The sequence below is a fragment of the Ananas comosus genome, linkage group 7 (genome assembly GCF_001540865.1).
Source record: "Ananas comosus cultivar F153 linkage group 7, ASM154086v1, whole genome shotgun sequence".
Classification (NCBI taxonomy): Eukaryota; Viridiplantae; Streptophyta; class Magnoliopsida; order Poales; family Bromeliaceae; genus Ananas; species Ananas comosus.
In genome coordinates this window covers 9,821,145-9,893,233 of record NC_033627.1, presented here as the reverse complement: position 1 = coordinate 9,893,233, position 72,089 = coordinate 9,821,145, and the positions used below count along the sequence as shown (strand labels likewise).

General features: G+C 42.5%; 1 protein-coding gene across 1 annotated transcript; it reads left to right on the top strand.

Moving 5' to 3' along the window:
- Positions 40,695–49,117, top strand: LOC109712985. Its single transcript, XM_020236885.1, has 6 exons — positions 40,695–41,237; positions 41,321–41,480; positions 41,896–42,078; positions 42,159–42,242; positions 48,154–48,235; positions 48,328–49,117. The coding sequence occupies exons 1-6, from the start codon at positions 40,942–40,944 to the stop codon at positions 48,768–48,770; spliced, it is 1,248 nt and encodes a 415-aa protein (XP_020092474.1). The 5' UTR covers positions 40,695–40,941; the 3' UTR covers positions 48,771–49,117.

Genomic DNA, 72,089 nt, shown 5'->3' with positions numbered 1-72,089 from the left:
AGCTCCTTGAACCTCGTCCAAGTGATCGCTGCCAAATCGGTGTTGGGGTTGTCCTGGATATCCAACCACCAACGGTAGGCCTCGCCGTCGAGAAAGTGAGTGGCGAGCCAAACTCTGTCCCGCTCCTCCACGAAGGTGTTTCGAAAAAGCTTCTCCATGTGCATCAACCATTTCTCAACAATCCAGTGGTCGACGTTCTCGCCATCGAAGATCCTCGGGCTGCACCTCCTGAACTTACTGAGGCGATCCATGAGCCGATCCCGCTCGGCTCCCTCGGCCATCACGGGGAATGCCGCCCCAGTCGCTGGTCTCTTAACAGGTAGTGCTGCAGCCACCTCCTCCCGAGGTGCGGTTGCCGGTGCCGCACGTGAAGAACTAGGCGCGGGGGACTGCACCCTCGGTGCGACGTCCACCACGGGTGCTGGCGGTGTGGGACCCTGGGTCTCCCTCGAAGCTGCCGCCTGCTGAAGTAGGAGGTCCTCCAGATGCTTCATCCGCGCCTCCTGCTGCTGAGCCACCTCAGCCTGTCGCTGCGCCGCTGCCGTCTGCTGCGCCAACAGATCAGTGAGAACCGCAAGCTGGGCCCTCAAGTCACGGACCTCACTAGATCCGGAACTAGCGGAGGTCTCGACCTCCTCGGGGTGTGCCGCATCATCCGCCCCGGCAGACTGGGAGCGTGTAACCGGCATCGTCACTACAGAATATAAAAGTGCAAGTTAGTAACCCACGCTATCGCAACCCCGCTCAAATAAATAAAACCCAAATCATGTGAAAGTAAGGAAGTGTCCTTCACTACTAACTCCCGATGTTACGTTGTCGGCCGCCAACGTAACCCTCCGCGAAGTTAGAAGCCATACACTCCGATCAAACTCTAACTTTTTAGAGTTATCATAAACCCAATCACAATACTTTCGCTCACAAGTCATTAGTCCTCGTCTCTCACGAGCCTAATTCCTATAGTCCAACCGGCCTAAGGTTTGCTAGGTCCTCTAAGACTCAACCCTAGGCTCTGATACGAAATTAATCTGTTACGCCCCGGGATCGGCGGAGGCCCTCCCGGTAGCGTGCCCAGACCCGCCATATGTCTACACATATAAGGCGTCTATAATAAAAGCGGAAGTAAAAGTAAGAAATAGAACAAATAGAATAAATAGCAACTAATGATATCAGAGCGAGTAAAGTTCTATCATCTAAACCAGAGTAAAAGAAACATAACTAGGCAACAAAAGTAGCCATAAAGTAGTACAATATCTGTCTCAAAGGTACACAAAAAGGGTGGTCTCTAGTACACTGGTACAGCTCTCAACCTCTCCAAAATAAAACATCGAGAGGTGGACCACCTAGCGACTCGTCTCTCGCAGAAGAGCTAGCTCGAAGCCACGCCCTTCCCACGGTCCCTGGCCTCTCCCGGCGTGGAAGGCTCTGAAAGAAAACATAAAACAGAGGGCGTAAGAACTATAATTTATAGTTCCCAGTGGGCAATTACTGACCTCAGCTCAGTGCACCACTAGGCCCCAAAAGGAACGGATAAGTACTATAAGCAGTAATGAGAATAATAATAAAAAGAAACGGTTTGCATTTAAGAAAGCAAAATAAAATGCTAACTACTATGTTGCACATAAGCAAGATGTCAAATGGTTGTACATCTACTATATTCAAATGAAGTATGTCCAAGCATGAATGCTATATCCCAACATAGCGAGCAAGTAGGTAACATGATCTACTATGACAATGTACGAAGAATATGCTCTATCATGGTAATAAGTTAACTATGATGCAATAAATTGGACTATCAAGTATACTACCTGTCTCAACACTATGCTATAAGCATGTCATAGTAATCCAACTACTAATCCTATCTAGTAGTGATTATTCATTCTCAACCCTGTGTCGATTTTCATTTCCAATTTAAGGACTTACCAAAGGTAGTCCAGCTTGTGCCGCCTAAGTGCCTGTGGTAGCCCAACATCCCTACTCTTGGAATGTGTCTGTCCCACTCGACCCCGTAGGCTTCTCAATACCGCACGAGCGAACATAAGTCGCATAGGCTAACTCCGGAGTGCCGGCTTGTAGGGAGCGACCCTCACAAGCATGTGCGAATGAGCACAAATGGCAAGCAAGCGTAGTCAGCGTCTCAAGTACTCAATCATCATGTCTCTAACATGGTAATAGTCACTAGCATCTCAATGATCTAGTTCTAGGTCACAATGAGAAGCTCCAATCATTCACTGGGTCTAGTGCCCCTTTATGACACTTAGACATTTCGATGTACAAACATGTTCCAATTCTCTCAATGGTCCTATCCACTAGGTTCACACACAATCCGAGCTCAATGCCGCTTTATGACATTAGCTCATAATCTTACATGTCGATCTTGTCATATGCCTCTATATGGCTTACTAAGATCCCTTAAGTCTCAAGTAAGAATAACTTAAAATGCATGAAGGTAATGCTCACTTTCACAATAGGAAATATGATTCCAAGTCTCAAAAGGGTGCCTATCATATACAAGTCTCACACGGTAGCCCTCTACTATATAGGGGTCCGAAATTTCTTACACATATTATAGGCATGTTAAGCATCCCAAAATTCACAATAAATACATTTATCATGGAAATGCATGAATTTTTACTCTACAAGTATAAAATATGAGATATGAGAATTTCTCATATGCCAGGCTAGGTCAAACCCACCGAACTGTCGCGTGCTCCCTCGATTCGCCGAACGAGGTTGTCCACGAGTCTCAAAATACCCTAAAAGTATCGAGCGAAGAGATACACGGGCATTACGATCAACTATAAGATCAAACTTTAACAAACTTGGCAAAAGGGCTAAAACTCACCTAATGTGTGGGAAATCTCTCTCAAGCTCCAAAAGAGAGCTAAATCCCTTCCAATCTAAGCTCAAGGAGTGTTCTAATCCAAACAATCTAGCTCCAAAAGCCCTAGATCAAAAAGCCCCAAAATCAAACCCTAAGTATCAAATCTAGGGTTCCATATGGTAAAACCTACCAAATCAAGGATCAAAGGGTAGAATCCAAGTACTAACCTCCCAAGATGCGTCCAAACAAGCTCCAAATCTTCTAGGGTTGAAGATTGGTCCACCACCAAGCTCTACAAGCAAGCATCCAAGCCAAGCAAGGGTGGAAAGGGGAGAAAGGGATTGAGCTCCAAGCTCCCTCAAGCAAGCTCCTCTTCTTCTTCTCCTCCTTCTCTCTCAAGAAGGTGTAGGGTGAGGGTGAGAAATGAGGAGGGAAGAGAGGGAAATGGCTAATAAGCCCATCTAGTGTAACAAAATCCGGAGAGGCTCCTCAAAAACTCAAATTTACATCAGCCCGAATTGGGCAGTTTTCGTCCAGAGGGACCGGTCTCTCCCCAGCAGGGACCGGTCTCTCGCTGCGAACCCGAAAAACCAACGTTCGGGAACCGGTCTCTCCCTGCGCGGGACCGGTCTCTCACTGCGTAGGCGCGCTCGGGGACCGGTCTCGCCTGCCAGGGACCGGTTGCCTCAAGGCTGCCGCAACACTGCTCACTGGGGGACCGGTCTCTCCTTTCAAGGACCGGTCCCCGAGAGTAAAAACTCTCAGGACTTGTCCAGAATTCTAGTTTTCGAACTTTTTAGGTCGGAAAACATTCTACAACCCTCCACCAAGTGTGGAAAAGCTCGAAATATATCTAAACACTCGAACCTCGCAATTTGCAAAGGTCCAGTGTGTTACACGATGTCAACTGGCTGATCACCCTCCTAACGTGTCATAACGTAGATGCATCCACCGGTGGCCTGGCGCGCCCCCTTTTCCTAACGGGATGTCGAGGGATGCCTATATGCAGAGGACGCTACACTGCCGTGATTTTGTCATAGGGTAGCTAGAGTAGATGCCATTGTCAATGCAGTGCCAGCCCATTGGGGCAGTTCGCGCGAAGGTGCCCTGGCTGTCCATATTTTAAGTAGTGGTTGTGGCGCCGAGGGCACCCGTTGACTTTATGGCCCTTGCCGTGGAAGACACAAGCCCCGATGCTCTACTTCTGGATTGTAGCAGGGGCACTCCTTGCCCCCGACTGTGACTGCTTATTGCCGGATTGACCATCCCCAGAATTCTTATGAGTCTGCTTTTTATCCGTGCCTTTGTCTATCCTTTTGTGCTCGGCGCGCATTACCACAATTCCGCGCTCCACCAATGTGGTGCTATCCACGTTCTCCCAAGACGTCTTGAGATCTTCCTGGTACACAACCTAGTGGATATTCGATCGAAGACCGTCCACGAACATTTTACACTTATGCTTCTCGCTCCGAACCGCGAAAGTACTTCTCGCTCCAAACCGCGAAAGGAATACAGTTGACAAGTCGAGAGAACTCCCACGCGTACTCCATCACTGTTCTGCTACTTTAACGAAGGTTCTTAAGATCATCCTCGAGCTTCTGTTTAACGCTATCAGAGAAGCATGCGTCAAACAATTTCTCCTCAAACTCTCCCCAAGAGGTAAAGGGGTCATTCAACGAGTGGTTCGGTCGCACATTTTTCCACTAAATGCTTGCTGAACCCTCTAAGTAGTGTGTCGCCAATGGCACCCACTTGTTCTCCTCGACGAATAAACCCTCGAAGAGTTTCTCCATCGTGTCCACCCACTCCCTGCACGACCACTGGATTCCCGGTTTTGGCCATGAAGAAGGGTGGGTTGTAATGCTTGAACTACGCTTAGTTCGCCTTCACCTTAGCTTTCTCTACTATTGGCGGGTTTCTCGCACCTATTGAATAGAGGTCAGGTAGGCACAGTAGTAGTGTCGGACACCCCAACAGTCAAAGGTACAAGACCAGCGGCTGCCTTCGTCGCGGTCATCTACGTAGTCGTTATGAGGACCTTTGGCGGTGAAGTAGTAACCGCCATTGTTTTCACACCCCGAGACTGCCACTTTGGTCGATTCGGCCACATACACAGACCGTCGAACGAATAGAGTTTTCCTTATCCGCCCAATGCATAAACAAAACAAATATGTTGAATTTCACCAAGGAAAAACAACATAATACAATTTTGTGCCAGGGCATATCATAAGAGCGAGAATTTAAACCAAGCTATTACAACACTTGGAACATTCACATTTTACATATATTTCTCCACTTTATACATTTCATGAACTTCCCCTCAAAATATAACCTCGCTCGATTACATTTCCATTTCTAAATATCTTTTACATTCATTTGCTTGTACAAGGGTGACTACACCTAGTGACCCTGCTATTTAGGGCGCAATGTCCACGCCTCGGTCCAATGCCGCTCCGCTAATGGTTAGCTTAGCAAAAACAGGGGGTAAGAACTAAAAGAAGTTTTCAGTGGGTTCGGCCGCCAATCTTTCCGATTTTCCTACTAGGTCTATGAAGGCATAAATAGATAAACGAACAAGAAGGTAGTACGACAACTACACCATGCATAAACTAGAATAAACACTATTATACTTTTGCAAAATGAAACTAGGTAAACAATAAATGCTATTATGCTCAAGATGCTTACCATTTTTACCTTTTAACCTAATTATACTGGTTCACATGAAGCCCAACTCCCTCCTCTAAGTCGTCTACTGGTGAGAATTCCGCTCAACCTGACATAGACCGTCTAGAGAGGAGGCATAATTGACTCATCACTTGTCATGTGATGCTACTACAAGACTTCACAAAATAACCAAAGACATGATCTACTATGCTCAATTGACTTCCTCTTTTACCTCATAAGCCAATCATGCCAGCTCACGCGAAGTCAAGCCAAACTCACAATACCAGGGCCTACGGGGACTATCACCAATCTAGGGCTGTATGTTGGGTAGATACGTTAACCCATGTGTGACAACTCCGGAGCTCACTGCTTGCGGCGTCGCAACCCACTGCAAGCCAAACAGACAATGTGAGTACGATCCAGTCTTCTCATCTTGAGAATACCTACTAATCAGGGTAGCAACATACGAGAATCCACCAATCCCTAGCATGGTTCAAAGGATCTATTTCAATCCCTTGCATGCTCATCTCAAATCCTATGCGACTATGGTGACAACTCACTTGTACAATCAGGACACACAATGTTCATATTGTCTACTTGCACAATAGGATACTCAATCTATTTGTCCATCAATAGGTACACGTTTAGACTCACAATGACACCTAGTATTTCAGCTTGTTCCAATGTCCACACTTTATTTTCTATGTCTAAACAATTAATCAAGATGCCATCAAGATTCCACAATGTTTTCTAAGTTCACATTATAGTTCAACTCACTCATAGGGTTTCTAATATCCAATGACCCAATCCTCATACATCCAAGTACCGAGTTCTCAATCCAATTTGACCAACCCTACTTTAGGAAGCATGCAAAGAAAATGAAAGCTCAAACATAATAATAACTGTCACGCCCTGAGACCTGCCTATTTCGTCGGATTCGGGCACGCCGATAGACCGCCGAACGGACAGAGTCTCCCTTGTACGTCCTAGGCATCACAATCCATACAATTCGCGAAGTTCCAACCAGGAACAGAATTTAAACATAGATTGCATAAGAAAGGTATCGAAAACATAAATACTAAGCTAGTACAAGCATTCATCTCAATTTTTACATTTGTATTACATTCAACTTCCGAATACAATCAAGTTACAACAAATTATTACAATTTCGTTCTTTCTTTTCATTTCCACCCCTAAGCTAGACCAACTTGGGGTACTGCTATCTCTGGTCACAGTGGTAGGGCGCTATCTACGGAGCTATGCCCTTTCCTCGCGCCGCCGCGCCGCTCAGGTGTGGACCTGAAAAACGTGGAGTGAGAACTATTGTCCATAGTTTCCAGTGGGTATGGCCACCCAAGGGAAGAGCTCGACCCACTAGGTCCAAAAGAGGCAAAACAACATGTTAGTCCAACAGATATATATCATCATATAATTTATGCAACTAATAGCTATCATGCATCTGCCTCACAAAATGCAACATGCACATCATGCAACCATATAAGTAAATCTACTGATTATACTTTCTAACTCGATCCACAGCTTATCCAACTAACTTCTAAGGTTCCTCTACCTTAGATCCATGTCATTTACCACTTGTTCCTAAGGTTTCTTCTACCTTAGCCAAGTTAACCACCCGACTCGGTCTCGAATCAATCATCTGCGGAATACCTCATAGCTAGGCTCGAGGTGAAGGACGTCTCACATGCACCTCTGCCTTAAATCCACTTGACTATAGGTCTACCACAGGGTGAGGAATACCATCGAACCCCGGACCACAAGTCGCTCGAGCTCAATGGGCGAGGAGAACCACACATACCCATTTCAACAAAGCTCGTACCGGGCAAGGAGAACCAACATACCTGTTGAATCACTGTCGGGCGAGGAGAACCAACATACCCGTAGTTATGATTCACTTGCACTCAGCCACAAGTCTCAACCGCTCCTTCCGCGGCCATCATTACTAGGGATTCCGGAATCCACTTTCTACATCTATAATGTCAACCTCTCTAGGTCCGACTCATGCACATCCTAGTGGCCCTTCTACCACTATAATTCACAACCTAGGTTCAACCACGCTAGGTTCTATGTCATTTCCACCTAGATGTCCACTCTAGGTTTACTGTTCAACCTATGTTTATTGACACTAAGTTCAATGCCACTCAATCTACTTGTTATTCTAGTTGTCCACACCTAGGACTCGTAATTTACATGTACTTGTTTTTTAATTGTCGAGTTCTCTAATCAACCAAGAGTTCATCGACCTATATTCAATGTCCATTCCTAGGCATACAGATAATTCCTATATGTCCCACATGCCTATGTTATCAGCATCCAATGGTAGGTAATTTCATCTAGTAACATGACATAACAATCATCTTAACCATATACAACCTACCAAAACATACATGCATCAATAATAAAACTATACTTCACTTTGACATGGAAGCTACCTAGTCACTTCGGTGAAGCACAACCCACCTTTTATGTCACGCCCCGTGACTTCCCGCCTATTTGGCCGGGTCGCGGCGCCACGAACAGACCGCCGAACAGACAGAGTTTCCCCTGTACGTCCTAGGCGTCGCAACCTGTACAATACAAGGGTTCCAACCAGAAACTGATCTCAATCAAGATTGCATAAGAAAGTATCAATAACATAAAACTAACTGCTATTACAAGCATTCATTTCATACACTTTATACATCACAATTTTCTTTTACATTTGCTTAACTTCCAAATACAATCACATTGTTACATTTAATACAAGTTGGTTGTTGTCATTCCATTCTAACCTCTAGGCCCTGGTGACTTGGGGTACTGCTATCTCAGTCTCTGGGGTAGGGCGCTATCTACGAAGCTACGCCCTTGCCTCGCACCGCCGCACCGCTCACGTGTGTACCTAAAACACCTCAAAACAACGTGGGGTGAGAACCAACTCCATGGTTCCCAGTGGGTACGGCCACCCAAGGGAAAAGCTTGACCAATAGGTCCGAGGAGGCACTGCAACATGTTAGTTCAACAATATACAACAAATATATATTCAAATTGAAATACATGCCATGCCTCACAATATGCGATATGAAAATCATGCAACTATAGTAGATCAATTGATTCTACATTCACTTGGCTAATCTTAGCTCATAACATTCAACTCTAAGATTTCTATTACCTTAGGATCACACTCAAGTCCACTGGCTTCTAAGGTCTCTATTACCTTAGCTCTAGCCTCTATCACTAGCTTATAAGGGTTCCACTACCCTATCGAAGCTATCCACCCGACTCGGCTTCGAGTCAAACACCCGCGGATATTCCGCGCTCTGGCTGCTCAACAGCCTACCACTCTCCGAGACTTAGCCTCTTAGCGGAGAAATCGTCGCACACGCTGAACCAGGCTCAAGTCCCTTGACCTAGCCATTCTGGTGGCGAACACGTTGCACTTACCCAGCGAGGACTCAAGTCATGACCTATCCATCTGGCGGCGAACTAATTGCACCTCACCCAACAATGGTTTCCGTCACGACTCAGCCACCTGGCGGCACCCGTATCGTACTTACCCAGTAATGGTTTCAGTCAATCCCGGCGGTCTGATCCACAATCGGCTTAACCATCCAGCGGCGAAATCGTCGTACACGCCACAACAATGGTTCAAGCCTCGGGCGGTGATCTCCATGTGATCGCCCCCAATCCTCCCTCGGTATCAACCTCGGCGGCGAAATCGTCGCACACGCCCTAGCCTTGATACCAGGGTCGTCACAAGTCCTGGGATTCCAGAATCCACTTCCACAGGTCGAGGGTCCATAACCAACCCTATGCTGTCGACCTAGAACATCCTAGTGGCTAATACCACTATACTCAACAACCTAGGTTCAATATCACTCTAGGTTCCAGGTCTCAGTCACATAACCTAGGTACAATTGCTAGGTTCTATATCATCTCTACCTAGAGGTCAACTTCTAGGTTCACTTGTTCGACCTATGTTTACTAATACTAGGTTCGATGCCACACACCTAGACTTGTTCGACTCTAGGTTCACTTGTTCAACCTATGTTCTTTAACACTAGGTTAGGTGCCACTTGATCTACCTGACATCCTAGTTGTCCAATCGAGTACCATAAAGTTCTCATGTCAATCAACTCTACTCATTCTAGAGTTATCATCTAGTTCACATGCATATCTACCTAGTATATTCTCACAATGCTAATCATGCATTCTTTAATTTATCTAGCGTTATTTTATATACATCTACTTAACATTTTACCACATGCATCATCTATGTCATTTTGTTAACATGCATCAATATGAACTCACTTTACTTAGACATACAGGCGACCTAGTCGCTTCGGTAAGCACAACGCACCTTAGCTTGCTTTCCGATTGCTCGTCCACACTTGCAATCGGCCTCCCGCGGTACTCGACACCCGGTTTGGCTCGATATCGCAGTTGCGCTCCAATCGCGCGCCGCTTTGCAGTTCCGAGATTTAAAGGTCTTCGCTTTGTTGTTACGGTGCTCAGGACCCAATCTCGCGATTTATGGACGTCGCCTCGGCCCTCCAGGCGATAACGAAGCCGAAAGCCCTTAATTCGACAATATCTTCTTGTAGGCTCGTCGGATCGTCGAACCGACTTCGCAAACGCATTTCATTACCTATCAATTAGATTTACAGATGGTCAAATGAGATCAAACACTCACAAATACCAAAATCCTATTTTGGGTGCCCTAGATGCTACTATAGCCAAATCCACCAAATCGATCTATGAAATGGGGGAAATCCATCTAGATAGCATGCTAGGGTTCCAAATAAACGAATTTTAGGGATCAAAAACCTATCTCTAACGATCTACGATGAGAGGGCTTAGAAGCTTACCTCTCCAAGAAGCTCCAACCAAGGAGAAGATGAAGAAGATGAGGAATATCTCCTTCCTAGCCTTCTTCTCCTTCTTTTCTTTCTTTTCCTCCTTTTTCTTTTCCTTCTTCTTCTTTCTCCTTTTCTCTTTCTTTCTCTTCTTCACGTACAGAGAGAGAAAGGGAGCGGTGAGGGAGAGTGAGAGAGTGAGAGAAAGAGAGAGGAAACCCCTCTCTTAACCCTCTATTGTAACAATATCCATATAAGTCCCTCAACTTTCCACTCTTCATACTGCCCAGAGTGGGCAGATTTCGCACGGAGGGACCGGTCTCTCCCCCTTGGGGACTGGTCCCCGAGGACCTTCCAAAATCCACGCGTACGAGAACCAGTCCCTACCCGAGAGACCGGTGCCTGGGAGACCGGTCCTCCCGGTGAGGGACCGGTCCCCGAGAGCCTTCTGCCTAGTTACGCTTACGGGAACCGGTCCCTCGGTCGGGGGACCGGTTGCATTGCGCGTCCACTGCAACCCCAGCTAACGGGGACCGGTCTTTCCCTGCCAGTGACCGGTCCCCGAGAGCAGAATCTGCCAAATGCATATTTTTGCTTCTTTTGCTCTCGCGGACTCGACTCCAAAGCAATTTTTGTGTTTTGGACATCTTTAGCTCCTCCGAAGCCTACCAACTCGACAATTGGTCGATCCTGGACGAAGTATAACTCTTGGATTTCGAGAATTCACTTTCTTACATTTTAAGCTTCCTAATTGCTTGTAATCACTTGCAATTAGGCCAACTACTTGGACTTCCAAGCTTTCTCCCAAGCATTCCTTGCCCTATACAAGAAATCCTTCGTTACCATTTTTGAACCACTAAATGATCTCTCTACTTGAAATCAGATAGTCTCACATGATTTCCTAACCCTCAATTAGGTTTCCAAAAGGTTAAAATATTTTTACAACCCTCCACCAAGAAACCCCTCTTTTTAACCTAGGGTTTTCCAAACTTATGATAAAACCCTAATCCACATGCTAATCTCTACCATTTGTAGCTTAGATTAGCCTTGGATTTGCTAGAAATCAATTTAGAAGGTTTAAATCCAAAACCCTAGCTCAAACCCTAAAATCTCCAATTCTAACCCTAGGTTTTCCATTTCTCCAAAACGCCTAAAACACATGGAGAAACCTTGATTAACCCAGTTAGAATCATCTAGGGAAACTTAGAATCCCAATACCAAAGGATTTAGCAAAACCCTAACCTCTTGACTTGAAGACGAACCTCGAGTCGGAAGCACATCGAGCCACCAAGCGCCCGAGAGCTTGAACCACCGCTCCCTATGCGTTCCCGAGCTCGATCTCCACCAAGATCTCCAATTTGGAGAGGATGAAGAAGAGAGGGAGAGAGATGAGCTCCAACTCTCTCTCTCTCTATACGTGTGTGTGTGTGCGCGTTTCTGCTAGGGGAAGAGGATGGGGCCCCCTTATATAAGCCCCATACTCAAATTACACTTTTACCCCTCAAAAATAGCATTCTGGGAGGCTGCGTACCGGTACTCGGGCTCGCGTACCGGTACTCGGCCAGTCCAGTACTGGTACCCCATTCCAGTACTTCAAAACCCGAGAGCTCATATTCTTAGTTTTACACTACGTACCGGTACCCAGTTTTCCAGTACCGATACCCAATACAAATTCTGCAACTTAGGTAGATTTCGGCTTTTGGAGCCCGCTTTCGAGTCTAGTTTGCTCCGAAAACACTCAATGCTCTCCAAGCTTTGCTGGAACTTATTTAATAGCTTTTTAAGCTAGTTCCCACCAGATTTTCATAATTGGAGAAGTTCGGGTTATTACAATAACCCTATATGCATAGAATTTTCACATATGTACACATATGAACAAAATGGCAACATAGACATAAGGAGAAATCCAATCATTTCGGAGAGCATGCACCACCCACCTCGTTTAATTACTAATTGCTAGGGTTTCCAAGCAATTCTATTTCCGACGCCGATTCGGCTCGACCTAGGCCTAACAAACGTAATTCAGCAATCTCTCCCATTCGGACGCTGTAATCCCATTGTAATCCAAATCAAACTTGTCCCCCATGTCGATTTACCCTTCAATTAGAGATTTGTAAGGTTAATTTAGTTCCAAACCTCATATGGACGAAACCCCAAAATCCAACCCTAGGGTTTCAAGTTCTATAAGAAAACCCCAAATCATGATGAATCCTTAGATTAAACTAGTTTAGAATCACCTAAAGATCTCCAATACATCAATTTTAAAGGATTTAATTCAAACCCTAACTCAAATCCATGAAATCTCACATTTGCTACATAGCTCTCCAAGCTTAATCCACCATAAAGAGCTTGCTTTACCTTCAAGCAAACTTTATCTAGCTCCTCCAATCTCGTCTTTGGTAGAGAGGTTGCAAGAGAGAAAGAGAGAGAGAAAATTATTAGAGAGGGGGAAAGGTGTTTCCTCCCCTTTCTCACTCATGTGGGGTGAAGGGAAAGAGAGAGAGGCTGTAGGGACCCTATTTGTAATATCTGAGATTTGAATAATAAAAGAAATTTGAATTTGAATTTTAAATTTCAAATATATATATATATATATGTATATATATATATATATGTATATATATATATATGTATATATATATATATATATATATATATGTTTCAGTTTTAGTAGCTCTATACTTCTTATTGTAGTTTTTATTTGTTTGCAGGTACAGCTATCGCTTCGTATACATGAGAAATCTCTATATATACGGTGTGTCTGTTGGCGAGCCTGAGTAACGTAGTAATCCGGGCGTGACAGCGGTGAGTAGAAATTAAAAAAAAAATCTAGAATACAAAATGTGCAAAAAAAAAATTTACCATTTATCAACCAAAAAAACAAAAAGTATAGGAGATGAAGAGGAATAACGGTAACTGCTAAAAGTCAGGCAAATCTGAGTATTCGATCTCGTTGTAACATTCATACTCATAAAATTACCTTTACTATTTTTTCTAGCTTTATTAAATAAATGTTAAAGAGAGACGTTTCACATTTGCTTATTTCATGGTGTCAAAATTACCATCTTTCACTTTAATTCTACATTTTTTTAAAGTCCATGAAAGCCATCGGGTCATTGGTAAGCCCAAAAGGTGTTACGGTGAACTTATAGTGACCATAACGTGTTCTAAAAATTGTCTTATGTACGTATTCTATCTTTATTTTCAACTAATGGTATTCCGATTGAAGATTAATCTTTGAGAATACTTGGGACCCTTGCAATTGATCAAAGAGATCATCGATCTGCGGTAGTGGATACTTGTTCTCAAGTATGGCTTTATTAAGTTTTCGGTAATCTACACATAACAACAAGGATCCGTCTTTCTTCCTGATAAATAGCACCGAGGCTTTCCACGAAAAGACACTAGGCTTGATGAAGCCCTTGGCCAGATCCTTCAGTTGAGCCTTAAATTCCTGTAACTGTGCCGGTGCTATCCGATATAGTGTCTTGGAGACCGGCATTATCACAAAAACTAAGTCTATCAAACACTCGATCTCTTGGTGTGATGGCATTCCCAGTAACTCCTTTACAGACACATCCAGATACTCTTAGGCTATAGGATGCCCTCGAGTAGCGGGACTCTGCATGCTTCTCCACTACGGTGGTCAAATAGGCCATGTATCCACTATTGATCAATTTCTTGGCTCGAGATGTGAAGACGTTATGACGAAAAGTGAGCTTCTACAACTATAGTAGATGAACTTTTTTTGCCCAAGTTCTCAAAATTTGAAGACCCGACTTTTGCAATCAATGGTGGCATAATACTGCGAGAGTCGATCTATCCCTAGCATAATGGCAAAACCCTCCATTTACCTCAATCCGAAAAAATACACTAATATGATCCAATTACCACTCTGTATTGAACAGGCGAGGCAATAACCGGTGATGTAGAAAGCATGGTCTGGAACCTAAACACTCCTAGTGTTGGTGGCTTCTAAGATGCTAATCCCCTGGGTAGTGGCAAATTTCCTACAGATAAATGAATATGATGCACATGTATCAAATACCCTATATCTAACACCATTAAGTAAAATTATATCTGCTACCACATCGTTTGCTGCTCGCTCCTCTATCTGAGTAGCAAAATCTCGCCCACTCGGTGGTTGTCATGACCTTTCGTGCTGTTGTGATACAGAGACTTGCCGGCATAAAGGGGTGGCAGATGGTGCCCCAGTAAACTGCCTCGGGGCCAAAAAAACAAATGTTGTAGACGAGGCCGATGATGCGTCCTCTATAGCAGTGTGCTAACGCCACATTTGAAACATCTCCCCTCACGTTTGTTGCACTTAGGGACTAGGGGCATTCCACTGCATATCATAAATCAGTTGTGGGACTATGGGTGATATGATCCCCACAAATGTGACTAGAGGCACAAATACTTTGGGGGCTGCTTAGAGATGGACTGACCCCCAGAGCCACCCAAAGATCGCTTCTTGTCCTTCTCTTTGCCTTTCTCGAAGGCCTCGTGCTCTCGATGCACGATAGCCTCTCCACACTCCACTAATCGAGCGTTGTCCATAAATACCTTGAAGGTCCGAAGGTCAAGCACCTGGACCTTGCAAAGAAGATGCTCGGTCGCAACCTCCGCTCAAAGTATGGAGCCTTGTTTGCCTCGTCCCTCTCCACAAACGGGATGTAGGTCACAATGCGGGAGAATTTCTACTCATACTCCTACACTGTATTATTCCCCTGGAAGAGGCTTGAAGTCCTCCATTTGTTGCTTAGCACTATCGAAAAAAAAAACAGAGTCCCTGACACGTAGGAAGGGGCAAACCGACATCAATTCACATGCCTTTCTCACCCTTCCACCACTTGAGGGTCATCTTGTCTAGGAAGTGGATGGCCAAAGGGACATGATCTCGTTCTGATACCAGAAAATCTTCAAATAGTTGCTCTATGGTGTCGACCCACGACCATCAGATTCGTTGCCTTGACCGTTGAAGATCGACGAATTGAACCTGTGAAAATTAGGCAAGGCTCTCTATGGCTGGCTTCTATTCTGCCCACTGAACCCGGTACTCGATAGTGGAGGCATCAAAATCAGTCTGCCAAGGCTCCTATCTCATTCACCCTCGAAGGTGCAAGGCACGTCAAGACGGGTGCCGCTACCACCGCGATGCCCTTAGCAGTCGCCCTTGTAGGAAGCGACGGCGTGGGCTCTTGAATCGCATGCACAGTCTCTGCCTGCTGCATATAAAGGTCATGGAGCCTCTTGATTTGTGCCTCCTATCAATAGGAGGCTTCTTCTTGTCGTCAAGAGGCCTCCACCTGGTACTATACCATGCCAAACAATGCGGCTACTTGATTGCGCAACTTACGCACCTCGCCCGCCCCTGAGGGTTCAGGCGTTTCGGGTTCGGTGGACCCGAACCTTGTCCTTGGTCATCCATATGGTACTATTTCTATTCCTGTACCCCTAGGATTTTTCTAAGGTTTATTATTTATCAAAAACTATCTAGGACTCTTCCTAGACTTTGATACCGCTCTTGTCTATCATACTACGAAACCACTAATTGGGCCACTCAGACACACGAACAGATCCGCCGAATGGCCAAAACCTCTCCTACCCGAACGAAGCAACAACATACATCAACCTGTACATTCATATATGATATATATATATACACACACACATGAAATATTAGAGCATGACTATTAAGTTAACATTTTACTTTAAACATTTGTTAAAGTTTACAACTATTTGATGCAATTTGCCAAAATAAACTTATTGAGTTTTACACATTTAAATCCCAAAATATTACAAGTACTGTTTTTCTGAAAGTACGGGAACAACTAGAGTTCTTTAGGTCTTCTATTCTATGACGCATGTGTTGCGATCACATTCCTCGCCAACGGTGTTAGGATATGAAAAAGAGGTAAACCACAGAAAATGAGAACTACTAAAAGTTCTCAGTAGGTGCAACTATCGGGAATGATGCTATACACTCACTCAGTCTAAGGGAGACATTAATAAATAGAAATTAATAACAATAATTATTTCTATACTAAAAAATGCAGTAATTGAACTCTACAACTACAATCCTTAAGTATACTAGATGCCACTATACTACTATGTCATAGTTTACAAGTTTACCTAACTTGTCACATGTCTCTATCTATATACACAAGTGGTTCCACTTCACACTAAACCTTATGAAGAGTCGAGAAAGATTGTACTACTCTCCAATTGGTCGACATATATATCTCAAGGAGAGTTGATGGAGATCGTACTACTCTCCAATTGCTAAGGACTTAGAATCAAGGGAGATTGTTTCAACAAGTACCACATGCGGAGGCGAGATGATTGACATTTGGGTACATAAAGGGAGTTGAGAGTGATTGGCTATCCCATTGCACACGAGGGAGTCGAGGGTGATCGGCACTCCCAAGACACTTCTGGAAGGTCGCGACACAATACAACATGATATTCTAAGTTTAATGACTTCTAGGGTTATAGCTTATGCCCATAATTCACCAATTTGTTCTCTAGTTTATATTAACCTAGAATTCATATATCTCTATGTCTTACCTTAGGTTTTGATCAAAATTTAGATGCCACTCATTTTAACCTATATCCTAGGTTCTCATCATTATTATATATAATTTATCAGTTTTGCATTCTCATGAAAAAGGTTGAAACCCTATGTTATGCCAAAGGCGGAAAAGATCTAATTCGTCGAATGCGAAAATACCAAAAGAGATCCGAGAAAGAGAGAAGAAAAATATACCACACAATATTTACGTGGTTCGTCCACCGTCCTACGTCCACAGGTGAAGTCGGAACGGCGATCTTCATTATAATCAAAGTGGTGTACAAAATACGCCTCTCTTATAAAACCCTATACACTCATACTCTCTCTCTCATCTGCTGCATCACATCAATGGAATAAATGATATATTTATAATAGTGCTAAATCTTAATACGATTAGGAATACAAATCCACTAAGATCAGAAATATCTTAATTAGATTAGGTATAATCTAAATTTAACTTAATGGTATAACCAAAACACAATAGGGTTAGAAAACCATGTAGTTTTAGAATTTGAGACATATCTAACACCTTTGTTTATCTTCTCTACCAAACAATAGGCATGATCTTCCGGACTATCCAGAAGAACCCTAAAATTAGTTCTAACACAATCAAAACCCAAAAATTTCCATCTGAAACCTTAAAAATCAAAATACTAAAGAACTCAACTCACTTTTTGTTTTAAATACCAAATGTGGGAAAGAAGGGGTTTCCTTACTCTTTTAGGGCTTTCTCTTAGAGTTCCAAGTCTCCTTCAAGCCCTTAAGGAGATCCAACCCTAGCTCCAACAATGGTAGAGACGGGTTTCTTCTCCTTTTTCTGAAGAGAGAAAGAAAGAAGAGAAGGCAAGGGAGTAAGAGAGAGGATGTGGCAATTGTGTAGTGGCTAGGGCAAAATAACAGAAGCCCTTTATAGGGTTGCAACAATAGCAATTAAATCCAATCAAATAATTATATTTGCAAACAAACGAAATGTTGTATGCATGCCAAGTTTTGGGCGCCCGCCCAACTTTTCAGGTGCTTGATTATGTCATAGAAGCTCTCGGCCGAGGGATCGGGCACTACTGGTATCGTCCAATTTCTCAATTTGGGCGCCCGCATAGTATTACGGGTGTCCTAAAGGGGCGACATCTTGTATACGGGTTACTCTTAGGTTGAACGCTTGAAACACATGGGAACCCACAAGGGACCATCTGAAACATTTTTGCGGACGTCCGATTGTTCGGCTTCGTGTGCACCCAAACTCTTGGGTTAAGGGCCCGAAATAGTTCTTGGGCGTTTGTGAAGAGGACTTGAAATCACGTCCGGGCGCACGCTAAGTTATCCGATTATCCGAAACTTAGGCTCCCCCAAATCCAACTCTCTAGAAGAGAGTCCTAATATTTCGGTCTCCACAAAGGACCCTCCGAAACCATTTTCGGACACCCGATTCTATTTCTGGGCATTGGAAATCTGTCTGAAACTTTCAGAGTTTTAAAATTCGTTTCGATCCGAATTAGTTTTAATTTGATCCCAACTCTCTCTGAACTCTCCAAAACTCATCTTAATCATGTCTAGCATGATTTTAATCTGGACTTTTTCAATTTAGTTAAAATTTGGTACATTATAAATGTAACAAATATCTTTTGAGTAAAAAAATTAAAGCAATGATAATTGTCGAATCTGAGAGGTGTAAGATATTCATCGCAGATTAGCATGTATAGTTGCTCCAAATTTATTAACTTTTTAGTAATTTCATAATTATATCAATACATCTAGTTTCTAAGTAGAGGAAATACTCACCTCAAGGGGTGGTGTGCAAAAGATAAAAATGCATGAGGCATGAACGTACATATAATGCACTTGGTGTAACCAATAATAACAATAGAACCATACTCTGGTGCACCAAAAAAAAAAAAAGTACAAAGATCCGCCAAACTTTAGCATTTTGCTTTGTAAATAAATATTTGAGCTTTTAATCTTGACAATTAGACTTTTAAATTTTATCAAATAATTTAGTAAATTCCTCTCTTTAATTAAAATTATTAGGCTAAATTACAGAAAATCTCCTTATCAATACCCGTTTTTTCACTTTTCCTCCTATCATTTAAAAATCTGTACCTTGCTCCCTTGAAAAATCAGAAATGTTTAGTTTGGTCCCCTCCGTCAGTATTCCGTTAGGGTTTTGTTTATATTCTATTATTATATAATTTGTATACCCAAAATACCCTCAACCTCCTCCCCTTCGCATTGCCGCCTCCCTCCTAGCAGCCCACGCCACCTCGCCCTACTTCGCCACTGTAGTATCCCTGGTGGCCAACAACTGTGGAATTACAGCATCTGAGGCTTGTCAACACATCTGGAGAGTGTCGGGACAAGTCCGAGTCATGTTGGCGCAAATTAAATGCAAAACAGACTCAGTGTAACGCGAGAGCAGGAAATTAGCACTGAAAGCTGCAAATTGCAGATTTTCAGCATTTAATACCAGTGCCACACATGGGAGTACCAGTACCCCTATATAGAATTTCTGTTTGCTGCTCTCAGGTTGTGAAGGCTGAAGCGGGGTACCGGTACGGCATCGGCCCGGTACTGGTACTCCAAGGTAGATGAGGGGCCTTTTGGTCTTTTCTTGCCTCGTTGTTTTCACCCTCACCCCTACTCCTTTTTATACGTGTAGAGAGGCTGAGAGGAGGGTTTTTCTTACACTTCCCTCTCTCTCTCTCTAGTTCTTGAGCCGTACGTGGTAGAGGTTTTGGGTGGAGCTCGGATCGTCACCGACGTCGCGCCCGGGAGCCGTTCGAGCACGCGAGCGTGACGGTTGCATCGTTTGGAGGCCGGGCGAGCGCGTGGATGTCGTAGTTGCACCGATTGGAGGCCGTTTGAGCGCGTGGTTCCTCTCCTGTCGACTTTTCGCTGGAGTTGGATTAGCTTTTGAGGTCGGTTAATGATATGCTTCCCGAATTTTATGGATTTCCTCCTAAGTTTAGTTGATATCGACGTGTATATTTTTAGTCTTGAATATCATGTTATGTTAGCTCAAATTCATCGATTTGCTTGCTTATTGAAATCTGAATTTGGAGCATATAGTAGTGATTTACATAAATTATACATATTGGACTTGGAATTGACTTAGGAGAAAACTATCGATTCTATACCGTCATTTGCTCAAACTACTAGATTTAGCTCTAGGAGCAGTAGTTAGTTTGTATCGCTGCAGTTTGTGGGCTGTAGATATTCAGAATAGTGTAGAATGCATTTACGCTCATGCTGAGATGCCGAGTATATTTTTACAGTAGTGTACAGACTGTTCCGGACTGTCGGGTGCCGTTGTGGTTGACGGTGAACCCAGTTTGCAGTTTGTGCATCGGATTGTACCGAGGGCACGTAGATTGTGGTTGTTCGACCAGTGAGACCTTTCCACTTTGATTACAGCCTGTTAGAGCCTGATTGAGCTTGGCAGAGACATGCTTGCATACTCGGTTTGATAGCGCTCACGAGTGCCACTTCCGAGTCGGACTTAGTGCTTTTGCATTGATGTCTGTTTGTCCTGTTTGGACTTGCTCTCCACTGACGACCTAGCGTAGTGACAGTTAGTGTAGCTTCAACAGGTGGGACGGGTGTGTTCACAGTCCCTAGTGATATTGGGTCAGAGATTGCATTTTTCTACAGATAGCTAGTGTTGGATTGTGATAGTATAGTGGCATATAGCTGTAGATTTGTTCCAGCTTCCTTTACTATCTTTGAGCATATATCTGTAGACTTAGTGGGTGAACCGTTGAGGTCGGTAGCAGTACCCACTGAGAACTACTTCGTTTTGCAGTAGTTGTCACATCCAGTTGTTGAAAATCTTTTGCAGAGCCTTCGTCTTCGGCTGCTGCTGTTGCTGATTCAGATCGTGGAAAGGGAGTCGCAAGCTAGATACCTTCCCAGTTGCTGCTGACCTAGAGATTTCTACCAACTATAAGTAGTTGTAGCATACTGTTGTTAGTACCTCACCGGAGCAAGTATTTTTGTACCAGAATACTATGTATGTATTTGAACCAATGTTATTTATATATGCTTTCTTTTTAGCAGTTCTAAACTACTGGTTGTAGTGTTATACGATTACAGGTACAGATACAACAATTGCTTCGTATACAGAAAAAATTTCTTTGTATACGACGAATTTGTCCGCATGTTCGGAAAAATGAGTAATCCGGGGCGTGGCCAGGGACGAGGCCATGCATAGGCCGACAATGGCCATGGCCCCCCCAGACTTTTTAAAATTACAAAAAGGTTTAGTCTTAAGTTGTTCAACAAATTAAAATATTATAATTTTTAGGGACCAAACTGCAATTGTTTTGAAAATTAAAGTTGCTTGTGGGCCACGCTTCATGCATGACGCATGCATCATGATACCCACCCCCAGGCGCCGCCCGCCCGCTTGCCCGACGCTCGCCAGTCACCTCGGCGCCTCCTCCCACACCATGACACCACAATCTGTCAATCCACACTAATTAACCACTCACTCACTCTCTCTCTCTCTCTCTCTCTCTCTCAGTTCCACACTTTCTTTCTCTCTCTCCCATTTCCACACTTCCATTCCCAGCCTCCGAGAGTCACAGGCTCAGAGCTCTCTCTTTCTCTAACTTATCTCAAATTTCAATCTCTCTCTAGCTTGCCGGACCGCCGGACGCTGGCCGCCGGTGGTGCTCGCCCTTCGCCCCTCGCCCCTCGCAGCTCGCCCGCTCGGGCGCGGGCCGCTCGGCGCCTCGAACTACACGGCACGCCTACACCCTTCCGGACTGTTAGTTTCTTTTGAATAATTTTTTGGTGACCGCGGACCACCTGATCGGTGAGTGAACCGTCAATCGTGAATAACTAAATATTTTCTTTTATGTCATTGTATGGTATGCTCTTGATTTATTACTTGTTGTTTGTTCAACTATTTAAGTAATTATTAATATGCATGCTCTGATGCTCTTGATTAGTTGATTTATTACTTGTTGTTTGTTTAACTATTTAAGTAATTATTAATATGCATGCTCTAATAGTCTGATGCAGTGATGTCAAATGAAATGTTCAATTCTAGTAATTCATATGAGTTTCTTNATTATTAAAATTTAAAATGCATGCTCCAAAAGTACTGTAGTAGTCTAGTAGATCCAAAATTTTGAATTCATATGAGTTTCTTTCTTATGAATAAGAACTTTTTCTCTTCTCGGCTAATTGTTAGTAAAATAATTAGTATTTGCAATTTATTTTTAAATTTTATTTTTTTACATAGTTTTACATGATTTGCAAATTATCTTATATAAATTAGATCTTAATACTTGATTTTTTTGACATAATTTTTGTAGATATCTAAACTGTTATTGTTTTAATGGGAATGACAACTACTCTCGATTCTTTTTTTAAAAGAAAAAATATTGAAAACTCGGAAGCTAATAAACAAGAAGATATTTATAGAGATGAGGCTATGGGTTCTCAAAGTTGTCGTTCAAAATCTCCAAGAATAGAAGTTAAAGAGGCTAATAACATGTCTTTTGAGCGTGATCCTGAATTACGACCTCAAATTTGGAATTATCCTGTAGAACAACGTGATGAAGTTCGACGAGCATATATAATTAATGGTCCATATCAACCGAGACTTTTGGAATATCAAAAAAGGGGGCCTCCTTCTCATCAACGTCGCTTTCAAACTTCATGGTTTGAATCATTCAAATCATGGTTAGAATATTCTCCAATCAAAGATGCCGCATTTTGTCTACCGTGCTTTCTTTTTAACAAACCACATGGGCATTCTTCACAAAATGCCTTCACTGTTGATGGTTTTCATAATTGGAAGAAAGTGAAAGATAGAAAAAGATGTGTTTTTCTAAATCATGTAGGTAGAGAACCAAACTCGCCTCATAAATTATTAATATATTTTGCATAATATATTTTTGGCCCCCTCAGAATTAAATCCTGGCTTCGTCCCTGGGCGTGACAGATTAAGTTGGTATCAGAGCTTTGCTGCAGGTCGTTGGGACCTAGGAATCCTAAGTTTGGTAAACATTAGGAAAGCAAGACGCAAGAGGCGTGATTTATCACGAAAGTCAGCAATTGAATTATTTTAATTCATCTTAGAGTGGAGTGAGTGACTGAAGGAGTGTCTGTTTCGGCCAATAATAAATTATGTTGGCTGCAGACGGCATAATTTTGAGGAGAAACAAGGGCCGCCTTCTAGACTTTCGCTTGATTGGGTCGAGAGTGTTTGTGTTGTATCCGACTCTTGTTTTATTTTCTTGCAACTATGTATAGACGTCGAGGTCGACCGTCGACCAGGGATCCCGCTGCACCTCCCGAGATGCCTGAGCGGGCAGAGCCGAGTGCACGACCAGAGGCGAGCACACCTCCTGATCTGAGGGACCAGTTGGCTGCCTTAACTAAGGTGACGAGGCAGCAGGGGACGTTGTTACAGAGGATGTGTGAGACATTAGTTCCGCCGCAGAGTACAGCACCGAGAATACCAGAGCAGTCAGCTCCACCCCCGACTATTCCAGTGGCCGCACCAGCAGCAGCTGTACCCCCACCAGCGACAGTTCCCACGGTGCCAGGCTCATCTTCTGGAGATGCTTTGTCAGAGGCTGAGCAGGAGTGAATGACCGAGAAGCTAGCTCATTTTCGCCGTTTTGATCCGTCGACCTATGACGGCAGCTGCACGGAGCCCTAGGTTGTAGAGGGCTGGGTCAGCGCGATGGAGAAACTATTCGAGGATCTGTTCATACCAGAGAGGGAGCAGGTACACTTGGGAGTGCATTGCTTGGCGGGCGATGCGCATCTATGGTGGAGGAGGGTGAGGCGAGACCATGGGTTCGTGGCTTTGCAGATGAGATGGGATGAGTTCTGCGGAATGCTATATGGGATGTATTTTTCAAACAGTGTGAAAGAGAAGATCGAGGAGGATCTGAAGAGACTCCAGCAGGCGCAGCGACCAGCCCAAGAGTACATCTGTGAGTTTACTCGACTCCTAAACTGTGTTCCGTCTGTAGCTAGAGACGAGGCCCATCGAGTATATTTGTTTGAGCGAGGCTTGAGACCAGAGATCTTCAGGTTGGTACAGGCGCAGAGATTGAGGACCTTGGATACGTCTATAGAGCAGGCTCTATGGGTAGAGAGAGGTAATGTATCGATCTGCGAGTGGGCATAGGTACAGGTGCTGGGGCAGAGTCAGGATAGGAAGCGCCCTATTCCAGATGACGGAGGACAGTCAAGCAGCAGGCGTCCGCCAAGGTCTCCACGATCACGCTCTCAGGATCGTGAGTCTTCGGGGCGTCAGCGTTCCAGTGGATCACGTCAGCCGAGGCAGTCATAGGGGGCGCCGCAGTGTGTGATTTATGGGGGACCATACTGGCCTCGACAGTATGAGCAGAAAGAAGGCCGGTGCTATGGATGTCGACGGCCAGGGTATATGAGGGCAGCTTGTTTCCGAGCAGCATCACCAGCACCATCGACGGCATCAGCACAGCTGGCATCTCAGTGGTCTTACGGAGCAGCACTGAGTTACCGTTAGGAGGATAGAGTGTCTGTGCCACGGCAGGGTGAGCGGCGACAGTAGGCCCCGAGTGGCAGGGCTTATGCAGCCTAGGTGGAGGACTCTACAGCAGCCGACCGAGTGGTGGCAGGTATCATTTTGATTTCTGGCATTAGAGCTCGTACTCTTTTTGATACCGATGCATCACATTCTTTTGTTAGCCGAGCATTTGCATTGTTGCATGGTCTAGAGGTAGGGCCGTTGTTGCATGCACGAGAGGTGCAGATTTCCGACCATACTTTGCAGGTGGTAGAGTGTTGTTGGTCGTGTCTAGTGCAGTTGGATTCGTGGATTATGCCCGCAGACTTGTTGGTCTTAGGGCAGCTGCAGGAGTTTGCTGTTGTGCTTGGCATGGATTGGCTGGCGCAATACTATGCTACGATCGACTGTGGAGCGAGAACTGTGACGTTCCGCGAGCCAGGCCAGGAGGAGTTCACGTATAGAGGTTGCAGGAGTGCGTTGTTTGCCACTTGAATTTCGTCGGTGAGGGCTCGACAGTTGATGAGTAGAGGTTGTATTGCTTTTCTGGCGAGGGTTGTAGAGGTACCTACGGCAGTGCCGGGACTCGAGGATATCCCTACAGTCCGCGAGTTTTCAGATGTTTTTCTCCCTGAGTTGACGATGATGCCGCTGGATAGAGAGATCGAGTTTGTGATTGATGTAGTTCCTGGAACTACACCAATCTCGAAGGCACCTTACCGGATGGCACCGGCAAAGCTGAGAGAGCTGAAGGCGCAGCTTTAGGATCTGATAGATAAGGGGTATATGAGACCCAGTGTATCGCCTTGGGGAGCACCGGTGTTATTCGTGAAGAAGAATGATAGTTCACTTAGGTTGTGTGTAGATTATTGGGAGCTGAATAAAGTGACCATCAAGAACAAGTATCCTTTGCCGCGCATTGATGATCTGTTTGATCAGCTGCAAGGATCTTGTGTCTTTTCGAAGATTGATCTCCAGTCAGGTTACCACCAGTTGAAGGTGAGGGCCGAGGATGTTTCCAAGACGGCTTTTCGGACTCGATACGGGCATTATGAGTTTACCGTGATGCCTTTTGGATTGACGAATGCCCCTGCCGCATTTATGGATTTGATGAATCGAGTGTTCAAGCTGTTCTTGGATAGATTTGTAGTATTCTTCATTGATGATATCTTGATATACTCCTGGAGTGATGCCGAGCATGAGGAGCACTTGAGGATTGTGCTGCAACTTCTGAGGGAGAAGAAGTTGTATGCTAAGTTGAAGAAGTACGAGTTTTGGCTTCGGGAGATTGCTTTCTTAGGCCATGTGATTTCTGCAGTGGGTGTAGCTGTGGACCCGAAGAAGATTGAGGCAATTCGAGATTGGCCTAGACCGACGACGGTTATCGAGGTGAGGAATTTCCTTGGATTGGCAGGATATTACCATCGGTTCGTGGAAGGCTTTGCGAAGCTTCCTACACCCCTCACTTGATTGACTCGAAAGGAAATTAAGTTCACTAGAGTGAGGACTGTCAGAGGAGCTTTGATGAGTTGAGACAGAGGTTGATGTCGGCTCCTATCCTTGCCCTTCCTGTGATGGGGGAGGATTTGTGATTTACAGTGATCCATCGCACAGTGGTTTGGGTTGTGTGCTGATGCAGCATGGTAGGGTAATTGCTTACGCTTCACAGCAATTGAAGGATTACAAGAAGAATTACCCTACGCATGACTTGGAGCTTGCCGCGGTGGTCTTTGCGTTGAAGTTGTGGCAGCATTATTTGTATGGGGAGCACTGCGAGATTTTTACTGATCATAAAAATCTCAAATATCTGTTCACCCAAAAGGAGTTGAAGCTGATACAACGCCGGTGGTTGGAGTTGTTGAAAGACTATAATATTAGTATTTAGTATCACCCCGGCAAGGCGAATGTGGTGGCAGATGCGTTGAGCAGGAAAGCAGTGTAGAGCTTGAGCATGATGATTACTCAGCAGAAGCCGTTACTTGAGGAGCTACAGCTGTTGAGACTCGAGGTAGTGTCCCCTGGGTCTACTGCAAGACTGATGTCTATGGCCTTGCAGCCCACTTTGTTGGATAGGATCAGGGAGAAACAGAGTGGAGACTCTCATTTGTTGAGGATTCAAGAGCAGTTGGAGAGGGGACAGGCTGCGGCTTTTTCTGTGGATAGTTCGGGAGTACTGCGGTATAGGGACCGACTGTGTGTGCTTATGGATTCAGGGATCCGAGAGGAGATTTTGAGAGAGGCTCACTACTCACCTTATACGGTATGTATAAGAACTTGAAGGCACACTTCTGATGGAATGGAATGAAGAGAGACATTGGCAGATTTGTGGCTCAGTGTTTGACTTGCCAACAGGTAAAGATAGAGCATCAGGTACCTGCTGGCAAGCTTCAGAGTCTGCCAGTGCCCGAGTAGAAATGGGAACAGATCACGATAGACTTTGTCGTGGGATTACCAAGAGCTCAGGGTGGTTTCGATGCGATTTGGGTAATTGTGGACTAGGGATGTCAATGGATATGGATACCCGAAATTTTATCCAAATACGAATCCAAATGAAACGGATATATTTGATGGATATGGATATGGATTCGGATATGGATATCAAAAATAGAAACCCGACGGATATGGATTCGGATATGGATTTTGATTGTACCCGACTCGAACCCGAACCTGACCCAAACCAGAATTTATTTTGTATTATATATATATATATATATATATATATATATATATATATATATATATATATATATATAAATTTGATGTTATATTTAAATTTGTTTTTTAAAAATTTAGATTTAATATAATATATTTTGAAATATTGAAAAAAGAAATAATTGTTTCGGGTTCAAATTTTCGGGTTTGGGTTCGGGTTCGGGTTTCGAATTTTTGGTCGTGTTCGGGTTTAGATATGAATTTTTAAAATCCGTCGGGTTCGGGTCTCGGGTTCGGAGTCGGGTTCGGGTTCGGGTTTTTAAAAATCTGCCTCGAATCCGGTCCGTTGACATCTCTATTGTGTACAGACTGACTAAGTCTGCTCACTTCTTACCAGTACAGACCACCTGGTCCAGGGAGAGGCTCGCTCAGTTATACTTGAATGAGATTGTGAGATTGCATGGTGTGCCGATCTCGATCGTATCAGACAGAGACCCGAAGTTCGTTTCACACTTTTGGAGGAGCCTTCAGACAACCTTGAGTACACAGTTACATTTCAGCACGGCGTTTCACCCACAGACGGATTGTCACGCCCCGCTCCCCGCCAATTTGGTCGGGTTCGGACCACGTCAACAGACGCCGAACGGACAGGGCCTCCCCTGCCCGCCCAAGGCTCCAACCACAAGTATAATTAAGCAATCAAATAAAGAGATTTGCAATTATACAAGGCTTGCACGAGGGCAAGTAACAACGGAAGCGAAAGCTCTAGCTAAAATATACAACCATACATAATATTTGATTACATTTAAACCAAATACCAGCAAACTAAAACTATTACATCCATTTGCTTTCATTCATAATATTTTTTTTTACATCATAATCATTCTCCAAAATACATGAATTATTTTTAACTTTTACATCTATAGATCAACAAAATAAAGTTGATACATGAACAAAACGGGAATGACTAAAATGCATATACTCCGGTGGCCATTAGCTATGGCGCAAGACCCTTATCTCGATCCTCCGCCACCCCGCTCGCGCTCGAATCTGTAGGATTAGTGGTGTGAGAACTCCAACGAAGTTTCCAGTGGGTTCGGCAACCGACCTCGCCGACTTATCCACTAGGTCTATTCAGGCATAAGTATTTCAAAAAAGGAGAAAAGTAGCCAATGGACTAAAATGCATATACTCCGGTGGCCACTAGCTCTTCGAAGAGATGAGGATGACGCTCTTTCATCAAGTCCTCAAGCTCCTAAGTATCTTCCCTATCTTCGTGTTCGCTCCAATGGACTTTAGCATACGGAATTTCACGGTTCCGTAGTTTTCTCACTTCTCGATCGACGATGAATGCCGGGAACTCCTCATAAATCATATCCTCTTGAAGCCCCATCGGCACATACGAGAGAATATGCTTTGGATCATGAACATACTTGCGGAGATTGGATACATAAAATACGTCGTGCACCCCTGCAAGCCTCGGTGGTAATGCAAGCTTGTACGCCACCGCGCCGACCTGTTCCATTATTTCATACAGTCCAACATACCGGGGACTTAACTTCCCACGGACTCCAAACCGTTTTACTCCTTGCATCAGCGATACCTTCAAGAATACACGGTCTCCAACCGCGAACTCTATATCTTTCCTTCGCTTGTCGGCATAATTCTTGTGCCGAGATTGCGCCGTCGCAACTCTTTGTCGGGCAAGACGAATTTTCTCCTCCGCCTCCCAAACCACCTCGGGGACAATAGCAACTCTCTCGCCCACATGACTCCAATGAATCGGCGAGCGACATTTCCTTCCATAAAGGGCCTCGTATGGCGCCATCGCAATACTTTCTTGATAGCTATTGTTGTATGCAAATTCCGCAATCGGTAAATGATCATGCCATCCGCCTTTATAGTCGAGTACACACGCTCGAAGCATATCCTCAAGTATTTGAATAGTCCTCTCCGATTGACCGTCACTTAGAGGATGGAATGTTGTACTAAAGTCGAGCCGTGTGCCCAATGCATCTTGCAAACTCTTCCAAAATGTGATGTGAACTTCGGGTCCCGATCTAATACAATAGATACCGGAACCCCGTGAAGTCTCACAATCTCGTCGAGATAAATCTGAGCTAGCTTGTCTCCAGACCAAGTAGTGTGGATCAGCAAAAAGTGTGCCGATTTCGTCAACCGGTCCACAACTACCCAAATCGTATCATGTCCACCTTGGGATCTAGGCAAACCAGTCACAAAGTCCATTGCGATATTTTTTTATTTCCAAACGGTTATAGATAGACTTTGCAACTTCCTAGCCAGAAATCGTCGTTCCGCCTTTACTTATTGGCACGTGAGACATTGTGCCACGAACTCCCCTATGTCCTTTTTCATGCCTGGCCACCAATAATGTAGCTTCAAGTCTTGATACATTTTGGTGCCGCCCGGATGAATACTATAGAGAGATTGATGCACTTTTTGCATATAATCGCCCTCCGAAGATCATCGTCCTTGGGCACACACCAACGATTTCTGAATCGTAGTGCGCCGTCGGTTCTAATGCCAAATTCATCGGTACTACCACTCTCAACTTTACCCCGCATCTTTTGGAGAACTGAATCAGAAACTTACAATTCTTTAATTTTCTCCAATAAGGTTGGTTGCACAATCAATGTGGCAAGTGTTGCCGGCACTCCCGGCGCCACAACCACAAGACCAAGCCGTTGCATCTCCTTTTGCAATGCCGATTGGGGTGTAATTGCCGTCGCCAAATTTTCCGCCGACTTTCTACTTAGGGTATCGGCCACGACATTTGCCTTTCCGGGGTGGTATAGAATAGTGCGTCATAGTCTTTTAGCAACTCCAACCAACGTCGCTGTCGCATATTTAACTCCTTCTGGGTGAACAAGTATTTGAGACTCTTGTGATCGGTGTAGAACTCACAATGCTCACCGTATAAGTAATACCTCCACAACTTTAGCGCGAAGATAACCGCCGCTAGCTCAAGGTCGTGAATCGGGTAGTTCTTTTCATAGCTCTTCAATTGGCGGGAAGCATATGCTATAACTCGGCCATTTTGCATCAAAACACACCCGAGACCGATATAAGAAGCATCACTGTACACTACATAGCTCTCCCCCGGCATCGACAAGGCAAGCACCGAGGTCGATATCAACCTTTCCTTTAGCTCCTTAAAGCTCCGCTCACATTCGGGGCTCCAAATATACTTCATCCCTTTGTGCGTAAGGCGCGTTAATGGAGTAGTTATTTTAGCAAACCACTCCACGAACCGCCAGTAGTAGCCCGCAAGTCCAAGAAAGCTACGAATATCAGCTACACTTGTCGAGCGAGGCCAATCTTTAATTGCCTCCACTTTCTTTGGGTCCACCGAGATGCCCTCACCAGATATAACGTGACCCAAAAAAGTAACCTCCAAAAGCCAAAATTCACATTTCTTCAACTTGGCATACATCTTCTCTTTTCGGAGTATATCCAACACGAGCCTCAAATGCTCATCGTGTTCTTCCTCGATCCGAGAATATACCAATACATTGTCAATGAATACCACGACGCACCGGTCCAATAGCGGACGGAAGACTCGATTCATCAAGTCCATAAAGTCTGTCGGGACATTAGTAAGTCTAAACGGCATAACCGTGAACTCGTAGTGGCCATACCACGTACGGTACGTCGTTTTGTGCACATCCTTGGGCCGTATCTTCAACTGATGATACCCCGATTGAAGATCGATCTTTAAATATACCCTTGACCCTTGCAACTGATCGAATAAATTGTCAATCCTCGGTAATGGGTACTTGTTCTTGATCGTCACCTTGTTCAACTCGCGATAATCAACTCGCGATATACTAATTCTTCTTAATTAGGTTCACGAAATGTGATCACCTTACTTTCACAATCTATAATCGCGTAATACTTGGAGAGCCAATTGATCCCCAAGATTACATCGAAACCCCACATCTGCTTTAACACCAATAGGTCGATCGGCATGATCCAATCACCTATCTGCACTGGACAAGCCAAGCACTCGTTGTAAACATGAAACGAATGCCCTGGTGTATTCACCGACCAATAATACTCATTATGCGTGACCTCTATGTTATGAGCTTGTGCAAATGATGCCGCTATGCATGAATGGGATGCACCTGTGTCAAACAATGCTCTAGCTCTAGTGCCTCTGATAAGGATAATACCTGCCACCACATCATCTGGTACCGCCGGCTGCTCCTCCACCTGAGTGGCAAATACCCGCCGACTAGGTGCTCGAGAGGCCTCCGGCTGACGAGGCACTGATGAACGTCCAACAGACATAGCGGGTGGCAATCCCGCCAGCTGTCGCTTAGTATACTGAACCGAAGCTGATGACGGAGCAGGTGATGCACCGCCCGGGCACTCTCGGCCTATGTGGCCCGCCTGGCCGCATCGAAAACATCGCCCCTCCCGCTGAGGGAAAGTAGTAACTCGATAGTCTCTGCCACAAATCACGCACGAGTAGGTAGTCTGGCTCTGTGTCTGACTCCTGCCTCCCCGCCACTGTGATCGCTGATGTCGAGGGGGTTGCTTAGAACTTGATTTCCCTGCAGATCCACTAGCCGCCCTTTTCTTGGACTTATCCCTTTTCTTGTCCTTCTCGAATGCTTCGTGCTCTTCTCGCGCAATAGCATTGCCGCGCTCCACCCAAAGTACGCGATCAAGTACCTCCTCGTAGGTCTTCAAGCGGAACGCATGAATAACCTTGAAAATTTCGATGCAACTCGGGCTCAAAAGCCTCTGCTCGGTCCCTATCGCCGTGACCAAGCTCGGCACGCAATTGACTAGGTGTGTGAACTCCCTCTCGTACTCTCGCACCGTCCGACTTCATTGCCTTAACATTTGAAAATCCTCTTTGATTTTTCGCTTGTCACTCTCAGAAAAATACTCCATCAATAGCATCTCCCGAAACGCCTCCCAAGTAACGGAAGCGAGATCCAACGAGTGACTCTTTTTCGCTTGAGTCAACCATAATCGAGCCGACCCTTCAAAACAGTGAGCCGCTAGGTGAACTTTATCCTTCTCGAGGGTGTAGATGTCCTTAAACAACGCTTCCATCGTGGCCAACCACGACTCTACCAACCACGGATCCTTCACATCGCCGTTGAAGGTTAGAGGGTTGAATCGCTTGAAGGCCGTCAACACCGCGAACGATCGCTCCTGCTCGGCCTCAAGTACATCGGGAATAGGAGCCGATGAACCTGATGCCGTCGCAGGAATAGTCGTCACCAGTGCCGCCGCCATCGCAGGAGGTGGTGCTACAGGTGCAACAGGTGCGGGCGGATCCTAAGGTACAGGTGCAGCCGCCGCCGCCTGTTGAGCCACCAACACATGGAGCCGTCCAATCTGCTCCCCCTGTTGCCACATAGCCCCGGCCAAAGCCGCTACTTGGGCCCGCAGCTCGCGTACTTCATCCGACCGCGTCTGCCCGGGCACCTTAGGAGGCGGTGCCGTTGCAGATCGCGTACTAGGGCGTCCTCTTGGTGCCATCACGTCCTGAAACGTAGCACACATATTAGTACTCGACACACGTGACACTTACACATTCCAAACAACTACCCAATTAAGCGAAAACAATCAAGCATAATTATTTTCAACTCTTGGCATTATGTGGTCGGCCGCCCCACACAATCCCTTAGTAGAAAACAAATAAACACTTGGATCCATCTCTAATTCCTTTTAGATAAGTACCAATGTCAACCCAATCAATTAACTTCCGCAATAATCCAAGTCCACGTTAAATGTTTCCTAAGTCCCTAAGGTATCCAATCCTAAGGTCCCTAAGTCCATCCTAGACTTTTTGCTTTCACCACGCTCTGATACCATTATATCTGTCATGCCCCGCTCCCTACAAATTTGGTCGGGTTTGGGCCACGTCAACAAACGCCGAACGTACAGGGCCTCCCCTGCCTGCCCAAGGCTCCAACCACAAGTATAATTAAGCAATTAAACAAAGAGATTTGCAATTATATAAGGCTTGCACGAGGGCAAGCAACAACGGAAGCGAAAGCTCTAGCTAAAACATACAACCATACATAATATTTGATTACAATTAAACCAAATACTAGTAAACTAAAACTATTACATCTATTTGCTTTCATTCATAATATTTTTTATCATAATCATTCTCCAAAATACATGAATTATTTTCAACTTTTACATCTATAGATCAACAAAATAAAGTTGATACATGAACAAAACGGGAATGACTAAAATGCATATACTCCGGTGGCCACTAGCTATGGCGCAAGACCCTTGACTCGATCCTCCGCCGCCTCGCTCGGGTTCGGATCTGTAGGGTTAGTGGTGTGAGAACTACAACGAAGTTTCCAGTGGGCTCGACAACCGACCTCGCCGAATTACGCACTAGGTCTATTCAGGCATAAGTATTTCAAAGAAGGAGAAAAGTAACAAATACTAATGCTAATACTATACCTGCAAGAAAGCTGTCAGTGAATATATATAATCGAATATGAATGATTATGCATGCATGCTCTTTCGATAACTTTACTTTGGTTTTTACCCAATCTTACCGGTTAACCTTGTTAACCCCAATAACTAACAACCCAAAATCCCTTTCATTCAGATAGGCTCTAAGCACTACAAGACCCGACGGACCGTCTTCGGGGACCGCGCTCTCCGTGGTGACAATTCCGGAACGCACCGCTTGAGAGGGAGCTACCACCCTCCAGCCAAGACTTATCGTGAGTATCAATCTAATTCCCACTTATGAAATGTATAGCCACTAGCCACAATGCCACTATCATAATAGGTTTCTACCTATTTATTCATGCCACTCTCTAGGTCATTCTTGTCACAATGCCACTAATTGTTAAACCTTATTTAACGAGTCATTTCTCGATGCCAATCTTGTCTCTATTGTCAATGTCACCTTTGTTTACTATTATCATAGTCTCGGTCTCACATTCACACAAGTATAGGGTTCCACAAATATGTCCACTATGGTTCATATCAATCTCTATGTTCATCTACGTTAGAAGCACGTAATTGAAGTCCAACCATCTTTCACATGTAATTAACCCTAATATGCATGAATGACTATTGACATAATGCTCAAATAAAAGGTGAGATAGACATAGAAGGGAATCCAACGATTCCGAAGTGCACCCCCCACCTCGAATAATTGTAGAAGGGTTGTAGTTCAACTCTCGTGCTCTACGAACTCCGATCCCGCGTGCTACGACGATCTACAACAATTTTAGAGCCAAATTAGGCTTTATACTACAAACTCATATCTAGTCATTTTGTTTTCCCGAACCGAGCGCACCAACGCGTCGAAAATACCCCTAATTAGGTTTTCATGAGGTCAATTTACCTCAGAAATGCCCTAGGGCAAAAATTGCAAATTTCATGCCCTAACAATGTCATATATGGATTTTCCCTAGATTGATCTTATTCCTAAGCAAAAGCTAACCTAGAATCAACTAGGAAGCATTCTAATACCATTTCCAAGCCATTCGAATCATTCCTAGGGCATCTACTTTAAACCCTAGGTGTTCACCATAAGAGGACCTTGAATTTCCATAGTTTTCATAGCGCTTAAGCCTCAAAAGGGTTTCTAAAGCTAGAAACAAACTCAAAACTCCCAAAACCTAGGGTAAAATCCAAACCCTAGATGGGCTTTACACTAAAACTCACCTTAAGCTAAGCCCCTCCCAAGATCTCCTTGTTGGAGAGCTTCAAGATCCTCCAAAGCCACCAAAATCCCACTCCAAAGTTTCTTCTCCACCAACTCCTTGCCCTAGAGTAAGATCTCTAGAGAGAGAAAGAGAGGAATGAGAAAGGGAGAGGGTTGGGGCTGTTGGTTGTGAAGGGGAGAAGTGTTGGGGTATTAACATGTTGTAACATGTGCAACTAAACCCCCCAAAAACTCTTATTTGCAACAGACCTTATTGTTGCTGCCAGACCAAAGTGTACCGGTACACGGGACTCTGTCATCGGTACACTTTCTGCACAGAGGCCAAATCGAGAGCAGCCCTCTCGGGGTTTGCAAATGTATACCGGTACACACCAAGGGTGTTATCGGTAACACAGTCAAAATTTTTCAAACCCGAGGGCTTTTTCCTCTTGGCCTGCAATGTTGTATCGGTACACCCCTGATGTTAAACCGGTAACACATGCTCCAGAATGCAGTTTTAGCTCCGATTCGACTCTACTTAGTGCCGTTCGATGTTAATACCTTTCTAACTCTTCTTAAACTCATTTTTAACCCTTCCAACATTGTTGGAATGCTAAATGCAACTTGTCTATCTATCTCTTTCGCATACTTTAGTCAATTTGGCTAAAGTTTGATAATCGTTCTCGAGGTTTCAATATGTTACACGGATGGTAAGTCAATGCGGACCATTCAGACTCTGGAGAACATGCTGAGAGCATGTGTCCTGGACTTTGGAGGATTGTGGCATCGACATTTGAAACTGGCTGAGTTTGCGTACAACAACAGCTATCAAACGAGCATTCAGATGGCTCCGTAAAAGGCGTTGTATGGAAGCAGGTGTCGATCCCTGTTGCATTGGACTGATGTGGGTGAAAGGAAGACTCTGGGGCCTGAGATTCTGATAGAGGCTGAGGAAAAGGTTAAGGCTGTACGGCGACATCTTTTGACAGCTCAGAATCGATAGCGGAGCTACGCAGATACCAGGAGACGAGACTTGGAGTTCTAGGTAGGGGATTATGTGTTTCTGAAAGTCTCGCCATCCAGAGGGATACGCAGATTCGGAGTGCGTGGGAAGCTCAGTCCACGCTTTGTAGGCCCTTTTGAGGTATTAGAGCGAGTTGGACCAGTTGCCTGCAGGATTGCTCTACCCCCACGACTGGCCGGTATTCATGATGTTTTTCACGTCTCGGCATTGAGGAGGTACGTGTTTGACCCCTCGCACATGATCGACTTCACTCCGCTGGAGCTTGGCGAGGACTTGAGATATGAGGAAAAACCGGTGCGAATTCTGGCTCGTGAAACGAAAGAATTGCACAACCGGATCATTCCGTACGTGAAAGTGCAGTGGAGCAATCACGAGGAGCGGGAGGCGCCCCGGGAGTCGGAGACGGTGATGCGGGAGTCCTACCCTTGTTTGATGCTCAGGATTAAGGTATGCTTAAGTTTCGAGGACGAAACTTTTGTAGTGGGGGAGGATATAGTATCCCTGGTGGCCAGCAGCTGTGGAATTACAGCATCTGAGGCTTGTCGATACATCTGGAGAGTGTCGGGTGTCGGGACAAGTCCGAGTCATGTTGGCGCAAATTAGACACAAAACGGACTCAGTGTAACGCGAAAGCAGAAAATTAGCACTGAAAGCTGCAAATTGCAGGTTTTCAGCATTTAGTACCTGTACCGCACAGGGGAGTACCGGTACCCCTGTATAGAATTTCTGTTTGCTGCTCTCCGGTTGCGAAGGCTGATGCGCGGTACCGGTACGGCATCGGCCTGGCACCGGTACTCCAGGGTAGGTGAGGGGCCTTTTGGTCTTTTCTTGCCTCGTTGTTTTCACCCTCACTCCCACTCCTTTTTATATGTGTAGAGAGGCTGAGAGGAGGGTTTTTCTTACACTTCCCTCTCTCTCTCTAGTTCTTGAGCCGTACGTGGTGGAGGTTTTGGGTGGAGCTCGGATCGTCACCGACGTCGCGCCGGGGAGCCGTTCGAGCGCGCGAGCGTGACGGTTGCATCGTTTGGAGGCCGGGCGAATGCGTGGATGTCGTAATTGCACCGATTGGAGGCCGTTTGAGCGCGTGGTTCCTCTCCTGTCGACTTTTCGCCGGAGTTGGATTAGCTTTTGAGGTCGGTTAATGATATGCTTCCCGAATTTTATGGATTTTCTCCTAAATTTAGTTGATATCAACGTGTATATTTTTAGTCTCGAATATCATGTTATGTTAGCTCGAATTCATCGATTTGCTTGCTTATTGAAATCTAAATTTGGAGCATATAATAGTGATTTAGATAAATTATATATATTGGACTTGGAATTGACTTAGGAGAAAACTATCGATTCTACACTGTCATTTGCTCAAACTACTAGATTTACTTCTAGGAGCCGTAGTTTGTTTGTATCGCCGCAGTTTGTGGGCGGTGGATATCTAGAATAGTGTAAAATATATTTACGCTCGTGCTGAAATGTCGAGTGTATTTTTACAGTAGTGTACAAACTGTTTCGGATTGTCGGGTGCAGTTGTGGTTGACGGTGAACCCAGTTTGCAGTTTTTGCATCGGATTGTGCCGAGGGTACGTAGATTGTGGTTGTTCGACCAGTGAGACCTTTCCACTTTGATTACAGCCTGTGAGAGTCTGATTGAGCTCGGCAGAGACACGCTTGCATACTCGGTTGGGTAGCGCCCACGAGTGCCACTCCAGAGTCGGACTTAGTGCTTTTGCATTTACGTCGGTTTGTCCTGTTTGAACTTGCTCTCCACTGACGACCTAGCGTGGTGACAGTTAGTGTAGCTTCGATAGGTGGGACGGGTGTGTTCACAGTTCCTAGTGAGATTGGGTCAGAGATTGCATTTTTCTACAGATAACGAGTGTTGGATTGTGATAGTATAGTGGCATATAGCTGTAGATTTGTTTCAGCTTCCTTTACTATCTTTGAGCATATATCTGTAGACTTAGTGGGTGAACCGTTGAGGTCGGTAGCGGTACCCACTGAGGATTACTTTTTGCAGTAGTTCTCACACCCAGTTGTTGGAAACCTTTTGCAGAGCCTTCGTCTTCGGCTGCTGCTGTTGCTGATTCAGATCGTAGAAAGGGAATCGCGAGCTAGATCCCTTCCCAGTTGCTGCTGACCTAGAGATTTCTACCAGCTATAGGTAGTTGTAGTTTTTGGTTCTTATACATACTGTTGTTAGTACCTCGCTGGAGTGAGTGTTTTTGTACCAGAATACTATGTATGTATTTCAACCAATGTTATTTATATATGCTTTCTTTTTAGCAACTCTATACTACTGGTTGTAGTGTTGTACGATTACAGGTACAGGTACAGCAATTGCTTCGTATACAGGGAAAATTTTTTTGTATACGGCGGATTTGTCGGCATGCCCGGGGAAACGAGTAATCCAGGGCGTGACAACCACCTTGCCTTTCTCCGCCGCCTCGCCCTCGCCGATCCCTCCATATGCACCCACACACACACTCTCTCGCTTCTTCGCCGTCTCGCGCTCGCCCTCGCCCTCACCCATCTCTCCGTCCATGCCCACCCCGATCTCCTCCTACCATCGCTGAATTAGTGGAGGGGCGATGAGGGTGCAGGAGGAGCAGGGGAGCAGGTGGAGGAAATGGAGTCAGAGCTGCGGTTGAGCGAGGCTCGAAGGACGAAAGATGAGAGATGATAGTTGAGCAAGATAAGGGGCGAATGTGGTGAGGGGCAATTTGGTCATTTCACTATCACAGTTAACACTATATCCCCTTGTGAACATTTCTGATTTTTTAATGAGGTAAAGTATAGGTTTTTAAATAACAGAGGGAAAAAGTGAAAAGTGGATATTGATAGAGGAATTTTTTATAATTTAGCCAAATTATTAACTGAACAATAGTTTAATTATATGTATGCATATAGTTTTACAAAGTTCCAAAACACCGAAAAAAGAAAAATTGTATTCTAACATATTCAAAAGTGATAAAAATTAAAGTTTGACATGACCTATTCTTCAAATATCATGCTTAATTATCAATATTTAAGAGAAAAAAATAGATTTTTTTTAATATTTTTATAGAATTATGCATGCCATATCTAATCGAATTGGTTGTGTAATTAATAAATTCTCTCAACGAGAGAAGCCTATTGAATTATTTAATAAAATGTAAAAAATATAGTTACTAAAATTAAAAATTTAGATGTTTATTTGATAAAAAAAAGGGCTAAAAGTTTAGGTATCTCTATACATTCTACCATTGGTAAATATAAATAGGGAAAACTTCAAAAACCCCCCTTGTGGTCTCAATTTTTTTCACTTTAGTACCCTGTGGTTTAAAATGTATCAAGTTAGTACATTGTGGTTTCTCACTTTATCACTTTAGTACCCTGTGGTTTAAAGTATATCAAGTTAGTACCTTGTGGTTTTGCATTTTATTACTTTAGTACCCTGTGGTTTTGATTTTGTATCAAATTAGTATCCTGTGATTTTTTAAACTATAGGGTACTAAAGTGATAAAGTGTGAAACCACAAGGTACTAAAGTGATAAAGTGCAAAACCACAGGGTACTAACTTGATACACTTTAAACCACAGGGTACTAAAATGAAAAAGTGTGGAACCACAGAGGGGGTTTTTGAAGTTTTCCCATATAAATACTAGCCCTTGCAATCTTTAAAGGCTTGTAATCTTGGCCCCTTAATCATTCAAGGGCTGCTTGTTTTTCAAGTTGCCTTTTTTTTTATTAAAAATTAATTAAAGTGGGATAAAATCTAACCCGTAAATTGTTTATAAAGATAAAGATTACAACCCCAATAAAATACTTTTTAAAAATTTAGTGGGTCAAACTTGTTAAAAAAAAGAGTAAGAGTTTGTGTTCTTATGGTACGATAATTTACAAGCTATAATTCACTAACAAACTTAATCAGCACCTACACAAAATTGTGTGGGTGAAAAAATCTAGAATGCACTGTTGACATGACGTCTTTAATTAATATATTTATATATTTTTTGGGTTGATATGTCTACGGTTGTAACGAGCCGAACCACAGCGAGCTGGGCTCGGCTCGTGTTCGCGCTTGTTTATTAAACGCGCCGAACATGAGCTGGCTTGTTAAAGTATCGAATCAAAAAATTCAGCTCGTGTTCGGTCGTTTATTAACGGCCGATCACGAGCTGACAACGAATAATAAATTAAAAAAATTAGATTAAATATATATAAAAATAAAATTTATAAAATCTTATTAATTAGACTTTCATCTAATAGTTGAATTTTTTATATAAATAATTTTTTATAATTAAGCCGCATTTATTATTTTTTATTTTGTAAATTTAAATAAATAAAAATATATATTATATATAATTTTTATATTATAAAAATATAAATTAAATAAATATATAAATATAAAAATATGTATTCGAGCTGTTATCGAGCGCGAACACGAGCGACTGACCCCAGCTCGTGTTCGGCTCGTTTACTATCGAGCGAGCCGATATCGAGCTCATTTCGAGCCAAACACGAGCTGGCTCGCGAACAGCGAGGCTGGATTGTCACCCCTAGGTACGTTCGCCATCATAATTAATAAAAACTATATTTATTATTTATTTATCTCTTAAATAGAGAAATATGATTAATTTGTTAGTAATGATACAGTGCAAGTGTGGTACAGTCGACTTGCTCGTACGTGGGCTCCGCATGTCAGCCTTCCACCCGTGGCATGTAATCGCTACACTGAAGAAGGTCACCTGCTGCGTACGTCTCTCTACTTGCCCGGAAATCCTCCCCGAGCTGTCTTTGACTCGTGACGCTGGTATATCTCGCCTTCAATTCAATTAATTAATGAAATTGCTGTCAGCGTTTATCTTCCGCTCTTAATTTTTCGTCCTTTATCTTCTAACCCCCGCTCGCCTAATATAACCAGTCATCGGGCCCCCACGAAAATCCCAAAGAAAGGCCGTCCGCCTTTACTTCCAAATCCTTATCCTAGCCTCTGCGCCTGCTGTCAGATATACCGCTGCCCCCAAATTTCCTCTCCCTCTCATCAGCTCTTAACCGCCTCTCTTCGTTTTCTGTTTCCTTTCCATCTCTCGCTCCTTCCCTCTCTCCTTCTCTTTCTCCTCCTCTCGAATCCCTCGAACCGTCGCGGCGCGCATCTTGCCCACGATTTGCGACGAGTTTAGAGGGTAGGGTTTCGATCCATGGCGCTGGTTCTCGACGCCATTGTCGAGATCTTGCGGAAGCCGAGCGTGTGGAGCGTCGTCTCCGAGCTCCTCCTCTTCGTGAGCCCCATTTGGATCGCCGTGCTCGTGGGGCTCCTGGTGGGTTGGGCGTGGAAGCCCAAATGGGCGGCGGGGCTCGTCGGAGGTGAGCACGAAGGGTCGGGATCGCCCCGGACCCTTCCGCGGTTCGATTTTTGGAGGCCTCCCATTCCCGGCTTCGCCTCCTCGTTCGCTCCTCAACAAAGCACATCCAGGGAGGAGGAGATTGTATCACGGTATGCTAATTTTTTATGAATGGTCGGTTTTGTCATAGTGTGCGATGATATGGTATGGTTGCTTATATTGCTTTGGATTGTAGCTCGCCGGTCGCGGGAACTCAGAAATTGGCTGTGAGTGGAGATGATTTGGTGCATTTATGGCGCCTTGTTGAGGAGACAGATGGGGGACCGCTGTGGCATCAGATGATGGATAAGACGCTGCCCAGCATGAGCTATAAGGCATGGAGGAGAGATACTGAGGTAGCTCTTCTGTCTCCGTAGGATTGTTGGAGATTGTGGCTTTGATGTTCTATTGACTATTGAATACTCAACTGTTCATTTAATACCCGATTAGGACCGGATATTGCAAAATTAGATCTGATTGTGGGGATATTGTCAGGCTGTTCTGCACATTACATATTGTACCTTAAAATCTCCCCGTAACAGCTTTACCTTGCAGCTAAGTGCAGAAGCTTGAACCGGAACTTCTGCTTTAGGGTTAGAAAACTGATTTCGGCTTCTTCTTACTCCTATAAGAAGCTGCTCTTCTTTTGTTTTAAATGGCTGGCTTTTGTTTCTCAAATAGAGAAGTTGTTCCCAAGGCAGAAGCTCTTCATTAGGACCGGTTTAATCATTCGGTTTAATGTGTTTTTTTTTTTTTTTCAAATAATATCAGGACGGCCCTCCACAGTATCGTAGTAGGACTATCTTCGAAGATGCAACTCCAGAAGTGGTGAGGGATTTCTTTGGGGATGATGAATTTAGAATGAAGAACAAGTGGGATGACATGCTTATCTACCACAACACATTAGAAGAGTGCCCAACAACAGGAACCATGGTTGTTCATTGGGTCCGGAAGGTGGGATTTTATTGTTCTTCTAACTTATTCAGATTCTGTATGTTGTCTGTTGTGCTGACTTAGTGCTTCACGTGCCACAGTTTCCCTTCTTCTGCAGTGATAGGGAGTATACAATTGGTCGCCGAATATGGGTGTCACAGAGAGCTTATTATTGTGTGACAAAGGTAATGCCCTGCAAATATTTATTTTGATCACTTATGGATACGTACAAAATGGAAGCCCAATAGCTATGTTGAGAATGCCCTGACTAGTAGATGTTCAACCTTGCAATCTATTGATTCTCTCTTCTATAAATACATAAGAGAATATCATCCCCTATGTTGCACAGATACGGATACGGGGATACGGATACGACACGATATGGATACGGTGATACGGCAATTTCTAAAACTTCTAGGATACGATACGCGGGATATACTTAAATAAAATATTATTTTAAATATATTTAAATGTTTGTTGATTATATGTAATGATATATTGAGAACAATTAGAATATCTAGACTATATTAAGGAATATATTCTAATATGCATTAACTTGTATAATTATTCTACATATGTTCATAAAAAAAGATAATCAATCATATAAAATAATAATTCAAAAAGTATCAAACCAACTATCATTCAACTTGATCAAATGATAACAATAAATATATAGTCGCACAAACTAGATAATTAGCCATTCAATATATATGTCTGATTTGTTAGTTCTATTATTAAAATAGTAATAAAAAAATATGCTAACAATTTAATAGAGAAGGAAAAAAAAATCATATTTTCTATAGCCTTTGTTGCTTAATACTAGGTTGACAAATTAGATGGAAGAGAGTAAATACTGTGTGAAGATAGAACAAGAGGGAGTGCCTTCTACCATTCAAGAACAAAAAGATAGATGAAATGACAAATTGAACAGATATTGGTGTTTTTCTCACTCTTTTCCTTCTTTCCAATAGGTTTGGACGTGAGCTTTTAAAAAAATTTTAAGTTTCAATCATTTTAGACCAAAAAGGAACCGGGCCGTGTCCCCCCCGTATCCCCCCGTATCCCTCACGTATCCGAGCCGTATCCGATATTTTTTTATTTTTTAAAAATGCCAGATACTTCATTCCCGTATCGGACACGTATCGGGCGCGTATCGGGCGCGTATCGGTATCCGATACGTATCCGATACGGATACGGCATGAAATTTGAAGTATCCGTGCTTCATAGATCATCCCTGATCACGATATTCCCTGATCATTTATTTTGTAGGTAGAAGTAAAACATCGCTCTATATTCCTATACTGCTGGTTCCCTTTCGGTATCCACTTGGTGTTTGTTACTTAATTTAACAAATGTGTATCTGTAGGAAAAATGCCGAGTTCTTGGATATTCTCTTCTCCCGATAGGTTGGTCATGTAGAAAGGATACATGATCTTATTTGTTAGCTAAATAGTTCACTTGAAATGCTATCGTGAGTGATTCTTGTAGGCCTTTCTTGCAATAACAGTACTCAATATGTGAATTTTGCCTCCATCTGTTCTTCTCTAATTTATTTGGGGGATTGCCTTCTATCTGACTTCTGCTAAATTATAATCAGCATACGCAAATTCAAATAATTTACAGAGCCATATTTGAATTTCAGGGAGAATTTGAAAATCATTTTGGGAATTTGCTTTTCTATGGCTTGTCTCCTTTTCTCATGTTGTCACCATTGTTTAACAAAGGCCATATATGTTTGTGGCATAAAAAGTGTAACTGTTGTTATCCAATTTGTTCCTATAATACCTATATAAGTGTTTTCAGAAGCTCTCAATTGTGCTACAGAATAATCTTAGAGAAGATCTCTAATTATATACTGGGATTACTATATTGTTAATATGAAATTTGTGGTCATTGTGTAATTTTGAGTGAAACAAGATTAAAAATTGTCTTCTTCTGATTGAAAATCTCTGCATCTTTTTTTGCAAATTAGTAATCATCTTTCAAATAGGAGTAGACTCCATTCTTGGTAATCTCTTTCAATTTTACTAAGGAAGAAACATCTATTACTCGATGAAAATGGAAGGTCTGACTAATCAGTCATCTTTGTTCCATATGCTGTATGCACCCATATATTAGTTCTTTTTTTTTCTTTTTTCCCTTCTCTTTTTCCTTTCCTTTTTCTATCTTCTACTGTACGTGAAGTTCCGGATCCAAGTTGTTCCACCATGTGGTTTTTTGAACTGTTTTGTAGTATTGATGGAACAAAGTAACTGTAAGTAAAGCTAGATTTCTGAGATGGTAAGAGAAGTATAAATTTTTTTTTTTTTTTTTTTTTTTTTTTTTTTTTTTTTTTTTTTTTTTTTTTTTTTTTTTTTTTTTTTTTTTTTATGTCCTCTTTACCTGCTTTGAATGAAAACTGAAGCCATTTTTTATGCTTTTTTTAATTATGTAATTTTCATAGAAACAAAGGTATGTTGTATTTAAAAAAGGGAAAAGATGCAACTATAAGTGTTTAATTGTAAAATAAAACAAAAACTGAGAGTCAAAGCTTCAGTCAATTAAGCCACATCTCCATTCCTTCTCTCACAATAACCTATACATTTATGCACTCGTTGACTGCAGGATCTAACATGCAAACTTAGTCTCTCTAGGAATCATGTTGGAGCTGAAATATAAACCAGGATCAACTTTGCCAGAGTAATAACCATGTCTTCGTTTATTGCTTGATCAAACTTCCCGGTGGGAAAAAGAATGAAGATATATCATTTTATCTTTCACATTGTTTGGGAGGTCTCTAGTTGCCGCCATATGACTAGTATAGCTAGGAAGATGGCTCATTTTTCTTTGTTGACTTAGTTCGGATTCAACAGCCAACTCAAAATCACAAATTACTGCACGTAATCAATTTACTGTAAATAGAACAAGAATTGTAGCTTTAAATGCTCCCGACTATCGTCCTTCTGATGATATTGCAATGCCAACATTCTGACTTTATGTACGTTGCTCTCTCTTTTATTACATTCTGACTTTATGTACGTTGCTCTCTCTTTTATTTATAATAATAATAGTAACATTGCAAGGTTTGACATAATTTCCTTTCCTTTTGTTTATGGCATGTTTCCTTTCTTCTTTTTGTTTACTCTTCCGCAAGTACGTTTCTTGTTTCTTTCTCTGTTTTATCTACTAGGCAGCCTATATTCTGTGGTGATGCTTATAGTTGTTGGTTGTTAATTTCTTCATTAAATTGAATGAAATCCTGCACCCATATTGAAATATCCGTTTGGATCATCTTATTTTGCTCACCATTTGGATCAACTTGTTTTAAACCATTGTTAATAATGATATTCAGATAATCAATTCTGTCAACAGCATGTCAAATTATATGAATTGACTTAACTTTTTTTTGTTAGCCTCTATACCAGATATAAGAATAACATTTAGGCACTTCATACTGTAGGCTTCATTGTGGCTAACTGAAAAGCTATATCCACAGTTACCTTGCAATTAAGTTTCATTAGTTAAGGGTGTGTTCATTCATTCTTTCTTAATGGTTCTTTGTACGTTCAGAATTCAACATTGACCTTGTGTTGACATCAAATATCTTAATAGTTAAAACATCGCTAAAATATAACCTTAAGAGCTACAGCCAGAGTTTAGAGATTTAGAATGCTGAGTAAAAGCCAATTAAGTCATTATTTTTGAGCCTTTTACATTGTAATCGTCTAGATGTGTCGTTTTCATCTTTTCCTACTAAGGTTATGTTTGGTTCCTCGTAAAATTAGACCGAAAATTTTTTTTGGCTTGGGAATATTTTTTTGTTTTTCATTCGTTTTGGTTGCTTTTAAAAAAAATTCCGCATAAAATAGTTTTACAGACTTTTCACGAAACTTGACTTTCATTTTCCGTTCAAAATGAGAGGAAAATGAAAACTTCCGATGGAAAAACTGCAACCCATGGGATAACCGCACGCAGTCCACGAGCTCACGAGGGATCTCGTGGATCGCATGAGACGCACACTAATACGCTGCTTGGTGCCTTTTTAGATGGATAGAGAAGGGATACCAGGCGACATCTTTTACATATTATATTATTATAACATTTTTTTTTTACATAGTTATACTATTTTTAATAGTATTTTATTATATATATATATATATATATATATATATATATGTTATTTATATATATTTAAGAGTTGATCTCTTGTGCTTAGGTAGCATTTGGTTCGGGAACAAGGGGGAGAATAAGCCCTTGTTTTCCCCCTTTGTTTCCAAATGCAGCGTTTGGTACTTAAGAACACTAGTTCTCGAGTTTCTGGAATAAGTCGGTATAAGGCTGGAACTGCTGTTCCACCTTTTTCTTGGAACAAGCTTGTTCCCAGGTGAGAATAAGGTAAATTAAAGTCTAAAAATAATTTTAATTATGGTATTAATTAATTAATTAATTTAATTAATATATTTAAATTATTATTTAATGCTTAATAATAAAATAATTTATTAATTTATTATTATAATTATTAATTAAATTATTATTATTTGTAATTATTAACAATTACTTAATTAAATTATTATTATTTATATTATTAATAATTACTTATTTTATTAATTTATTAATTTATTAATTATTAATTAATTTATTAATTTCTAATTAACTAATTTATCATTAATTTATTCTTCATTAACTAATTTATTATTAATTAATTATTTCATTTACAATTAATTAATTATAATTAATTAATTTAATTATTATTTATAATTATTTATAATTATTTAATTAAATTAATTTAATATGAATGAAATAATTTGTAATTTATAATTATTAGTAAATTATTATTTATAATTATTAATAATTTATGATTATTAATTATTTAATTTATTATTAATTAATGTATTATTATTTATAATTATTATTAATTTATTATTTATACTATATTATCTAATTTATTTATTAGTAATAATTTATTATTAATTGATAATATATTATTTATAAATGTTTATTATTGATTTATTTATTTATTTATTATTAAGTAATTTATAATTTATAATTATTAATAATTTATTATTTATAATTTATTATCTAATTAATTTTTTATTAACTAATTAATTTATTATTTATAATTATTTATAATTTATTATTTAAATATAATTATTTAATTAATTTATTGTTTATAATTATTAATATTAATTTATTATTTTTAAGTAATATTTTGATGTTAATTAATTAGATAAAATAATTTTAATTTAAAATTATAACTTTTATTCCTTTTGTTCCAATCTAATCATCCAAACACTATTTACTTTATTTCTAGGAACAACCCAATTTTCGTCCAAACGCAAAATTGTTCTAATTCCTGCTTATACCTAAACTTGTACCTATCCCTGGAATAAGCAGTTCTTACTTATACCCGAACCAAACGCAGTTAAAAGCACAAGAACTCAACTCTATATTTAAATACATAGTATGAAATATAAACTATTATATATACTATCTTATATATTTATCGTATAATATTATTTTGAATGTATTTAATTTATAAATGTAAATCATTATCATAGTATATGTTGTCCGATAAATATCATTTATAAATTACATAATATAAAATCTAATAAATAATGTATAGTAGAAGAAAATATATAAAATATTTTTTCACTTTTTTTTTTTTCCTTTGAACCAAACAAGTGTAATTGAAAAAGTAAATTTTCATTTCCTACAAACCAAACACTAGAGAACGTGAAGTTATTTGTTCCACTGAAAATTATTTTTCAGAGTTTTATGTGGAAACAAACTGCCCCTCAACTGAATGGTTTGAAAATAAGTTTTGTTTTATACCAATTTACTTGTCTGGCTAATAAACCTAATATGCTTGCCTCATATAGCCAACCGAACCCTCTTTGTGCCAGATTTAATTTGTATCAATTCATTAATGTCCGGAATGGAGGAGATAATTTAGTTTGAAATGCTCTACACTAAGATCATATTAGTGGCGCCATAGTGTTCTTTCGGAGTAAACGGAATTTGCCTTAGCTTATATAGTTTGAATCAAATATATGACGGATTTGTATTTCTGATAAGCTTGCTTTTTAGTGTATCTCATCCTGAACCTTTAATATTTAGGGAGTTCCATCCTCAACCGTACCCAGGCGCAACAAGCCCAGACGCGTCGACTTGTATTATTCAAGCTGGTGCATTCGAGCAGGTAATCTCAAGTTGCCTTTTCTGTTAAAATCTCTCTCTCTCTCTCTCTCTCTCTCTCTCTCTCTCTCAATTAGTTTGTCTTTGGTGTCTTAGTGGAATCAAGAAGAGGGGATGGCCAGATGACAGCCTGTGAGGTTCTGCTGTTCCATTACGAGGACATGGGTATCCCTCGGGAGATCGCAAAGCTCGGCATTCGGCAGGGCATGTGGGGCTGCGTCAGAAGGATCGAGCCAGGCCTTCGGGCTTATCAGACGGCCAGGATGAACGGGGAGCCCTTATCTCCAAGTGCCTTAGCAGCCCAGATCAACACCAAGTTCAATCATGAACTTATAACATCGTTGGAAGCTAATAATAATGGCGATTCATCAGACATCTTGGAAGCAACAGAAGAGAAACCATGGGGCGGCAAAATACCAAAATTGCTTTTGCTGGGAGGGGCAGTGGCACTTGCTTGCACTTTTGATCAGGGGCTATTGACTAAGGCAGTCATATTTGGGGTTGCTAGGAGGTTTGTAAGGCAGAGAAAGGGGTTGTAACCGATGAATCTTCATCCAATGTTCTTTATCGGCGGCTTGCTTTGGCCAGATTCAATTCATAGCAGTGCATGGCGGGAAGAGAGGTTGTAGTAGTCTGTGTATTTCAATTGGAAAAGGGAATGAATGTTTACTTATATAGTAAATTTAAGTTTGTTAATCTTACTTTTCTCTTTTTCTGCCCTCCAGTAGATTTTCTTTTCCATAGGCACATTTAATGTCGTTGTTTTTTTGGTTAGTTCCGTTCGTGAGAAGCAGGCTAGTTCGCTCTTTTTAATCCGTCCAGAGTGTATAAAAAAAAACAACTTGGCCTACCCGCCCCTGTATTAATTCGACTCCTTGGACTCTGACTTTTTGTGTTGATTTGGCTCATTTGTCTCGTCTTCCCAACTGATAGCTGTTGTGAAGCATTTTGACTTCGGTTTTAACACAACCAGTGTACCCAAGGAAGTCGCTGTTGCAAGCCTGAAATCTGTTCTCACAACTGGGAAAGGGGGAAGAAAATAACTGATGCCACCACCTATTGTTTGAGTAAATGTCTAAGAAAATGTCCAGATGTGCCAGCCACTTATCCTACCTAGTATGGTCTAATCAATTACTATTCTTTTTTAGAATTTATCCATCTCACCATAATTTATAAAAGATTAATTTTTATTATATTTTTTTTTAAAGAAAGAGATATTTGATTAGTTCAATATAGCTGAAGTGATGTGACTGCTATATAGAAGTTTTACTTATTATTAGTCTTTATTGTTGAAAGTAGTTATGATTAAATTATTTTTGTCAGTCATGAATGATGAGTGAGGACAGTATTTTTTTTTTTTTTTTTTAGAGATAGGTAGCACGCTATCCGCTTCGTTTATTTCATTTAGAAATAAACTTAGCTAGAAATGTGAATCAATTAGGATTCGAACTTGGAACCTCGGATACCAACCATCATGCCCTTTACCACTTGCTCTAGAGACAGTAGGTAGGACAGTACTATTTTTTTTTTTGTTGTTGTTGGGGAATGATAATAGCTACTAAACAATGCAATAGCAGCATCAACATCTACAATTTGTATTCGCTAAAATGTTACATCAAAACAAATATCGTCATTTAGTCAGAAAGTTGTATTTTTTTAAAAATAGAAATCCATCTTCTTAATTTTCATTTTCTTCCTTGCTCAAAATATTCCTATGAACTACTTTGCATAAGCCACAAAATATAGATAATAGATAATCTAAAAGCAACTTATTTGTCAAATTTTGAAAAATGAAGTAAATAAACAATTCGTACAACTCAAAAGGAGTAGTAATATTCGTCTATATTGACAACTTGGCAAATTAACTTGCTTTCATGAATAACATAATTATCATTGTCTAACAATTTGAAATACAATATAGACATTTAAAAACTATACAAAATTGAATCAGGTCGTTTGCCCTCTAGATGAGGGAGATGGGAGCATTGGAATACCGGCGTTGAAGCATTTCCTTAATCCTTAATTCAACTTTCATAAATTCTCATTTGCTTTTACGTTGGATGCATCTTGTAATTATTACATAAAATTTTAGAAAATTATTCAAAGATGATAGTAGATAATCTATGTCACATCCTGGAATTCTTTTTGAAAGCCGATTCGAAATCGGGCTATCCTTATAGATCAGAATAAGCAGAAAGCTGTCCCTTTTTTTTTTTTTTCCAAAACTTGGACCTCAAGGACGTGCAACAGACCCGCCACAAATACATGAAATTTCTGAAAACAAACGAACAGAGTCTCTCCTGTATTTGTACGGCGTAGTACATTGTACAATTGAACAATCCGATTTCCATTCACACACACAATAAAAAGATGAATAAGGATTAACTCATTTCAACATACAACCAGCTGTCCTTAGTCACGTCCATTCCACATTCATCATAATAGTTAAAAGTGTCTCCCACACGAAGACTTTTTTTTTTAATTTTAACTTTGCGAAAAGTTGAAAAATCATTTTGAAAATCGTTTCCCACACGAAAACTTTTGTTTTGAAAACACTACCACGAAGGGTAGAAAATCACATTTCGAAATCCAAATTCAAAGCCATATGTGTCCAAAAACCACGAATATTCCAAAACCATACACACGTCATCCAAAACATCAAGTGTAAACCACTAACTAAATCACAAGTAGATATCTAATAACTAGTGTAGGGTAAGATCTATACTATCTACTAATATCTATCTGATGCTAAGAATGAAGTAATAAAAAAGGTATACCATAGATCGGAACCTTTATGACTATCCACTAGCTATGGCCTTATGCTGCATCCCAACCAATTTCACCCGCGTCACCTAAAAAATTGAGGTGAGAACATGAAAACATGTCTCTCCCTCTCAGTCGGTACCACAAGCTGACGAAGGCAAGCTGTACCCACCGGCAAAAGGAAGGGTAAACAACAGTAGTAACAAGTAAATTGGGCATGATAATAATGAATAATATCCACCGATAATCAGCAAAGAAGCTACTACTATAAAATGAGATAACAAATAATCAATAGTCAAACTAGTGCAATAGCATGATAACTGAACTAGAAACAACGATAATAATGGTATGAGTAACCGCTACTGCAGAGAGATAGAGAAATGACTATACGTCAACTGGAACTGATAGTACAAGTATACTCAATCTATACCGCTGTGTCGGTCTATGGACCTCAGGCAAACTACAACCGCTCTGTCTGGCATATAATCCTAGCAAATGGCCACTGGGCTCATGGGTTGGCAACCAACCACTTTTCAGGAAAAAAACACCCTCATGCGGGGGATCAGATCGCTAGTGTTCGTGAAATATTGTTGAGCTGTGGCGATCGATGCGAATATGATCAATTGCTAACCGTCAGCGAATAGCTGGTAATCATCGCTCCTCGGGGTACACCGTCTAATAGGTCATCGAACTGTAAGGGAACACGAGTACTGACCACTCAGGTCAAATAGGATGGAACGACTCTACATCCTCTCAACTGTATGCAAGTACTGACTAATCAAGTCACTGGGATGGAACAACTCAACATCCTCTCAAGAATGCAAGTACCGACCACTAAGATCAACAAGAAAGTACGAGGTTAACAACGACAAGAGTATAAGGGAACCGACCACTCTAGTCAACTAGGGCGATCCACGAGAACCGACCTCTCAGGATGACAAGAATATAAGAGAACCGACCACTTTGGTCAACTAGGGTGTATCTACAAGAACCGACCTCTGCATACAAGAGTTGTATGTTAGGTGGAGTCATATACTCAATATGAGATATCAAGTTTTTATAGATAAGTACTCAAACTTACAAGATGGACCTCTATGATCATCACAGTTAGGATTGTTATGAGATAATATAAACCTTAATAAAAGAAGTCGAGCTAACTTCTAATTTCAAATAATCCAATTGGATATGATAAGTTTAGTGTCTTGCTGGTTAAGTTGAAAAGTATTTTCTATTAAATATATAGGCATTGAGTGTGATATCTTTTGGACTGAAAATGTAGCAAGAGTTGCCATATTAGTTCAAAGAAAAGATACGAATTACTATCTGATTAAAAACTTAAATGCTGTCTTTAAGGGCTGATATACTTTTTTACTTTGAGAAAGTACAATTAAATCTATTTTAAAATTAATTATTATATAATTTATTTGAAAAGTATCAGTACCTTGAAGAATGGCTTTATTTTTAAAGAATAGTAAATTGCACAGTTTATATATGATAAGGGAGTCATTAAATTTGATGTAAATTAGAGGATACAGAACCAAGAGTACATGTGGCACTTGTGATTAGGTTGCATAGGTACGAATGAGATAAATAGATTGGCTAATAATGATTTTGAGTTTTTTTATTTAAAACCATACACACTCTATAAGTCCAGTTCCAAACTGATATAACTAAATCATCCTTTGTAAAACAACGTATAGTAGCCACTAAATACTCATGCTAACATGGTGATGTATATTGATCATATGATGATCATGGATGGTTCTCTGATATTTCATTGCTTTTATTAATGAAGGTCATAGTAAAAGTCATATGGATCTTACAGATCGCGAAATTGAATACTTCAAGGAAGTTCAAAGAAAATTCAAAAATAAAGTTAAGTACAAGAAATGGTGTTAATACTCATCGATTGGATCGAGTAAGTTATTGCCTTAGTATTGAGCACTGCACTACCTCTAGTATATCAACATTCTTTATAGTCTTCTTTTAATACTTTTGGTATTTTAAAGGAGAAGTCGTATCTTGTAAGACATGGTACAAGTTAAGCTAACTGTGTAAGAGTAGTCTCTTCCGAAATTTTTGCCTATATATAATATCACATAAGATGCGAAAAAATAGAAAGCAATCATTATGACTTGTAGATGTCCAGTATTTATTTTCGGAACATAAAATGGACGGATGGATATTGCATCTAGCGTATATAGACTCAATTAATCTCAAAGAGTTGAGATATTATATTTTCTTCCCAACAAAAGATTTTTGTTAACATACTTATTTTCTTGATAAAAAGTTTATTATGAAAGAAGCAGTAGGAGGAATCTATATAGCTCAACGAAGTGTCTATTGAGCTGTGAGTCTACAAGTCTAGATTAACTACTTGTACACATAAGATCTAAGATATTTTCTCAATCTTAGATTAAATTGGATTTGATCACGAGGTATTGGAAGAAATTGTTCTTCGAAAAGAGATAAGAAGAAACGATATGAGATATCGATATGAGAAGATAGATGTATACTAGTAAATTTGAATGAATGTTGTGTGAGTCTTAAATTTTTGACTCTCTATAAGGTATGGTACCTTGTGAGTCTTTAGAATTAAAGATTTGTATAAATGAAAGGTAGAGAACTTTGAAACTCCATCACCAACAAAATATTGTGGTCAAAGAGAAAGTCTCGACTACAATGATAGTTTTGTGGTGGATATCATAATCTATTTGTTTTTATTTATTACGCATGATGATATGAGATATATTAGTTGATCCTTAATTTATATTATTAAGGAAAGCTACTATTGGGAACAACAAAAGAATTTCCTCATAAACTAATGGATCTAGATGATCTTCTTGGAAATATGATGTCTGCTTCAAAATGCAAGGAAAGTATTTGATGCATCAAAAGTATGGACGAGTTAAAAGTGTACAAGAGAAATAGTGGGAGCACAGAATGTGCTTTACGTATTGTACGTAAACAATATTTGATATTTGAGAAACTTAATCAGTATGATAATATTTATTGTCAAGAACTTCTTGATGAAAATCTAGCTATATATTTTCATCTGAAGAATGCGGATCTATAGAGATAACTCTGATAAATTGCTTGAACTACGTACGTAGGAGATCATATTGAAGAGGTCAACAAGATTTAATTCTAATGAGAGAATTATCCTTGGGGAGGAAGTCGTCTCTAACAGTATGTGTGACATACTAAGAAAGGATGCACTTTTATGGGATCCTCTATGATTCGATATTTGGAACCTACACGTGTATTATTCTATGTACGATAATTGAAACAGTAAATGTTACTGATGGATATTACCCAATGCTCGTGAAGCATTGACACTAATTAAAGAGAGAAAAGACAGATTTCATGATATTGTATTAGAGTTGTTATTGTTTGAAGAGTTCGAACAAGATAACATGTAGGCTAAGTGTGGCATTGCATGAGATACACTGTAGAATATGTTTTGATTCAGAGAGTTTAGAACTACATATGGTTCATATAGAGCCTAGGTCTCATCAATGATTCGGGCATATTTAGCGGATGGAATTGATTTATACTCCGAATGACAGTGCTAAGTAGAAATTAATAATCATGAATAGTTCAGTGCATGCACTAGCTAAAAGGCTTACTCTCCAAGGGTTGAAGAGTTGACTTTAAATGACGCATATAAGATATGTGTGTGTTTGGATTTAGTGCAAGTGGGAGTTTGTAAGTTATATGCCCAAAAGCCAATCTGGTGATACTAGTTTAAGGGTATTTATGTATTAATCATTTATAATTCATAATATGAGGGCGATATCCTATTCATGTCTATTGTATAGCAGTACAATATTGATGTGAATCGTCCATTAGGGCCTTTATTTGAAAAGACTAAGGGTTAGGAATTTAAGATTTGTACTTTTCTGTACGAGACTCTTTAATTAAATGCTCATAGCCAGAGAAATATTATAGGGTCGGTGATATTCTGGATATTGTGTATGCTATATTTCTAATTGAGGTGACGAATCTCAAGTCACTAGTGTAGGTACACTAGAACAAACATACAGGTGCTTTTTAGAGAACAAGTATACTGAGTGTGACCACTTAGTTGAACAGTCATATGGTTCCATACTCGCTAGTGATAAGTTCATTGCTATAGTTGTGTGAAGTACTCGTCAGACCTGAGGCATCATAGTTGCTTCACGTATAGGTTGCTACCGTTGATAATACTAATACTTAGACTCTAAACACTAGTTTATGTTCGGTATTGATTGGCTATAGTAATTTATGCGGGGAAGCATGTGAATGCACAATAAGAAATCCAACACTCTCAATGATGAGGGAAAACGTCTTATGTAGTCTATCGGACTTGACTTGGAAAACCCCTGGCCAGGATACATGGTATGTGGAAAGAGTTTCCAACTGTGTTGCCATATTGAGTCGATTTCAGATATTCTACTCATATTGTCGAATGATAAGATTTGACGCGTAACAATGACCTTAGTTCGATTGGGACGTTATATGTTCAAAGGAATTAATCACACGGTAACTGTAAGCGAAAATGTTCATTCTTTATCACCATTCTGGACTGTCGTAATATACTGCTAGGTATCACTCACGGACGGTGAGAGAATATGAATGATTTGAATTGAATCGTTCTTATTTATGATTAGAAGAGTCTAATTAAATATCAAAGAGTTTGATCGATGTTGAGCTCTACTACCGAATGGTGATGAACCTTTGCGGTCACACACATTAGGAATTGTGTGCACCCGAATTATTTAGATAAGAGTCGTTCACTAAAGAGTTTAGTGTAAGCGATGAAAATAAAAGAAAGCTGCTTAATTAAATTAGATTTAATTATTCAAGTCAATTATTATTGATAGTTCTAATTAGATTAGGATCTCAGAATCAGTTTGAGAATTATGCGCGAGATTTAAGTTTATCCCTAATTGGATTAGTGGATAATATTTAATCATAAAAGATATTTAAATGAGATTTAAATATTTAGCAAGTAATCTTATTGGATAAGAATAAAATTAGATAAGATCTAATTAGATATGAAGAGATTAATTTTTATCTCTAATTGAATTAGAGAATAATTAAATATTCATAATATCTTATGAGATAAGATTTTTACTAGATTTTATTTAGTTGGATAAGCATGAATATTTAATTATTAAATTTTATTGGAGAGAGAGATCAAATCTGATTAGATAAGATTTTATAAAATAGTATTCTCTCTCTCTATATATATATTGTTGGAAATAAGAGGGCAGCGGAAATTTACAAACTGGATAGCCAAAGTATTCAGGAACCGAAATCGGATCGGATTGCTTGTTTTACTAGCCTTCCTGGATCATCCATGTCTCGATGCTTCTAGATCCACGTTTCTCGCCTTCTCCCACGCCCACACCTTGTGTCACGGATTAGATGCGTCAGACACGAATCAGATGCGACGGATGCCAATCGAAGAGAGCTACTAGAGTCCTCTTCTATATCCACCCTCCAAAACCCGGGAACGTAGGTGGAAATACCAGAGAGGAAGGAGAGAGAGAAGAAGGAAGATTTTTTGTGGATTATCGAATTAGATCGTATTAGATCATCTATCATACGGGAGAGAAAATAGGATGTATTTATAGAATAACAGAACCCCCAAAATATCCTGAATCTCATGTAAAGATTAGGATTAGGAAACCCATAATAGATATCCACTAGGAGATACGTTTCTTAACTAGTAAGAAATGTATAGTTCATCATTATCCTTACTTTATTATGATAAATCTCAATCCACATCTTATGTTGATCGGGTTAAATTAAGACCCGCTAATGTGGATACACCACATGCATGGCAACAATCTCCCACTTAGCCACATTGGCCAATTCTCTCTCACTCACTCATCTCTTTATACGGGTAATGGAGCGTGTGACCTAACGAAAGAAACAAATGCAGGAGTGCTATATTAAGTCACCACCCAACTAACATGGCACATCACTGACTTAATTCGTCTATGCCCTAGACGTTTCAACACACACCGGATCAAGCATCACAAAGTCCCTCTCCTGTAAGTACAGGGCTCGACCCTACAGTTATTTCTCGTACTCATGATTATCTCAAATAACACAACCGAGATAACCGCCCGGGCAATGAGTCACAAGATTTACGTAGTGTGTTATCGAAACATCTTCCTCAGCTCCTCACCTTAATCTGTATTAGTCCAAGCACTTTACTAGACATGCTCCGCGAGATCATATTTTCTCATGACCTGGAGATACACGCTAAGTTAGTTATTTTGGACCTCCACTTCATAACGTACTTCTAAGTCTAGGGCACAAAAAGGATTAGTGCTCACACAGTGACATAGAGGGAAGAACTTATGTCACTCTACTAACTGGTCGACAGGCACATACAGTATGATATGTATGCTATTGCGGTGCTCCCACTCAATGGGTCGTGTCACGCTTTGGAAAAATGCTATACGAACCTTGGTTTAGGTACCACTAAGGTATCTAACCATCACAACTCAAGTCTCAAGTCATCTCTCTAACCTGAGCACTTAGGTTCGGCTACTATACAGGCTCGATATGAAATTTCACAAAAACTTTCATATCCGACTCTTGAGAGTCTCATCTTAAACTAATTAAGGCGACTTTTAAATTATGTCAATACTTTATTCATAACGTATATGAACAAAGTAATCATATTACAACTACTCAAGTTTAATATGATTATCTAGTCCCATCTTGCTTACCACCTAGGTACCAAGGCGATCACCCGTGTGAGTGGGCTGATCTGAGTCTGGTGACTTATCGAACATGTGCCTACTAGTATCAATTACGCAATCACATTAAAAGAAGAAAAATATATTTTATTAATAAAGCGTAAGATACAAAATAATATCCATACATCAAAACCTGGAAAGACCCAAACTCCTAATGTGGGTCTGAAACATATCCCTAGTTATCGGCTTGGTCAACGGATCAGCCACTCTTCTCGTAGTGGAGATATGTCTAAGAACGATCTCGCCTAACCTAATCATGTATCGAATGTAGTGAAAACGGATATCTATATGCTTGGTCTCATCATGATACTTGGAATCTTTCACATACGCCAGGGCAGCCATACCGTCAGAGAACATCTCAACAGGTTTATCAACTCGAGTCACGATGTCGAGGTGCTGGAGAAATTTCCTCAGCCAAATAGTCTCCTGAATGGCTGCTGAACAAGCAACGTACTCCGCTTCCATGGTTGACAAGGCAATGCAGCTCCGCTTCTTATTGCACCAGGAAGTTGTCCCACCTCTAAGAATAAACACATAGCCTGAAATGGACCTGCGCTCATCTCTATCACCGCCCCAATCAGCATCACTATATCCTTTCAATCTCAAGTCCCAGCTTGGAAGCAGAGAACGAGATCACTGGTTCCTTTTAAATATCGAAGGATTCTCTTGACCGCTTGCTAATAAATGGATTCTGGGTTGCTCTGGTAACGACTTACCAAACCAACAGCGAAGCAAATGTCGGGTCGAGTACACATCATAGTGTACATCAAGCTGCCAATTGCACTCACATAAGGAACCCTACTCATTTGCTCCTTTTCTTTATCCGTTTTAGGGCACTAATCAAGACTCAGAGTGTGATTCTTCTCCATTGGAGCGTCAATGGGTTTACAATGATGCATCCTAAAATGCTATAGAACTTTTTTATTATATGATTCTTGAGACAAACCAAGAAGCCTTCTAGAGCGATCACGGATGACCTTTACTCCGAGCACATAGCTCGACTCACCCATGTTTTTCATTTCAAAGTTTGGAGACAACCACTCTTTAGCGGTATTGATTAACTGCATGTTATTTCCAGCCAATAGTTTATCGTCGACGTATAGGGAGAGGAACAAAATCCCTTTCGCTGTCTTCTTGACATATACACAGTTGTCCTCCTCTATCATGGACATATTGATAGACGTAATGGCTTCATGAAATTTGAAATACCATTATCTCGACGACTGCTTGAGACCATAAATAGATCTTTTAAGATGACAAACCTTGTCTTCTTGACCTTTGAGTACAAAACCCTCAGGTTGATCTATGTAGATCTCTTCCGCTAATCCTCCATTGAGAAAAGCTGTCTTGACATCCATTTAGAACAATTCCAAATCTAGGTGTGCCGCTAAGATTAGAATCAAACGAATAGAGACAAATCGCACAACGGGAGCAAACGTCTCGTTGTAATCTACCCCTTGCCTCTGAGTATAGCCCTTGGCTATGAGCCGAGCCTTATATTTATCGATTGATCCATCCGTCTTGCGCTTAATTTTTAAAACCCATTTATTTTTAATAGATTTGCGCCCGGGCGAAAGGTCAACCAACTCTCATACTTGGTTCTTGCTCATAGAGTCTATCTCATCTTTCATAGCATCCATCCACTCACTGCAAGCTGACGTCTATAGTGCTTCTTTATAAGAAGTAGGTTCATCATCATCAAGCGAAGTGCACATGAAAATATCCTCTTCGATCTCAAAATGTCGACGGGGAATATGTCCACGTTCACTTCTACGCAATAGAAGGTTTGAACTGCCGATTTCCAAAGGTATGCTCTTATTCAAGAAAGCACTCCCACTAGCCGGAGGATGGTTACCACTTCCTTCAGCAACTTTGGGAAGTGATCGATCACCCTCAATAGCAGATGGGGTAGCATCATCCTATAACTCATACAATCCGACGTCTCTTCACATTTCACCAATGCTTGGAAATTCCTTTTCTAGGAATTCCACATCATGAGACTCAATCTTGATCATACCACCATTTGGGCGTTCACCATACATCACATGTAATACACTGAAATTTAGCAAATTGCAATGTTCGAGTGTTTGATTAGTGTTTTGAGCTTTTTCAGATTTTCTAGAGGGTCGTTGACTGTGTTTCGACCCATTACTCGCGTCTTGAGGAGCGAGGATGAGTACTTAGTATCAAAACCTTCAAACTGTAGGTTATGGGGTGCTGGTACCGGTACTAGAGAAGAGGTACCGGAACGGTGTCACGCACCCAAGAAGAGTGCTCTCGGGTTTGAGCTCTGCGAGGCAGAGTACCGGTACTCCATTGCCCGAGTACCGGTACTGGACCTTGTACCGGTACTGCATCGCGCGGGTATCGGTACGCAGCGTGTTTTCTCGCCTAACCGAGACTCGAGTTTGGCGAGCTCGGCTATGGGGTACCGGTACTCCAGCCCGCGTACCAGTACGCAGTGCAGTCTGCAGACTGCCAGTTTTTGGATGTTCTTTTGTAATTGTTCCAACACTTTATATACCCTTTACCTCTTGGGCAAGGGCTCTTGTGCTGCGACCAGAGAAGGAGGAGAGGTGGCTTTCCTCTCCATTTTCCTTGCTTTTCTCCTCTTTTTGCTTGGGTTTTGTTGGATTGATCATCTCTTTTTGCTCCTTTTTACTTCATGTTGGTTCTCCCACCTTGGAGAAGCCATAGAGTTGGTGTTTGGAGCTCATTGGAGGAAAGATCTTCAACCCTAGCTCACTCCTAATTTGGTTTGGAGCTTCAAGAGAGGTTGGTAGTCTTGATCTTCCCTTTGGATCTTATTTTGGGGGATTTTTGTGTAGAAAACCTAGAATGTGGAATCTAGGGTTTTATTTGGGAGTTTTTGATTTGTAGCCTTTGGGGCTAAATTTGTCACGCCCTGCCCCGAAACCACTACCAATTTGGCACGGTTCGGCCGCGGCGGCGGGGCGCCGAACGGACAGCACCTCCCCTGTCCGCCCAAGGCTCAACAATAGGAATGTGTACAAGAATTTATCCAGAAAATTAAATTCTAAACGTACACATTCACAAGGGCACAAACAGTGCCAACAATACAAAGAGCAAGTAATCCACAAGATAAAGCATGTGAAATAAAGAGAGTACTTTCGCATTTTCATTTACATTATTTTCTTTAAATGATTATATTTTTCGTCTCCAAAATATATAGCTCTCCAAATCCTCACCTACAATGAATCGCTCTCAATACATAGGTGTGCTAATGCAAAAAGGAAAGCTACTATACTTCCACGGCCTCACTGATCGGGCGCGATGCCCTTGCCGCGGTCCTCTCTCGGCAACCCTGTACCTACCACTGGAAATAGAGTGGGGTGAGAACTATCTTCCATAGTTCCCAGTGGGCTCGGCCGCCGACTCTGCCGATCTCCCCACTAGGTCCAAGTGGGCATAAGTAACAACAGATAGATAGATAGATATGTATCTGAAAACTGTAAATGTAATAGTAGGAAAACTATGCTACTATGCCCATAATCATGAATATGAATACATGCATCATATGATAAAGGTTTGCTACCATGCTAACAAATTCGATCCATGTTCGAATAGCAATGTTCAATGACGTTATTAAACCTTTACTCTTTCCATTTACCCAATCTGTGGTGAGGCCTAGGGCTCGCCCATAACTCACCTTTCAATCCCAAAGTGGGCAGGGAGCTCCAAGTACACCTAAGCCCGGGACCGTCTGCGGACCTCCATGTGGTCCGGACCTCCAAGTGGTCCTAGTCGCACGACACTCCGGAGTACTCGACGACCATCCCCTCCATGTGGGGATTGGATGGCTATACCATCCCAAACGCAGACTGTGAGATAGATCCACCCTCTCCAAGTGAGGATGCTCTACATCTAGGGTCAACAACTCAATCAAGTCCTCTCCAAGTGAGGATGCTCTACAACTAGAGTCAATAACCCAATCGAATCCTCTCCAAGTGAGGGAGCACTATCACTAGGGTCCACAACCCAATCAAATCCTCTCCAAGTGAGGAAGCCCTACTACTAGGGTCAATGTCTCAATCGACTCATCGACGACCTCTCCATATGAGGTTACTTAGGTTTACTAAGTTCTTGTCCACAAGGTATTTTCTAAGGGATCCATCTATTCCTAGGTTCTCAAACCTCTGGTATTATTTACCTATATTAATGTAACTCGTCATCATTTAGCGTTTGGATGCCACTCGTTTGTTCTTTGACATTAACACTACTATCTATGTCATCAACACCCCCATCGGGTTCATCTCTTTTCTCTCGCATCATAGGATCTACGTTCCGACCCAATCCTCACCTACCTAAGTTACCAAGAGTTCTAAGTACACTAGGTTATCAATTAGAAATCATAAGGAATGGAGCTACTATGCAATCCTACAATGCAACATGAAGAGATGAGATTAAATGCAATCTAAGACATAGAAAGGAGTTCGAAAGCTTCAGGATGGCACCCCCCACCTTTAATCGATGTAGAGGCTTTGGAAATTCTTCTCGACGAACTTTGCGAAAAGGCTTTAGCCTTCCTTGCCCAAGTCCAAGCTATTTCGGCCCTATCTTGCCGACAACTTCACGCCGGCTCGCCGAATGCCAAAACCGACTTCGCCCCCACGTTTTGTGCTTTAACAATAGAGTTTCCAAATCTTCAAATGAGATCAATCTCGTACTTTCACAAAAACCCTATTTTGGAGCCCTAGGTTTGCACTCATAGCAAACCATCCAATAAATCCATAGATTCTTGGGATTGATCTATTTAGAAGCATGCTTAGGGTCCATTTGACCCATTCCAAAGCATAAAAATCCAAAACCCCAAATTCTAGAAGTTAGGGTTTAAGAGCTTACCTCTTGTGCTACACCAAAGAGAAGAGGAGAGGGAGATGAAGGTGTCCAAGGCCTTCCTCTTGATTTCCTTCTTCTTCTCTTTCTTTTCCTTCCTCTCCTTCTTGTTCTTCTCCTTCTTTTCCTTCCTCTCCTTCTTGTTCTTCTTTTTCTCCTTTCTAGAGAGAGAGAGAGCAAGAGAGAAAGAGAGATAAAGAGGGAATGAGATGAGAGAGGCTGAGGGAGAGGGTTATTTCCTATATACACCCCTCACATGATGGCCATTTTGCACTTAAACCTCTCAACTTTTCATCTCTCACGCAGCTGTCACTGGGCTATTTTCTCCCAGAGGGACCGGTCCCTGGTCGGGGAGACCGGTCCCCGAGAGCCCTCCCAGCGGCCTGGGGACTTTTCGCGTTCGGGAACCGGTCCTCACCCGAGGGACCGGTCCCTGGGAGACCAGTCTTCCCTGAGAGACCGGTTCCCGAAAGGGAAACCTTCAGGACTTAGCCAAATTTAGGCTTTCTCTCGCGCGTGTCGCGCACGGGGACCGGTCCCCTCAACCAGGGACCGGTCGCATCGACCTTCCCCCGCGACCCTCAGCTTCGGGGACCGGTCCTCCCTTCTAGGGACCGGTCCCCGAGAGCAAAAATCTGCTGAGTCCAGATTTTGCCTATTTGCTCTCGCGGACTCAACTCTAAAGCACTTTTTGTGTTTTGGACATTTTTAACTCCCACAAAGGGTATTCTCTCGACAGTTAGTCGATCCTGGATGAAGTACAATCCTCGGATTTCGAGAATTCACTTCCTTACATCCTCCCTTCCTTAAAAGTAGTTTCGTCCTCGAAACGAACTAAATTCTTTACTTTAACTCAAACTCATACCTTACTCATCAAATAAATGAGGATGGTGTTTTCTCATCAGATCCTCGAGTTCCCATGTGGCTTCGCAATCCTCGTGATTGCTCCACCTAACCTTCACATAGGGAATTTCTGGATTCCTCAACTTTCGCACCTCTTGGGCGATAATCCCTACCGGAAACTCTTCATAGCTCAAGTCCCCTTGAAGCTCCGGTGGCTCATATAGCAGTGCATGCTCGGGGTCGTGAATATACTTGCGGAGATTGGAGACATGGAACACATTGTGTACATCCGCAAGCTTCGGCGGCAAGGCAAGTCGGTAGGCAACCGTGCCGACTCACTCCAATATTTCATATGGCCCAATGTATCGGGGACTTAGTTTTCCCCGTACTCCAAACCGCTTCACACCCCGCATCGGCGAAACTTTCAAGAATACGTGGTCACCTACTGCGAACTCTATATCTCGACGGCGCCTATCTGCATAGCTTTGCTGTCTCGACTGCGCCGTGAGCAATCTCTTGCGAGCAAGGCGGACTTTCTCTTCCGCTTCTCGTAACATATCTGGGCCGAACTTAGCACGCTAACCTACATTGCTCCAGTGTATAGGAGACCGACACGTCCGCCCATAGAGAGCCTCGAACGGTGCCATCTCTACATTAGCATGATAACTGTTGTTGTAGGCGAACTCGGCCATAGGTAGGTGGTCACACCAACTTCCCTTGTAGTCAATGACACACGCTCGCAACATATCCTCCAGAGTTTGAATAGTTCTTTCTGTTTGCCCATCGGTCTGAGGATGAAATGCAGCGCTGAAGTCGAGCCGTGTGCCAAGGGCTTCCTGCAGGCTCTTCCAGATGTGTGAAGTGAATCGGGTGTCACGATCCGACACGATCGATTTCGGCACCCTATGCAGTCTCACTATCTCGTCAAGGTATACCTGCGCTAACTTGTCGCCCGACCACGTGGTGTGGATCGGCAAGAAGTGAGCCGACTTTGTCAATCGGTCCACAATTACCCAAATTGCATCGTGGCCGCCCGTTGAGCGAGGCAAGCCGACCACGAAGTCCATCGATATATTCTCCCATTTTCAAACGGGGATTGGTAGGCTTTGAAGCTTCCCCGCTGGAAATCGACGCTCGGCCTTTACTTGTTGGCATGTTAGGCACTTTGCCACAAAGCGTCCAATGTCACTCTTCATTCCCGGCCACCAATAATGCATTTTTAGTCCTTTATACATCTTGGTGCCACCCGGGTGATCGGCATATGGAGATCGGTATGCTTCTTGTAAAATCAATTCACGAAGCTCTCCATCCTTCGGCACACACCATCGGTTTCGAAACCGAAGCGTACCATCGGCGTCTATCTTGAAATCGCCGCCATGCCCTTCCTCGATGTTTCGCCGCACCTTTTGGAGTTCCGGGTCTGCGGGTTGTAGATCTTTGATCCTCTCCAACAAGGTCGGTTGGACAATGAGTGCCATCAACTGAGTCGGGACCTCAGGAACGACCACTTCAAGGTCCAATCGCTCCATTTCTAGCCACAGGGGTGTTTGCTGGGTAATATCAAAAGCGAGGTTCTTCGCCGACTTTCTACTAAGTGCGTCCGCGACCACATTTGCTTTCCCGGGGTGGTAGAGGATATCAACATCATAATCCTCTATCAGCTCCAACCACCGCCGCTGACGCATGTTGAGCTCCTTCTGTGTAAACAGGTACTTCAAGCTCTTGTGGTCGGTATAGATCTCACAATGGGCACCATATAAGTAGTGCCTCCACAGCTTCAAGGTGAAAATCACCACCGCTAGCTCCAAATCATGGATGGGGTAGTTCTTTTCATAGCACTTCAGTTGACGGAATGCATAAGCGATCACTTTTCCGTTTTGCATCAATACACACCCCAACCCAAGATAGGAGGCATCACTATAGACTACAAAGTCTTCACCCTGCACCGGTAGAGCGAGCACCGGAGTCAAAGTCAATCTTTGCTTCAACTCTTTGAAACTCCAGTCGCACTCTTCGCTCCACACGAACTTGGTGCCTTTCTGGGTCAGGCGGGTAAGTGGAATCACTATCTTGGAAAAGCCTTCCACAAACCGCCTATAATAGCCCGCCAAGCCCACGAAGCTTCGAACCTCCGTGACATTCGTTGGGCGCGGCCAATCCTTGATTGCCTCAACTTTCCTCGCGTCTACTGAAACTCCACCCGTGGAAATCACATGCCCTAAGAAGGCGACCTCGCGGAGCTAGAAGTCACACTTCTTCAGCTTAGCATATAGCTTCTCCTTCCGAAGGACTTGAAGCACTATCCTCAAATGCTCGGCATGTTCCTCGTCACTACGAGAATAGACCAATATGTCGTCTATGAAGACCACGACAAATCGATCCAAAAACCTCCTGAAGACACGGTTCATCAAGTCCATGAACGCCGCTGGCGCATTCGTGAGTCCAAATGGCACAACCGTGAATTCGTAGTGTCCATATCGCATACGAAATGCGATTTTCTGCACATCCTCCGGCTTGATCTTCAGCTGGTGATAGCCGGATTGCAAATCTATCTTTGAGTACACACACGACCCCTGATCGAACAAGTCATCGATTCGGGGTAGTGGGTACTTATTCTTGATCGTGACTCTGTTCAATTCTCGATAGTCCACGCAGAGTCGGAACGATCCGTCCTTCTTCCTTACGAACAACACCGGGGCTCCCCACGGTGATACACTAGGCTGGATAAATTGCTTGTCGAGGAGGTCTTGCAATTGACTTCTCGACTCCTTCAATTCCGCCGGCGCCATTCGGTACCGAGCCTTCGAGATCGGTGCGGTACCAGGAACCAAGTCTATGACGAACTCGATCTCCCGATCCGGTGGTATCCCCGGCAACTCTGTGGGAAATACATCCGGGAACTCCCGCACCACCGATAGCTCCTCTAACGTTGGAGCTACTCGTTCCACTTCCACAACAGTCGCTAAGAATGCCGTGCAACCGCTGTTGACTAACTTCCTTGCTCTCGTTGCCGACACCGTTGCGACGAAGCACGAGCTTTGACAAGCCCGATATGTGAACTCCTCTTGTCCTGGCTCATGGAATGTGATCACCCTGCTCTTGCAGTCGATCGTCGCGTGATACTTCGAGAGCCAGTCCATGCCCAGAATGATATCAAAAGCCTCAAGCTTCTGGAGTTCCAACGCCCGGATAGGCATAATCCATTCGCCTATTTGCACGGGACACGACGCACACTCCGAGTAAGTGTTAGACATCGACCCAGGGCCCTCCACTCGCCACTTGTCACTCGCCTCTATGAGGATGTCATGCATGCGTGCGAATGATCTACTTATGAATGAATGCGTGGCTCCTGTATCAAATAAAGCCCTAAAGCGAACTCCGTTAATCAAAACCATTCCTGCCACCAGGCAATGCTCCTCCGCCTCCGCAGGTTCCTCAGCTTGGACCTGAGCGGCGAACACCCGTCCGCTCGGGGCCGATCGCGTCACTTCAGGTTGACGCAGCATTATCGCGCGTCCAGTCGACGCGGCCGTCAATGGAGCTCCTCCATAGTGAGCCGGAATCGCCGGCGCCGATGCAATCGATGGTGTAGGTGAGGCTCCTCCTCCCGGGCAGTCTCGAATGAAGTGCCCTGGTTGCCCACATTTGTAGCACTTGCCTCGGCCTTGCTCATAGCGCGAGACTGGGTGGTCTCCACTGCACACAATGCATCGCTGCGCTCCACCGCCCTTCTGTTGAGCGCGCAGATACTTCGGGGGTTTCTTGTAACGTGTCTATCCCCCCGAACTACCGCCGCCTTGGCGTTTCTTGCCCTTGTCCTTAAACTCGGCCAAAGCCTCACGCTTCTCCCGAACGTAGGCATCTCCGTGCTCCGCCCATAAGGCTCGATCGAAGACCTCCGCAAAGGTCGTGAGCTTAAGTATTTGCACGGCCTTGTAGATTTCTGGCCGAAGTCCTCGCAAGAACCACTCGGCCCAGTCCTGGTCATCCTTTACAACATCCGAGACACAGTCGATAATATGGGAGAATTCTTGTTCATACTCCGCCACTGAGCAGTCCCCTTGCTCGAGCTTGCGGAACTTCTCCTTGAGCTTCCGCTTCAACGTGTCAGGGAAATAGTTGGCGAACATCTCCCGCTTGAATTTCTCCCACAGCATTGGCAGAAGGCCGGGAAGCCGATCCCGTTTGACTCGCTTCCACCAAACCTTCGCCGCCTTCTCCAAGCAGTGGGTGGCGAGATACACCTTGTCCCTCTCCAAGGTACGCAAGTCGTCGAAGAGGGTCTCCATCGAGTCGATCCAAGACTTGACTATCTCCGGTTCCACCTTCTCGCCCTCGAAGGTTGGCGGATGGAACTTGTTGAACTTGATAAGAGCCGCCAATGCGCGCTCTCCCTCCACGTCCTCGGCCAACACATCGGGGGTAGCCGATCCCGATGCCGCCTGTGGTACGATCGTTGGCGGTGGGCGTGCCGTCACTGAAACCGCCGCTATGCCCTCACCCTCTGTCGCTCCAGGTATATGAGTCGAGGGTGCGGGCGGGCCACCGCCTTCATTTGCCGTCGCAGCCGCCGCCGCGATCTGCCACTCCAATAGATCCTGGAGCCGCTCGAATCTGGTCTCCTGGCGCTGCACCACATTGGTCAGCGCGGTCACCTGCGCTTGTAACCGATCGATCACGCTCGGTTCCTCCTGCTCGGGCACCTCAGGAATCGGTGCTGGGGCAGTCCTACGTGTGTAGCGTCTTGGAGACATTAGTCCCTGAAACGCAATTACTCGGTCAGTCATCTTAACCAATTACTTCGTCGCAATTGCGACACATGACGACTCAACAACAAAATCGGGCGGAAGCACACAAGTGCACTCGTTCTAGATTCTTGGTATCATGTCGTCGGCCGCCGACACAACCACCTCAAGACAAGAACTCATACAGCTTGAGTCCGTCTCTAATCACAACTAGAGACATATTACCAACTTTGACCCAATCGAATTGACTTCCGCCATCGCTATAGGTTCACATTCCGCTCACGCACCTATAACCATAGGGCTTACCAACCTAGGGTCTCCTAGGTCGTCCTAGACTCTCTCTTTACTTGCTCTTAGCTCTGATACCACAAAGGCTGTCACGCCCCGCCCCGAAACCACTACCAATTTGGCACGGTTCGGCCGCGGCGGCGGGCCGCCGAACGGACAGCACCTCCCCTGTCCGCCCAAGGCTCAACAACAGGAATGTGTAAAAGAATTTACCCAGAAAATTAAATTCTAAACGTACACATTCACAAGGGCACAAACAGTGCCAACAATACAAAGAGCAAGTAATCCACAAGATAAAGCATGTGAAATAAAGAGAGTACTTTCGCATTTTCATTTACATCATTTTCTTTAAATGATTATATTTTTCGTCTCCAAAATACATAGCTCTCCAAATCCCCACCTATAATGAATCTCTCTTAATACATAGGTGTGCTAATGCAAAAAAGAAAGCTACTATACTACCACGGCCTCACTGATCGGGCGCGATGCCCTTGCTGCAGTCCTCTCTCGGCAACCCTGTACCTACCACTTGAAATAGAGTGGGGTGCGAATTATCTTCCATAGTTCCCAGTGGACTCGGCCGCCGACTCTGCCGATCTCTCCACTAGGTCCAAGTGGACACAAGTAACAATAGATAGATAGATAGATATGTATCTAAAAACTGTAAATACAATAGTAGAAAAACTATGCTACTATGCCCATAATCATGAATATGAATGCATGCATCATATGATAAAGGTTTGTTACCATGCTAACAAATTCGATCCATGTTCGAATAGCAATGTTCAATGACGTTATTAAACCTTTACTCTTTCCATTTACCTAATCTGTGGCGAGGCCCTAGGGCTCGCCCATAACTCACCTTTTAATCCCAAAGTAGGGAGGGAGCTCCAAGTGCACCCAAGCTCGGGACCGTCTGCGGACCTCCATGTGGTCCGGACCTCCAAGTGGTCCTAGTCGCGCGGCACTCTGGAGTACTCGACGACCATACGCTCCATATAGGGATTGGATGGCTATACCATTCCAAACGCAGACTGTGAGCTAGATCCATCCTCTCCAAGTGAGGATGCCCTACATCTAGGGTGAACAACTCAATCAAGTCCTCTCCAAGTGAGGATGCTCTATAACTAGAGTCAATAACCCAATCGAATCCTCTCCAAGTGAGGGAGCACTATCACTAGGGTCCACAACCCAATCAAATTCTCTCCAAGTGAGGAAGCCCTACTACTAGGGTCAATGTCTCAATCGACTCATCGACGACCTCTCCAAGTGAGGTTACTTAGGTTTACTAAGTTCTTGTCCACAAGGGATTTTCTAAGGGATCCATTTATCCCTAGGTTCTCAAACCTCTAGTGTTATTTACACTACATTAATGTAACTCGTCATCATTTAGCGTTTGGATGCCACTCGTTTGTTCTTTGATATTAACACTACTTTCTATGTCATCAACACCCCCATTGGGTTCATCTCTTTTCTCTCGCATCGTAGGATCCACGTTCCGACCCAATTCTCACCTACCTAAGTTACCAAAAGTTCCAAGTACACTAGATTATCAATTAGAAAGCATAAGGAATGGAGCTACTATGCAATCCTACAATGCAATATGAAGAGATGAGATTAAATGCAATCTAAGACATAGAAAGGAGTTCGAAAGCTTCGGGATGGCACCCCCTACCTTTAATCGATGTAGAGGATTTGGAAATTCTTCTCGGCAAACTTTGCGAAAAGGCTTTAGCCTTCCTTGCCCAAGTCCAAGCTATTTCGGCCCTATCTTGCCGACAACTTCACGCCGGCTCGCCGAATGCCAAAACCGACTTCGCCCCCACGTTTTGTGACCTAACAATAGGGTTTCCAAGGCTTCAAATGAGATCAATCTCGTACTTCACAAAAACCCCATTTTAGAGCCCTAGGTTTGCACCCATAGCAAACCATCCAATAAATCCATAAGATTCTTGGGATTGATCTATTTAGAAGCATGCTTAGGGTCCATTTGACCCATTCCAAAGCATAAAAATCCAAAACCCCAAATTCTAGAAGTTAGGGTTCAAGAGCTTACCTCTTGTGCTACACCAAAGAGAAGAGGAGAGGGAGATGAAGGTGTCCAAGGCCTTCCTCTTGATCTCCTTCTTCTTCTTTTCCTTCCTCTCCTTCTTGTTCTTCTCCTTCTTTTCCTTCCTCTCCTTCTTGTTCTTCTTTTTCTCCTTTCTAGAGAAAGAGAGAGCAAGAGAGAAAGAGAGATAGAGAGGGAATGAGATGAGTGGGGCTGAGGGAGAGGGTTATTTTTCATATACACCCCTCACATGATGGTCATTTTGCACTTAAACCCCTCAACTTTTCATCTCTCACGCAGCTATCACTGGGCTGTTTTCGCCCAGAGGGATCGGTTCCTGGTCGGGGAGACCGGTCCCCGAGAGTCCTCCCAACGGCTTGGGGACTTTTCGCGTTCGGGAACCGGTCCTCACCCGAGGGACTGGTCCCTGGGAGACCGGTCTTCCCTGAGAGACCGGTTCTCGAAAGGGAAACCTTCAGGACTTAGCCAAATTTAGGCTTTCTCTCGTGGGTGTCACGCATGGGGACAAGTCCCCTCAACTAGGGACCGGTCGCATCGACCTTCCCCCGCGACCCTCAGCTTCGGGGACCGGTCCTCCCTTCTAGGGACCGGTCCCCAAGAGCAAAAATCTGCTGAGTCCAGATTTTGCCTATTTGCTCTCGCAGACTCAACTCCAAAGCACCTTTTTGTGTTTTGGATATTTTTAACTCCCACAAAGGGTATTCTCTCGACAGTTAGTCGATTCTGGATGAAGTACAATTCTCGGATTTCGAGAATTCACTTTCTTACAAAATTGATGGGTGTAGAACTTCATTTAAGGTTGGATTAGAAGGATTCTAGCCACCATTTGGAGTTTGGAAGAGTTCTACACCATACAAGCTGAATTGTGACCTAATGTTGGGTTGGTTAAAGTTTAGCTCATGGGGTGTTCATTCGTTTCGTTTAACCCTCTTAGAATTTTCTCTAGAGAGCTAGAAGACTTGTGGGCACCTTCGTTCGCGCAAACGAAAGGGTTATAAGGAGTTCTTGGTGGGTTTGACCTCACCGAAATTAGTGAACTTCCCCTATACTATATCCTATGTTGTAAAATAAAAAATCATGCATATTCATGCTAGATAGAGTATATGTAAATTTTAGAATGCATAAAATATATATGTCACATATCACGTTGTATGGCCCCTATATAGTAGGGAGGAAAATTGTATAGTAAATTGCATGCAAAATGGCATTCTCATGATATGTTAGAAATCATGTTAGATGTGTTGAAATAACAAGCTTTACTTGTTTGAGAACAATGGACATGTGCTAAACATAGGGATTATGTAATGTCATGAAGTGGCATTGGACTTGGAACATGTATTGACATAGAGAACCATAATGTCATAAAGTGGCATTAGATTAGTAAATGATGGAACCATTATATTGTGACATAGAACTAGACCTTTGGGGTTGCTAGTATTATACCATATTGAGACATGATGACCGAGTACTTGAGATGATAATTATGCTTGCTTGTCATTTTTGCTCATTTGCACATGCTTGTGATAGTCA

Excerpts from the sequence above, each read along its gene's own strand:
- LOC109712985 (XM_020236885.1), top strand. The coding sequence starts at position 40,942 with ATGGCGCTGGTTCTCGACGCCATTGTCGAGATCTTGCGGAAGCCGAGC. Across the intron at positions 41,238-41,320 it reads GAGGAGGAGATTGTATCACG|CTCGCCGGTCGCGGGAACTC; the intron begins GTATGCTAATTT and ends TTTGGATTGTAG. Across the intron at positions 48,236-48,327 it reads AAGCTGGTGCATTCGAGCAG|TGGAATCAAGAAGAGGGGAT; the intron begins GTAATCTCAAGT and ends TTGGTGTCTTAG.